Source organism: Chiloscyllium punctatum, chromosome 27 (genome assembly GCF_047496795.1).
Source record: "Chiloscyllium punctatum isolate Juve2018m chromosome 27, sChiPun1.3, whole genome shotgun sequence".
Classification (NCBI taxonomy): Eukaryota; Metazoa; Chordata; class Chondrichthyes; order Orectolobiformes; family Hemiscylliidae; genus Chiloscyllium; species Chiloscyllium punctatum.
Genome location: NC_092765.1, coordinates 19,949,429 through 20,021,517, shown reverse-complemented (window position 1 = coordinate 20,021,517; position 72,089 = coordinate 19,949,429). Strand labels below are relative to the sequence as shown.

The 72,089-nt window shown below is 39.7% G+C and overlaps 2 protein-coding genes across 5 annotated transcripts; both read right to left on the bottom strand.

Annotated features, from left to right (window-relative positions):
- Positions 1–13,872: 13,872 nt before the first annotated feature.
- On the bottom strand, positions 13,873–51,421 carry LOC140453516 (stathmin-like). Of its 2 annotated transcripts, none has more exons than XM_072548257.1 (5): positions 51,355–51,421; positions 26,797–26,875; positions 22,563–22,726; positions 21,211–21,402; positions 13,873–14,318 (listed from the first exon to the last, which is right to left on the bottom strand). In XM_072548257.1, the coding sequence occupies exons 2-5, from the start codon at positions 26,807–26,809 to the stop codon at positions 14,256–14,258; spliced, it is 432 nt and encodes a 143-aa protein (XP_072404358.1). In that variant the 5' UTR covers positions 26,810–26,875; positions 51,355–51,421; the 3' UTR covers positions 13,873–14,255. The 2 variants fall into 2 exon arrangements, with proteins under 2 accessions (XP_072404358.1, XP_072404359.1); XM_072548258.1 differs by lacking the exon at positions 51,355–51,421 and adding an exon at positions 51,182–51,263.
- Positions 51,422–53,795: 2,374 nt separating this feature from the next.
- LOC140453514 (stathmin-like) lies at positions 53,796–66,402 on the bottom strand. 3 transcript variants are annotated; one of them, XM_072548254.1, is made up of 5 exons: positions 66,270–66,402; positions 60,668–60,754; positions 56,312–56,484; positions 54,880–55,071; positions 53,796–54,301 (listed from the first exon to the last, which is right to left on the bottom strand). In XM_072548254.1, exons 2-5 carry the CDS (start codon positions 60,684–60,686, stop codon positions 54,242–54,244), a joined length of 444 nt encoding a protein of 147 aa, XP_072404355.1. In that variant the 5' UTR covers positions 60,687–60,754; positions 66,270–66,402; the 3' UTR covers positions 53,796–54,241. The 3 variants fall into 3 exon arrangements, with proteins under 3 accessions (XP_072404355.1, XP_072404356.1, XP_072404357.1); XM_072548255.1 differs by lacking the exon at positions 66,270–66,402 and adding an exon at positions 66,204–66,269; XM_072548256.1 differs by lacking the exon at positions 66,270–66,402 and adding an exon at positions 65,680–65,703.
- Positions 66,403–72,089: the final 5,687 nt, after the last annotated feature.

The following is a 72,089-nucleotide window of genomic DNA, read 5'->3' as shown; positions in this document are numbered from 1 at the left end:
GAACAAAATAACCGAAAAAACAGCCAATGCTGGAAATCAAAAATAAACACAGAAATTTCTGCAAAAACTCAACAATTCTGCTATGTTCACTTTGGTGTCTCTAATCTTTATTATATATTTAAAGAAGCTCTCACTTTTATGTCATTTGCTAGTTTATCCTGATATTTTATTTTATCTCTTTTCAGTCTTGTCCCAATTCTCTAGTGTACCATTAATCTTCGTCAAGTTGCTGTTGTTTCAACGTGATACAATTTCTAACTTCCTTGCTTGGAGTAAATTTGCTAATTATAAATGCAACCAACAAAGGGCCTACCTGAGTCTGTTAATAAGGATCCAGTTTAAGACAATTCTCCATGAGACTGCTCTTTCAATGGACCACTTGAAAACCTAACTCATCTTATAATCATAGTCACACTGCATTATACAGGGCCTAACTCTGATATAGTTAACCAGTTTGGTACCTGTGCTGAGGAGTGAGATCTTGAATAGACATGGACATGTAAGAAGAACATTTATTGTGTCTTTTATAGCTGCAGAACATCTATTTCACATTGTAGCCAATGAAATACTTTTGAATTAAAATTATCCACCAACCACTTGGAAATAAATTTCACAAACATCTGTGAAATGCACACCAATTTAATTTTTCTTTGAAGATATAACCACAAGATGAATGATGTAATTAAAAGTTATAACCATTGTGTAATGTGTGTCACATTATCTGCTGTCCACTGACCTCACCCCACCCTGAAAAGGAATTGAAAACATGGCCATTGCATGAAATGAGTTACATTCTATTCAGCACATGATACCAGTGTGTTGGCTGATACCATCAGTTTTACCCAAATGAAACAATATGCTGCTGTATTAGTACAGGACAATGGATTTCTAAATATAACTTTCCCAGTTACTGTTTTCATTCTCTCTTCACTTCAACATTTAGCCATGTTAATTAAAAATTTTGTTTAATTTATGATTTATTCATTAAACATTTGTTAACAATTATGACGCTGCATCTTCAGAACCTTTCAAGGGCCTGGATATTAAAGCAGGTTTTTGCTTAATCAGACTCAATTTTTATTTATTTGATATCCGGACAAGATCAGAACTGTAATTTAAAATGCAAGTCCTATTGACTGGCTCTCCCTCATAATTGTTCTGTTGCCATTTTGGAATTAGTACCCAGCTAATTACTATTGTTAGTGTTGCACTACATTTATGTTGGAATGTGTAAATAGACTGGATTTTAGAGACTTAGTAAAAATGGTAATTGGGATGATGAGGACAATTATTTTTCTGCAACCTGTTGTGGTTCGAAATGTACTGTCTATTGTTTTAAGGATAATGGAAGCAGATTCAATAGCAACTTTCAAAAAGATGGTAGATATTTACAATTGAAAAGAAATAAAAGCTGCAGAGCCGTGGGAGAAGAACATGGGACCAGGAAACCTTGTGAAGTTGGCATAGACACAATGGGCTGAATAACTTCCTTCTGTGCTGTAGGTTTTGATGATTTATTTAAAAAGAAAATAATGATTTACAAAGTTGTTTTTTGTCTTTTATGGTCTTATTCATTGCATGTGTAATCATGTTCACCAGACCCTGCACATATATAACCATATAGTTGTTGTAGCACATCAGACTTTCCAGAAAACTGTGAAATCAGTTTGGTACAGATACTTGAGTATTGAATGTGATTTAAGATTAATAGATCTTCCAAGATACATTCACAAATTTTGTAAGTCTGGGCGAGACTGAGAGGGGGAATTTGTAGGAACTGAGAAGATTATCACTGGATAATGGTGGAATTCAGAACAATTATATGTGATAATTGGTGAGGTATTGGAACTTGGTCTAAGGACCAGAATACAGTTACTTACAATATTTACTGAAGCATTCAGCACAATTTTTATAGTAAAGACCCTTCCTGAAATATTTTATTTGAAAGCATTAAAGTTAAAATCCTCACGGTAATTTATTGGATTTTTAGAAAATACTTGCCAAACATTTGGGTAAAATACTTCAGTTAAAACCAAAATAAATCAAAATGTAGAAAAATGGGGTATTCATAATAAAAGCAATAAAGTCATTGGAGAAATGCTATGTCGGTCTAAGATTGGATACCTTGAAAGAGGCCCTATTTAAATAAGTGTTTGAATTCTTGTTTTTAAATAATAAGAACAATCCAGGGGAGATTGGGAGAGGGAAATTGTAGGAACTGGCCATTATCCTGGAAACATTAATGACTTAAAACCGGATTGAAGCTTGTTAAATTTGTCCAAAATTAAAATTAAGTTACAGAAGATAGAAATGATGCACTAGAAGGTTTACTCAAGGAACCACTTAGTTATGCAAACTGAGAAGGCAAATTTTATTCTAAATTTAGCCAACAAATGTAAAGTTCAATGATTAGTTGAATTAATGTGCACTGTAAGTATGCAATGAATGGAACAGGATTGGCTGAGACAGAGCTAATAGTGGGGATGGAATACATAAGTTCAATATCTAGTCATTATGGCAAACAAAAGGCATAAAGAATACTGTGATGCAGAGGCACAGGAAAGTGTAAATGTTCAGATGATTATGTAGGTAAAGAAAAATGTGCAAATATTGGAGAGGTTGTAGAGAGCAAAATTAATCGAAAAGGTAATGGGGAATGAACTATGATGGATAATTAATGACGGCCGAACCCTACAGGAAAGATGGAGATAAAGTATGGATATGCAAAGATAAGGAAACCCAGAATATTGCTCCAAGTTTAGAAAACAGAAATAGTAAGAGCTTAAATTGATTTAAAAAATTAAAACATCCCAAGGTAAGAGAAAAATTCCTCTACTGTAAAAGATAAAATGATTCTAATAATTTGCTGGGAGGAGTTGTTGAGGTTAATACATTTGGGACCTGCATGCTATCATGGGAGAGTTCATACACCAGATGCAAAACATTAGTTGGGCCAAACAATTCTTGCTTAGCTTTGTACCAGTAGAGCAGAGTCCTTCCCTCCTGGACAAGTACAACTGCAGACATTGGTTCAATTTCATGGGAAACTGATCATTTAATTGGAAAATATGAAACACAAAATATCATCTTTAGATAGAAAATCTAAAATTAAAGGTGTAAAGCTACCACATGCTTTGTCAGATTATGCACATCCAGGTTTTTTGCACATTTTTGTCACATTTTGGTGGAAGTCAAGCACAATGAAAATAAATCAATTTTCTATCCAGGGTAATAAAATAAACTTCCTGCTGATAATATCCTCTTGAAGGGCATGGAGGTTCTCACACTGGATGTGACTCAATAAACATTATGTGGGCCAGATCTTCCGAGGACTGACACGCTCACATAGAATGCCACTCCACTCCATTTTTACAAAAGACCTCCGCATTTCTGACAGGTAATTCCAATCAGGGAACCTTCAGAAATATGGAGCCGTACTTCCATTCTGACAGGCCCCTTGTAGCATTCAGCAGTTAGGGTAAGCAAATCATGCCTCTTTTATATACAGCAGTCTGCTACAGTATTTTGAAATTTATAGGTCCAGCATCACAGACAGTGCTATTAAAGGGTAAGCATTTAGGACATGAGGTAAGTGTGGGGTAAGGTGCCAGGTAGGTTAGGGTGGTGGTAGGCCAGCTGGATATGGTGGCAAATAGCCACAGTTTTTTCCTAGAGTGTGGGAGTCCTAGCCTACAGGGCATAAGTTTAATGTGAAGGGGGAGTTCGAAAGGACCTGAGTGCTAACTTTTTCACACAGAGCATGGTGCGTGTATGGAACGAGCTGCCAGAGGAAGTGGTGAAGTTGGATTAATTACAACATTTAAAAGGCATCTGGATGGATATTTGAATAGGAAGGGTTTAGAGTGATATGAGCCAAATGCTGGCAAAATGGGACAAGGTCAAATTGAGATGTCTGTTTGGCACAGAGGAGTCGGATCAAATAGTCTGTTTCCATGCTGTATGAATCTATGACTTAGTGAGTTTGTACAGGAAAACAACACATACATACCAAGTATTGAACTACTGAAGCAATCATCCCAACATCCACAAATGAACCTGCATCAGAACATTACTTTAACGAGCCAACACACATTGCAGCACAGAGGAACTATGCAGAGCAGAGGAAAATCACCTATACCATGTATTCAAAAAGAATATGTACCCCATGAACACAGTGCACCGATTTCTTAGCAACAAACCCAAACAAGCAGACAAAACTTGTCCAGAAACCCTAGCTATTCTCCCTTTCATCAAAGATATCTCGGAAATGACTGCCAGACCACTCAGACCCCTTGGCATCATGGTAGTCTACAAACCCACCAAAACATTAAAACAACAGCTAATGAACCTTAAAGACCCTATTCAGACAAGCAAAACTAATATCATTTACAAAATACCATGCAAGGACTGTAACAAACACTACATTGGACAAACAGGCAGAAAACTAGCCACCGGGATACATGAACACCAACTAGCCACAAAAAGACAAGACCCCGTCTCACTAGTATCCTTACATATGGACGAGGAAGTACACCACTTCGACTGAAACAACACCTACATCCTTGGACAAGCCAAACAAGACACGCACGAGAATTCCTGGAAGCATGGCATTCCAACCGGAACTCTATCAACAAACACATCGACTTAGACCCCATCTACCACCGCCCTGAGAAAAAGAACAGGAAGTGACTTCACCACAGGAAATGACATCACAACAGGAAAAGACATCACCAACCCAAAGAAACCCAAACCTATAAATAGAAAGCAGGAATTATCTGCAGTGCTTTGCCTGAGGCCCACTGAAGACGTTTCCTAGTAGAGTGATGAAACATCTGGAATGAACCTTCCAGCTCAGCAAGCAAACCTATATCCAGAATCTATGACTCTATAAATAAAAGATCTGGGTGGTTTAAAATATATTTATTCAGAGAAATGGCTCCATCATTTGTTCAAGCACAAAGCTACATCTCAGAAGGAATCCTGAAATAGATCCAATTGCTCCTATCCCTTAATTTTCTTCTTCCTCACTTAAAAATGTGACAGGTTTTACATAGGTGCACATTCTCCTTCAGTCAAATTCTCATTCATCCAATAACCACATTCTACTTAACAAGCAAGTGCTTCATATTAGCAGGATTCTTTTACAGTGTGATTTTCAGATTCAAGTTCAAGCCAACTGTGTCTAAGCAACAGGCACACATTTTCAGAAAACAAGTGTCCTCTTTTACCAACAATCATTGTCAATAAACCTTGAGAAATTCAGATTAACCATGGAAATTCTCCTGTACATAGTTGGTGCTAAAGATCCATTGTAAATTGTGACACTAAAAATGGGTTCTCAGTCAAATTGATTGGTAAATTCATTATGGAATGAATAACTGATTTGATGGCTAGCTTGTCTAGAGACAGTTGTAATAGCAATAAGAATGCTATTGTTGGCTATAGCGACATTTAGGATACTGGAATGTGGCATTTAAACAAAATCAGACACTTCAGTCCATTGTGCCTGCTCTGTGAAAAAAAACTAGTCATCATGGATTCTGGCAGAATTTTAAAAGGGCTTGAAAAGAAACCTCCGAGTCTTAAATGTATGCCCTCCTGTTATCAATCAGTGGAGCTAATTTTCCCAAACAAAAAAAAAACAACTGAAGAAGGGTCACTGGACTTGAAACACCAATTTTGCTTTCTCTGCACAGATATGCCAGATGTTTCTGAACGTTTCCAGCAATTTCTATTTTTGAAAGTTTTCCTATTGAATCCTCCATTTTGACTGCTATCTCACAATCTCTTAAATCTTTGTTCCAATGGAGAGAAGCATATTGCTTTTCAAGTTGAGCCTCATAATTGAAGCCATTGTGTTCATTCATACAAGCTCTAGAATTAACACCTTTCCAGAGATACAGGGCTGAGTTTTACCAAATGTCGGCAAAGTGCCATTCCATGTTTAAAGCTGAGCAATGCACCAGGTAAAATGCTGTCAAAATAGTTCTTCACAGTACATGTAATGGGAAGCAAACAAAAAGGACAAATGGTTGACATGTCATTACAAGTAGAAGTTCACATTCAAAAACATGTTGCTAGTTTACATCAACACCTGTCCAACTGAATCTACATGAGCTAGCCATCCTATATCATGTTTGAACCTGTCTAAGACAGTGTTACTCTTTCTCTAATGCAACTGTAGCAAAACGTGTTCTCATTGTTTATGTGGGAAAATTATATGCTGCAAAATCTTCAAATGGTTGAAAAGTTCACTTTTGTTGAAGAACAGCGAAACCAAAGAAAAAGTAAACAAATAAAAGTTGCTTTTGCTTCTGAAAATAAATGGAGCGCTAGTCTTTGAGCAGGAACGAGTTTACCATCAATGATAGATCATTGCATCCAGTTCAAATATTTTGGAATTGGGTGTCAATTTGGCCCTGTCTGACTTGTGTACCAAGTAATGGAGCACTCTTCCACGTTGAAGGTGCTGGGCCTCCTGCTCAATGTTCTCCCTTTCTCCTCGGAAGACTGCTGCTGCTATCCCAAATCTTTAGGATCATCACATCCTGTCTTTGCCTGGTTCGGTGTGTGCTAAAATCATATGGCACACAGTCTGGAATGTATTGCAAAGCTCCCATACAAATCTAAGCATTGGAATCTCATCTTCATGAGGCCTATATTCTACTCCACCAATGTCCTGGTGGAAAAATGAGATGCATTGTATCTATATGCAGCTTTAGCTGGGAGGGGTGATGGTGTTAGTGGTTGGGGTGTTGGGGGAATGTTGATGGAGGTTGCTTAATGGACCCAACAACTTTGTCTCCCAGTAAACATCCTTATAAAGTATTTAATGTTTGGTACGAAGCAGGAATCTGGGAGTTCTCAAACTTATAAATACCATGGCAGTTTTCAGCATACCTGATGTAGACTTCAAAGGTATTGGATTGGTGATCTCAGCTGACTTGTACATTAATTGAAGGGAAGTTTTTTCATTGATGAAGTCAGCTGTGTTATGATGTGGCCATCTCAACGTGCTGTGCGTATAGTCTATAGCACCCTACGCCTGGTGAAATCTGTTATGATAGAAAAGCTTACTGCCTGTTCAGCTGCATGGATCTCGTCATGAGGAAATAAGTTGAAGCAATGTGGCAGAAATTGCATTGGTAACAACCATGGAATATTTGTGGGTCCAGCGTTGAGAGGATCCTTGGTGAATTCTCATGCTTTATTGTGCACTCTACAAATCAAGCCCTGCTTTTCCTGGAACCATCTCAAAGGTAGAGATTTGATTCAAGTATGCAAAATTCCCCAAGTTACCTTTCTTTCAGGCTCAGGTGAACAGCAAACACAGACAGGTTTCAGTACTTAACTAGAATGACTATTAACTACAAATAACTACAGGTAAACAATTATGAATTGATGACATATAGCACTACCATACTACGGTGGCTCCGTAGTTAGCACTGCTGCCTCACAGCACCAGTTCCCTGGTTCGATTCCAGCACTGGGTGACTGTCTGTGTGGAGTTTGCACATTCTGCCTGTGTCTGCCTCGGTTTCCTCCGGATGCTCTGGTTTCCTCCCACAGTCCAAAGATGCGCAGGTTAGGTGAATTAGCTGTGTGAAATTGCCCATTGTGTGCAGGGATGTATAGGTTAGGTGCATTAATCAGGGGTAAATGTAGAGTAATGGGGATTGGGTTTGGGTGTGATATTCTTTGGAGGGTTGGTGTGGACTTGTTGGGTCTGTTTCCACGCTGTAGAGATTCTGAGATAGTTAAAACTCTAACCCCATTATTAAATTGCCCCTGCACACACATACAGACTAAAAAATGATTAGTATTATGAGTTGAGAAAAACACAGGAAAAGCAGTTTATGTGGTGACAGTCCTCAATGTTTGCTGGGATGTTGGTTGGCCCATTTGGACTTGCTGTTTGTTGATCTCTCTTCTCCAGATACTTTTCACTTTTTTGCAAAGGCACAGAATGACAAGGTCACACATTTTAAAGACCCTAACGTGTTACAAATCACGAATTACAGCAACTGGTGAGAGAAAATAAATGGCTTCATGATAGCTTTGTGTCAAAGGGAATGATTGTAGTATGCAAAAAGGCAAGTCTTGCTAAAACTGGATAGGCCACATCTGAAATATTGGTTCCCTTATCTAAGGAAAGATATGCTGGCGTTAGTAGTCCCAAGAAGGTTCACAGGACTGATTTCAGGTATGGAGGCAGTTTCTTATGAGGAGAGGTGGATAAATTGGCTTTCAACTCATTGGCGTCTGACAGAAAAAAAGAGAGATCTTATTGAGACATGTAAGAATCCAGAAGGTCCAGAAGGTATAATCTCATTGTGTGGGGTCATTCACTTGATGCAGAGATGAGAAATTTCTTCTCTCAAAGGGTAGTGACTCTGTGAAATTCTATACCACACAGGGCTGACAATGTTGGGTTCTTAGGAATGTTCAAGGCTAAGATAAACAGAATTTTAATCAGTAAGAGAATGAAAGATTATGGGGTTAAGGCAGCAAAGATTGTCATTACAGCTTTGATATTATTAAATGATGGAGCTGACTCTATGGCTTACTGGAAAACTTTTAAACATTTTAGAATCCCTAGAGTGCAGAAGCAGGTCATTCAGCTCATCTTGTCCAAACCAACCCATTGAAGAGCATCCTACCTCCTCGTCCCACTATCCCTGCAACTCTATTTCCCATGGCTAGCCTGCATATCTTTGGACTGTGGAAGAATGTGCACACTCCACGCAGAGGCTGGAATCAAACCCAGGTCCCTGATGCTCTAAGGCAGCAGTACTAACCACTAAGCCACCATGCTACCCCTTCTACTCCTATGTCTTATTGTTTATATGATATAGCAATAGCATTGATGTAGAAAGGTGACATGCAGCAACAGGAGACTCTTTGACCCTTTGACTCATCACTGCTGACAACCATGACAAGCTGCCTGGTTTCTGTCTACACTAATGGTAATGCCACACAGAAGTACTACAAAACTTCAAGTTCTGAATGAAGCTGTAAAGCACAAAAGACCAGGCAAGGCATGTGCTGTAAGCACTCAAGTGGGCACAGATTGAGTAAGCTAAGGAAGCGAACAGCATTGAGGTTCACCTTGTCCTGTTGCAATGAGATTGATGCTTGCCTGTGCATACAAAATGGCCTTTCAGCATCATTACAATGAAGGTTGCCCAACCTGCAATATTGAAGTGAAGAACTGTATTCTGTTTAGTCAGAATGATGTGGTGAGACTGATGCCTACCTGATGTCAATCTCCTTGGACAGAGTGTGTTCAGGCAGTCTTGCCAATGGAGTGTGACCTGAGAATTTGGGGAATACTGTGCAAAATTGAGAAATGGAGCTATACATACTTGCTCTGACTTTCATGTGGAGAATTAGTGCTGTCTAGTTTCCCTCCACCTTTGGGAGAATAGGAAATTTCATGTAAATAAAGTGAGATTAGGTATGACATGCAAATCGTCTCCTGCTGCTCACTAGTGAGATTCTATTCTCAGTGTTCAATCCTTGGATGAAAAATCAGACTTGCTCTTTCCTGGACTTTGAGATTCTCATTTTTTCAAGTTTTGCCACATTTTCAAAACTGACTTGCCATTGCTGTTTGGAGCTAGGAAAATTCAAACTACAGAATTTTTAAAAAGGCATTTTAACTACAATGATTTGTTCAGCATTGACATTGTACATTTTAATATCATTTATCTTAAAATTTGGATTTTGATTAATGGCTTATGAGTGTTGTTGTGTGTATGAGGTGATTTAATGATTAACTTAATATTTCTGAAGCTGTGATTTTTATTAAACCAGTGTGGGAGAGAATTTGTTTGCTTTGAGATTTTTACAAGTAGACAGAGTAAACGTTGAAGAGCCTTAGCTTACTTTCAGTTGAAATTGGATGTAGGAAAGTTTGTCGTCAAGAAAATGAGTGAGTTCAGGAAATTGTAGGAGCTTGATTACCTCAGCATAAGGGTTTTAGTCGAAAACTCCAGACCAAAAGTGTTTTGTTAGAACTTCAAAGGAGTTATCAAATCTGGAAAATTCTAAGCTCTGTTCCGTGAATAATCAAGGAAGCAGCTGACAAACTCTCAAGAAAGCAGCTATCCAACTCTCAAGACTAGGAATTGAAAGGAACAGTTAAATTAAACTTATAGCTGTGAAAGAAGGAATTCTCACTGGTGCTCAAGTACTGGAACATGATAAGATGGGATTGCATTTTGCCATGTTTCAAAATCTTTTATATCACGTTATACATAAATAACTTGGTTTAATTCTATTTTAATATCAGTTCTTTTGTGTTGTGAATTTCTATTTTATTGTTGAAAGCAAATCTGCAGCATTTTGTTCTTGTGTGTCAGTGAAAGAGCACTTCATTATATTTTGCTTTTATTTAAGCAAGATTTCAGTTTAGGATCTGGCTTGACCAGTAATAACATCAGTTGGGATCATACCAAAACATTTAATAACTGGTCAGAGGGGAGAGAAGTTAAACAAGATCTGGTTTAACTTATTAGAACTTCATTCATGAAAGAACTGATTGGAAAAGATGACTTCTCATCAGACTAAAGCAAATAAAATGCATTTCCTAACACAGAACGATCCAGATATCAGTCATAATGATGGTGAAATGTTAAGCATTGGTTGTGATTACTTCACTGAAACAAACAAGAATTTTAGGAGTCAGCACGTGCACAGCAACTTAATTTCCAAGGTGTCTAATACCTGTACTGTATCCTTACTTCTCCAGAGGGTATTGAGGACCTGTTTGGATACAAATCCCAAAGTGATCAGCAAATTGACAAAATCTTCCACTTTTATGCCGTTACTCTGCATTGTTAAGAGAAATCATTGTAAGTTGGATACGTCTGAAGTCACCTCAGATAAATGCTTACAGGGTGCTTTGTAAAAAAGAAACCTGAGATAAGCTTCAGTTTGAACAGCTTAGAAGGGCAGATGCTAAGTATTTTAGCTCTCTTCCCAATTGTCGTTACACCAGTTTCCCTCTTTTTGAGCTTTAAAAAATGCTTGGCAACTGAGAAGGTTTACTTTCCTGTTCTGTCTACAGATACTTACTCACCCCTTGCCATAACATCTCTAGTTGCAAGAAAACAAAGTATCGAAGATAAGTTTTCCACTTACCTATGAGACTCTTTGGAAGTTTTCAGAATTTTCAACTCAACCTGTTTGGAGATCTTATTACACATCTCTGTAACAGATTAGAATTGAATTCAGGCCTCCTAGCTCAGAGGTAGGGACACAACCACTTTGCCACTATAACCTTCTTTGCAATATTGTATTGTACCTTTTTATATTCCTTTTACCTTACCATCTGGCCCCCTGTGTCAACATAATGTACAGCCAAGTAAACATTCAAACCTAATATTGGGTTCTTGGCTTGTAGGTTAGTAATATTTTCATTCGTTGTGCATTATTCTCCAATTCTGTCCAGGCCGTTTTTCTTCCCAGTATCCAATGGGAATTATGTACAGTATGTACTCAATGACATGGATTTTATGCTCAGCAGATTTCTCCTTTTCCTTACAATATTTAAATCTGCTTCCAAGTCAGAAGGATCTAAGGAGCTGGGATAACAGCAAGGAAAGTAAGCAGCCAAAAGCATCAAAATATTTTTACAGCAAACTAGAGAGATGGTATGCTAAACCCTTCCAATTTTCATTTTTCTGATAAAGCAGAATAAATGATTTAATTACTTTGAGCATTTTATCTTGTGTTTTAACGTGATTTTTAAAAGCAAAAATTACTTTAAATACATTTACTTCATCAAGAAAAGGTTTTAATATTCCACAAATACAAAATTATCTTTTCAGAACCAGTGAAGTGTTTAGCAACAACAATTAAGTTCAAAAAGTTAATTTTTAAAAACATGGCTGCACTTCATTCAATGAAGTTTCTATGATTAATTTTTAAATTTTATTGCATTTTCCAAGGATTCTCACATTTTGGCTATTTACAGTTACCTTTCTCAAATATCTTAATGTTTCAGCCCTCTATTACCACAATTCTACTCACAATGTCGGTTATTTTTGTTTGACAATAATTATTCAACCTTTTTTGAATTTAACTTATTTTTTCAGTCAATCTGTTAAGAGATGTTATAACACACCTCTGGAGCAGGTGGGACTTGAAACTGGACCTCTTGGTCCAGGGATAGGGACACTACCACTGCACAAGGGCCCAACAGTTCAACACTTCCCGGCTTTGAGGAGTCCACACTCAAAACGTCAGCTTTTCAAATCCCTTTATACAGGCTGCCTGGTCTGCCTTGTACTTCCAACATTTTCTTTCTGATTTCCAGCATGAGCAATTTTTGTCTCTTAATTGTTGTCACAAGAACTCAAACTAGGTTTACCCTGATCATAGAGAGTTGTCCAGTCAATACTCTGGCTTTTACAACCAAGACAGATAGCCCAATTCAGGAAACCTTTTGACTCAGAGGTTTCCACAAGACCTGACTCAGAGTAACAAAAGGCACAGATTGCTGTGACAGTTGCTAGGATGTGATGAGAAAATGGGAAGACAAGTGAGGCATGGAGTTGGGCCTGCCAACTCCAAAAGAACAAAATCAAAGCATAACAGCCACAGTTCAGGCAAGCAACAATGCTGGCTGGTTAGAATACTACATCAGTAACTTCGCCAGTTGTGTGTTATTAAATCTTAAGCCCTTTAGCTCCAATACCCTCTAATCCCACATGACTCTTTATCCACTCCATGCCAACTCATGCTTCCTAATCTCTATGGTCACTTATACTCTTCATCCTGGATCTACCATAGTCGGGCTTTAGGTGCTGTAATAAAAGGCAGACCTGTTGTGAGCCTGTAAGTTTGGGATCAGGCAGAGAAATGCAAAAAGGCAAGGCAAAGCCGAGATGCTACCTGCATCCAAACAAGCAAAGAGCCCATAAGGTAGACCCTGCTCAAATACAATGGGTGCCTATCCCGGTTTGCAAAGCAGCCTGGCAGCAGCATTGCAATGAAAAGTGTCAGTGCATTTCAAAATGCACCATTAAAGTAGATAAATGCATTCTGAGTGGAGATGTTCTGTGATGAAGTGATGAGGCTGCTGCGTGTCTGATGCCAATCTTTGTGGATGGGAGTATGCAGCCAATCCCTACCCATGGTACATGTCCTAAGGTATTGAAGACTGCTGGTCAAGACTGAGGCAAGGAGAAGCAAGCAGCGAGGTGGAGCTGTCAGGTACACATTAACTTTGACTTTTGTTTGTTGAACTCAGCATCAACTTCAGTGGTTATGCTGAATTTGCGTCTCCATCCTCATCAATGCCAAAGAAAGGGGGCTTGTTGAAAATGGGGTGGGATTTCTACTGCCTGGCTATCCCTCATTTAAAGATCTGTGAAGTCTTTCCAATTCAGGGCAAGGAATTCAAATACAAAATCAGTTAAAATTCCCTGTGTGAAGACTTGCTATTGGCGTAAAGGTAGCACAATCAGATCTACACAGATTTGGACTCAGGATCTGATCTTAAGGTTCAGATTTTTAAGTTATTCAAGCCGTTGAATCATATGAAATCGTAATCTGCTCCTGCCTCATTCTATATTAATACAAATTTTCCTCATTGACCTGAGCCAACATTTCTATTTATCTCAACTCCTCAGGACAGAATGCTGACAGTGCAATATATATATATATATATATATATATACAAATAAATCATACAAACATATTCTCAGGATAGGGCATTCACATGGTAAAGCAGACATTAATGTGAACCAGGTGGAATTTTGCAGGTTTATGTTTAACTGCCTCCATATTTTAATTATGTAGCAACACCTCACTGAATAAAAGATAAAATGTGCTTAGACACTGTCAGCAATTAATGTAGTTTTATTGAAAGATAAAGTTTAGGCATGTTTGGACAACTTACACAGTGGGCATGAAAATCGAACATTTAGTACATGCAGCTATTACTGGAGGACCAAAGTGAAAACTGCTGATTTTCTTCAATTTTAGACTCTAATAATATCAGCAATACAAAAAAAACAAACAGCTGTAATACTTGAAATGACTAGCAAAGGTAGAACTCAATGCTGCAATTTTTGCTATCTCCACCCTTCCCTCACCCTCCCCATCCCAATCACTCAATTCAAAATGTGTAATTTCTGGTTACAGGTTTTTAAAGCATTGTAAGAGGGTTTTGTTAAACACATTGACTTTAATTCTTCTTTAAAAACAGTACTTTTGAAAATCCTCACTTCCAAAAATGAACAAGGCTAAACAACTTCTTCACTTTCTTTGCTTTCTCTATTCTTTCTCACTTCCTCCAGGTGTTTGTCCTAAATTATACAAAAGAAAATTAGATAATTATTTAACATGTGTACAAGCGCAGAGAATATATTAAAACTAGTTTTGAACTGGTGCTGCATAATCACACTAAAGTCAATTTAACCATCCAACATTTGTTTACATAAATAACAATAACTGCTTTTTGAAAAGTAGCTAATTGTCAAGTGGTCTGTTTGGTTAATATGCTGAATGAAGCACTTTCTCATTCATAAACTAATTATTTAAGGATAATTGAGGGAGTTTCAGTGCAGACATACTCTTCAACACAGGAAACATTAAAAACTACCCAGAAGATTTTATTATTCATTTTCTTTACCCATTGACAGCCAACAAGATTCAATATGCAACATACTAGGAATCACGTCTGCCTTAAAGCTTCTTCAAATTACTTAAAATACCAATTCATCGGAACGTCATCATTAACACATCGACCCAGTGTTGTTGCTGACAGCATCGACTCAACAAGACGAGTACTGAAAAGGGCTGATGTCATCAGGAAGAAAAACAGAAAGAGTACAAACAGCCTTCATGTTAAAGGGCAATAAAAAACTTCAACTGGAGAGGAGGTTGTAATGACAAATATTCGAGAGTTTAGTGGTGAACATTGCTTTGTTTAGTGTGCATATTTCTTAGTCTAAATTTCCCAACCCAAGCATGAAGAAAGCAGGTCCTTTCCAATTTGGGCCAATTCATACTCAAAAGAAAATCAATTTGGATCCCTTCTACTTCAAGCAGTTTGTTCCAAAGCAACATAATGAAATGACTGCAGGGTTTTCCTCAAACCTGCTAATCCTCAAGACGGTATCCACGTTCCCTTTTTAAAAATGGCAGTCCATCAAAAAAAAAAGTTGGCTTGTACTTGCATTGCTAATAAGCTAGTGACCTGTATTTGTCAATTTGCTGCACTATGTTGTTAAAAAGTTTGGCTAAATGTGTACTCTCAAACTTGGATATATTCCTTGTTAATTTATCAGCACAATGACAATCCAATAACATACATAGGGGGAACTAGCAACGCCAAAGTTCAGAAACCGTGGAAAAAACAATGCTCAATATGAGATACACGAAGATTGAGCTAAGCTCAAAAAATGGCATTTCAGGTACTTGAATGCTTCAATTAGATTATGATGTTGGAAGTTATTAAATTTGAATGCAGCAATTATGCTTGCTCAAACTTCCAAAGCACTTCAAATGAACAACTAAAATTTCCTCTAGTAACTTGCAACCTAGCTTAAAAACTGGCAGCTGACATTACAACTTCATCAATATACCAACGTAAACCTTTTCATTGAAATTAATATTTGCACTTAGCATGAATATGGACACTGCCGCCATTTATTCTTTCGGTAACAAACTTCCAGTCCATTCAATAGAAAGTTTCCAAAAGTCACCATTTTGTTGGGTACGAGCAAACGCAATCCCATATTATTCAGCTTTATTTTTGCTGGTAGAGAAGTTACAACATTTAAATATATTTCTGTTCACCCATTGGGTTTTTATTTTGTTTCTTGTTCAGACATAGGCCAAAATCTACATAATAACACTCAAACAAGGAACAAGAGCAGACCACGCAGCCCTTCATGCTTGTTCCACCATGCATTAAAGCACATGGCCAATCGGATTTTAACCTCAACTCTACATTTGTACATCCCTCTGATAATCTTTCATCTCTTTGGTAATCAAGAACCTATCTACCTCTGCCTCAAAAACTTTTAAAGATTCCCCAAACACTACCTTTTCAGGAAGGAAATACCAAAACTCATAACCCTCTGAGAGAAAAGAAAATGTTTCTTCATTGCTGTCTTAAATGGGCAAGGTCTTATTTTTAAACTAGATTCTCTCACAAGAGGAAACATCTTTTCAACATCCATTCAGTCAAGTCCCCTCAGGATAACATATTTCATTTAAATCCCCTCTGACTCTTCTAAACTCCAGAACCAGGTAGGACTGATGAAGTAAGCTGCATTCATTTCAATGCAAGAGGCCTAACAGGGAAGGCAGGTTAACTCACGGCATGGTTCGGAACATTGGACTGGGCTATCATAGCAATTACAGAGATGTTGGTCAGGGATGGACAGGACTGGCAGCTGAATGTTCCAGGATACAAATGCTACAGGAAGGACAGAAAGGGAGGCAAGAGAAGAGGGGGAGCGTTGTTTTTGATAAGGGATAGTGTTACAGCTGTACTGAGAGAGGATATTCCCGGAAATACATCCAGGGAAGTTATTTTGGTGGAACTGAGAAATAAGAAAGGGATGATCACCTTATTGGGATTGTATTATAGACCCCCTAATAGTCAGAGGGAAATTGAGAAACAGATTTCAGTTATCTGTAAAAATAATAGGGTGATTATGGTAGGGCATTTTAACTTTCCAAACAAGGACTAGGATTGCCATAGTGTTAAGGGTTTGGATGGAGAGGAACTTGTTAAGTGTGTAGAAGAACATTTTCTGATTCAGTGTAGATATACCTACCAGAGGAGGTGCAAAACTTGACCTACACTTGGGAAATAAGACAGGGCAGATGACTGAGGTGTCAGTGGGGGAGCACTTTGGGGCCAGCAACTATAATTCTATTCATTTTAAAATAGTGATGGTAAAGGGTAGACCAGGTCTAAAAGTCGAAGTTCGAAATTGGAGGAAGGATAATTTTGACAGAATTAGGCAAGAACTTTCAAAAGCTGATTGGGAGCAGATGTTCACAGGTAAAGGAATAGCTAGAAAATGGGAAGCCTTCAAAAATGAGATAACGAGAGTCAGAGACAGTATATTCCTGTTCAGGTGAAAGGAAAGGCTGGTAGGTGTAGGGAATGCTGGGTGACTGGAGAAATTGAGGGTTTGGTTAAGAAAAAGAAGGAAGCATATGTCACGTATAGACAGGATATATCGAGTGAATCCTTAGAAGAGTCTAAAGGCAGGAGTACACTTCAGAAGGAAATCAGGAGGGCAAAAAGGGGACGTGAGATAGCTTTGGTAAATAGAGTTAAGGAGAATCCAAAGGGTTTTTACAAATACATTAAGGACAAAAGGATAACTATGGACTGAATAGGGCCCCTCAAAGATCAGCAATACGGCCTTTGTGTGGAGTATCAGGAAATGAAGAGATACTAAATGAGTATTTTGCAAAAGTGTTTACTAAGGACAAAGGCATAGAAGATATAGAATGTAGGGAAATAGATGATGACATCTTGAAAAATGTCCATATTACAGAGGAGAAAGTGCTGGATGTCTTGAAATGCATGAAGGTGGATAAATTGCCAGGACCTGATCAGGTGTACCCTAGAACTCTGTAGGAAGCTAGGGAAGTGATTGCTAGGTCCCTTGCTGAGATTTTTGTATTGTCGATAGTCACAGGTGAGGTGCCAGAAGACTGGAGGTTAGCTAATGTGGTACCACTATTTAAGAAAGGTGGTCAGGACAAGTCAGGGAACTGTAGACTGGTGAGCCTGACATCGATGATGGTCAAGTTATTGGAGGGAATCCTGAGGGACAGGATTTACAGGTATTTGGAAAGGCAAAGAATGATTCGGCATAGTCAGTGTGTAGGAAATCATGTCTCACAAACTTGATTGAGTTTTTTGAAGATGTAACACACAGGATTGAGGAGGGCAGAGCGGTGAACGGGATCTATATGAACTTCAGTAAGGCATTCAACAAGGTTCCCCATGGGAGACTGGTTAGCTAGGTTAGATCGCATGGATTACAGGGAGAGCTAGCCACTTGGATACAGAACTGGCTCGAAGGTAGAAGACAGAGAACAGTGGTGGAGGGTAGTTTTTCAAATTGGAAGCCTGTGACCAGTGGAGTGCCACAAGGATCGGTGCTGGGTCCATTACTTTTTTTCATCATTTATGAACATAGAAGGTATAATCAGTAAGTTGCAGATGACACCAAAATTGGAGCTGGAGCGGACAGTGAATAAGGTTACCTCAGATTACAATTGGATCTTGATCAAATGGGCCAATGGGTTGAGGTGTGATAGATGGGAGTTTAATTTAGATAAATGCGAGGTGCTGCATTTTGGGAAAGCAAATCTTACCAGGACTTATACACTTAATGATAAAGTCCTAGGACGTGTTGCTGAACAAACAGACCTTGGAGTTGCAGGTTCATAGCTCCTTGAAAGTAGAGTCGCAGGTAGATAGGATAGTGAAGAATGCATTTGGAATGATTTCCTTTATTAGTCAAGAGTATTTGAGTACAGGGTTGGGAGATCATGTTGCAACTGGACAGGACGTTTGCGCAGAGCAAAAAGCAAAGGGGTGCAAAATGCAAAACAGGTACAACATAGGTTAGGCCACTTTTAGAATATTGCATGCAATTCTGGTCTCCTTCTTATCAGAAGGATGCTGTGAAACTTGAAAGGGTTCAGAAAAGACTTGCAAGGATGTTGCCATGGTTGGAGGATTTGAACTATAGGGAGGGGTTGAATAGGTTGGGACTGTTTTCCCTGGAGCATCGGAGGCTGAGGGCAATCTTATAGAGGTTTAGAAAATCATGAAGGGCATGTTTAAGACAAATAGACAAAGTATTTTCCCTGGGATGTGGGAGTCCAGAAGTAGAGGGTATAGGTTTTCAGTCAGAAGGGGAAAATATAAAAGAGACTTAAGGGGCAACTTTTCATGCAGAGGTTGGTGCATGTATGGAATGAGCTGCCAGAGGAAGTGGTGGAGGCTGGTACAATTACAATATTTAAAAGGAATCTGGATGAGTAAATGAATAGGAAGGGTTTGGAGGCATGGGGGCTGGGTGCTGCCAAGTGGGACTAGGTTAGGTTGAGTTACCTGGTCGGCATGGACGAGTTGGACCAAAGGGTCTGTTTCTGTGCTGTACACCTCTGACTCTATGACAATACAGGCCTTTCCTCACTTTTGTTATTTAGATAGTGATATTTGGTCACATTTCTCTTTGACCGATCAAGAACATGATCCAGTACCCTTCCTCTTTCTGAAACCTCTCTGCCTTTGTGAAAAATAGTCCTGTCTAAACTATATTTATTTAATATAAAATATGCCCCAGCTTCTGAAATCTCCAATGTAAGTAATGTGATTAATTTATGATCCACTTATCCCAAGAGTAAATGAATACATTTCTAGAGTTTCTGAATCCTGTACCACCTTAGTTGCCACATTATACACCCTCTCAAACCTTTCTTCTAGCATGCTGAGCAACACTGTATACTGTATTACAGAAAATCTATTCAGAACGTTATTGCAACATTATTTTACTTCTTCAGAAAGTGTTTTCATATTCCTAATACAGTTTCATGATTTCCCAAATCATTATCCACTCTGGTTGATAAACTACAAACATATCAGCAAGAGCACTCAGATAAGACTTACCTTGTCACTGCAAGGAATTAATATATTGGCATTTTCCAACAGGTACCCTCAATAACTCAATGGGTAAATAAACCACATGGCACTGGCTCTGACCACAAAGTTCAACATGTGCACTACGCCTCTGTTGCCGGGGTTGCAATATGTCACAGACTGAATATGGCAGTGGTAGACAGAAACAGATTTACTTTCATTAACCCATCAGGCTTCAATAAGTTGTTAGCACTCACTATCAAGAACAATCTTGTCCAACAGGCCTACCACCAAATTTTTAAATACAGAAAGTGAATATAGAAGATTCTACAAGGAGGTGTTCTTCCAATCAGAGGTCCTTTCTCTGATAACACTGGAGAAAAGCAGTCTCTGATTGGAAGAGTAATGAAACATACGAATGTGAGTAGCATAATCAAGCTACAGACCTGCACACCAGCAGTGGCAAAGGCAGGTCTGCCGAGCAGAAGGACGGCAAGCATGCATGCAGGTATATGTGGTAAAATTGGCTCAGAGCCTCCAGACTATTGTGCAAGTAGATTTCAAGTTGTCAGGTGGTTTGAGGGAAATAGGGTCTGAACTGAGGAGCCAGTAGTGGGTAATACAAGATTCTTCTTTCTGTGCAGCGCCGGGTTTCTTAAGGCCAACAAAATGGCTTCCAATTATGCGAATGAAAGAGCGGGGTGAGTGGGCAAGGGGAGAGAGAGTATTTGAGATTATGTGGGAGGAAGCATGAGTGAAGGGAATATGTGCATGGGAGGAGGAAAAAAATAAAACTGTGCATGTAAAGTGGGAAAGGGAGAATGTGAGAGTCCTAAGACCAATAGTGAGCTGGACACACATTTAGACCTGCCTTCCTCTTCTTCCATCTCCAAAAACGTGTCCAGAATAGAGAACTTTGAAAAGGATGCTGAAAGGTGATTCACTTCCGGCTCTCATTTTCATACAAACTCTGCCTAGGTCAGCCCAAAGTGTGTACATCACCAGAGACAAACACAATGTCAGCATTAGTTAAACACAACTGCTTAGCTTGGTCCCTGTCCCCACCTGGCCCCTGATGATCAGGACTTGGGACCTATTCTATCTCTCCACGCTCTACTTCTTAATTGAAAGGCAAGAGAGAGGGTTTATTAGTTAGCTCTGCTACTTGTGATATTTTAATGGTCATGTTGTTATTAACTATTCATTTATAAAATTATTGATTTATTACTTTGGAATGTTTTCCTGAAATTCATTTACTATTGTGAAAAGTTTTATCTTTCTGAAATTTGTCCTCCAGCCCTCCTATCTGCAATGCACGAAAAAGAAAAAACATAATGTGGCACCTCCATCAAAAATGTTTTGCCAGACCTGGTCTAGACTCATGAAAACTGGCAAATTAGATATGGAACTTGGAGGACTTCTGTCACCTATGGGAATTCACCAGTCACAGTCCTAAAAGAGCAGTAAGAGTAACAAAATTGGATAGTAAAAGTTCTGGTGTTATCCCAGGGAAGGAAGTCATTTTGGATTTCATCTTGACCATGTAAAAAGGGTGTTAAAAGTTAATTTGCCTTTTCACGTAGACGCTCGAGCTTGGCAGCTAATTGAGCCTCACGGTTCTCCTTAATAAGTTCCATCTTGGTGATCAGTCTTTCTTCTGCCATTTTGCTGAATTTGGTATTTTCTTCAATAGCTCTCTGAAGCACTTCCTTTACATGCTCTTGTTTTTCAGCCAACTGTTTCAGAACTTCTGCTTCATGTGACTAGGGAAATAAGAGAGACCAATTGTTCAACTGAACATCAATACCACAAGGTTAGTTCGATATATTCAGAGATGTAAGTCACATTCTGGTATCAAATATTTTTGCAAAGAACAGTTTGAATCTTAACAAAAATTATTTAAAAAGATAGTTGTCTGTGGAGGTCTTTTGATAGAAAAACATGTTGTCCAGGCAACTAATAATTGTTCCATTACATTTGGAGGTGGAACAATAGTGTAATGTCAATAAAGGTCAGAATTATAAAGAAATATACAAGTCAGGAAGAAGTTAAGCTAATGTTTTAAAAAAGGATCTCAAAAATAATTACATGCCTTCTTCATTTTAATACTATGCCTTTCTAATATTCATTGTTACAGATCTTCAGCATTTTAACATTTCTACTTAATAAAATTACATGGAATAAGAATCTGAGCACATTATACACTGGCCCAGTTTGGAAATGTTGAGAAATAGCCTCTCAACCCTTTTATAGTGCTGCAAGTTTGGACTTTTTTCTTTAATTCTAAAATTTGTTTAAATCTAGCTAGCCCAAAGCAAAGAGATGAAAATTCTCCTATAGTAACTACAAAAGCTGTACAATCATTTCAGGAAATATTGATTCAGTCCCTGCAGCCTCAAAATCACAGTAATCTCCTGCTCAGCACTTTTCAAGGACGACCGAAGTGCAAAACCAAGATAAATACTAGACTGTTCCACAAGGTTAGGGTAACATAGGTGTGTTCTTCATTTGACTTTTGTTATAGTGTCATAGAGATTTACAGCATGGAAACTGACCCTTTGGTCCAGATCGTCCATGCCGACCAAATACCCAACCCAGCTTAGTCCCATCTGCCAGCACCCAGCCCTGATCCCCCCAAACCCTTCCTATACATGGCAAGTGGTATTGTTCTCAAGAAGAGTTATTGACAATGTATAGTATTTCTCCAGTTTTAACTTTTAGCACTCAAATTCAGAAGTGCAAAGCACAGGAGCACTGCTCAGTAGCTAAAGTAAGCAATCACTGCACAGTACTGACAATTCAGAAGGAAACACCTATCATTTTAGGCAGCACATGTTAGCTGGTCAAAAGGGCCTTCTATCCAATACACTTTTAAAGTACCATGTAGTTCATACTATGCTCATACTGTATTCCATTTAAGTACCTTTCGTCTGTTCTCTGCTGCTTCCATTTTTTTTTGAAGATCTTCAAGTGACCGATCTTTCTTGGGAGAAAGAGGAAATTCTGGAATTGTTTCAGCAGTGGGGCTCAGAATGATCTCAAAAGCCTGGCCTGAAGAACGCTTGTCTAGTTCTTTTACTTTAATGTCTGAAATGAGTTATATATATTTTTTTAAGAAATGGCATGGTAGCATTAACTCAAGTCCATTCTGACCAACCTAACTCCTAAATATATTAACTGTGCAGGTCAAATAACAAGATTGCTGTCAGGGCTTTCTGACATTAAGATATTAAATGACATAATGCTACATTAATTAAGGGTTAAATTTTACAACAAAAGAAACTGAATAATTTTTGTTTCTCAGGTAGATGGCCTTGGAAAGGTTACATTGCAGATGCATCAGAATGATACCAATTTTAAAAAGGACTAACTGCATAAATATTACTTGTATTTGTTCAAGTTGAGCAGGCTGAGTGGTGATCCAACTGAGGAATTTATTGTATTGAATCCCTTTCCAGTACACAAAAACTTATTTCCTCCTTTAGGGAATACAAAACCAACGAAAGATGCATACAGGTAGTTCTTCTATAACGCAATGGTTGCATTCTTGTGCAACCCCGCATTACAGTAAAATTTCACGTTAGAAACAGCTCTTAAATTTGGCGATGTAACCAAGTTACAATCAGCAAATGTTTTTAAAGTGTGCACTTCAGAAACAGTGTTTCCAATTAATCAATCGCATTACAGTAAACTCATGTTAACAAAACATACATGACAGCAAAATAATTTGTAGACTTATCTTTGAATGCTTCAAACAATCCTTTGAAATAGTTATTAAATGTATATTATTAGCCAACATAATGATTTATTACAATGCAAAGAAAATATTGCTGAACATTAAAAAACTAGTATAAAAGGAAGAACCATTGGGTTCAAGAAACCACAGGAATTGGTGTATATGAAAATTTCTATCAGTTAAATTTATCACAATCATCCTCATTATGTATTAACTGGCTTCTCTTAGCCAGTGCACTTCATTCGGCATTGTTTACAGCTACATTATTCATTGATATGCTACTGCAACATAATAAATAGAAGCAGCTACAACATTAAAATCTTAATTCTTCTGGATGACAGTTTGCATTTATGTAGTTCCTCATGTCTCAAATATTTCAATGAATGTACTAAATTAAGGAGCTAATTCAGGCAAATAAAATATGAATCTTTTAGAGTTGTATTCCTTACTTATATTGCCTCTCCTTTGTGCAACATCCTAAAGTGCATCACCTCATACTTCTATATATTCAGTTTCACCTTCTACATGTCCATCTATTCTAACTAATCTACATTGTACTGAAGTATATTGCAAAAGAGCTCACAGTTCGCAATATATTCAAGTTTTGCATCATCACAAACTTTAAAACTGTGACCTATACACCCAAGTCTAGGTAATTAATTTGATTCAAGAAAAACAATGGTTCAATACTGAGGGAACTGAGGGAATCTCATAAATATACTTTCCTCCATTTCCTGAAAAATGACCACTCACCACTACTCTCCATTTCCTGTCACTCAATCCCCTCTGTATTCATGCTGCCACTGTCCATTTTATTCAATAATCTTCATTTTTTGTGAGATGCCTGTTATGTGGTACTTTATCAAATAGATTTCAATATTTAATGTCCACCATATGAAATATATCATTCTCATCAACCTTCTCTGTTACATCATCAAAAGAATTCAAACAAATTACTTAATCATGTACTTCCTTTTACAAATTTATGTTGGATTTCCTTATTTAATTCAAGTGAACAAGATCCACCAATGCCTCCTTTCTCTGGGACTGGAAACAATGATGTGAAGTAAGTTCCTTTTTAACATTGTTTAGCCTTAATGCCAATAGGACAATGCAGACTATATGCTCAATGATGTTAGATTCATTTTAATGCCATTTTCTACATGACCCAATTGCTAACATTTTGAAGTGGCCTTGTCAGCTCTGTGACTCGCAATCTTTCTGCCTGACCTGCCGCATCTTGCAGCATCTCCAAATATCTGACCTACCATTTTACCAAATCTCCTGCTCCATGACTTAAAAATCAGTGCTCCCATTCAAGATCCAGCTTTGATCCAATGCTCTGAGCTTGTGATAGTGCAGGTTCCAAAAGGTGCTGAAGTGCTAAACTGGAATGATTATTAACCTTTATTTTTAAAAAGACTGACAAATCTGCTCTTGCAGTGCATTTCGTATCAAAAGTACCCCTCCTACAGCTTGGATGCAAGAAAGGGAAAGCTTTTCATTTTAAAAGTTAGTTCATTCAACAATGCAGGAATGTAGCAAAGTTATGTATTTCAACCTACGGGGTATAATATTTTATTATTTCTTACTGTTAAGGAAGAGCCTACAGAACCCAAATACAGTTATAACTTTGATTGTTTTGGGAACCAATAGTAAGATCCTACGACCTTCCTTCCAACACAAAGTCAGAAGTAGGGAAGTTTGCAGATAATCGCACTATTCTCAACGTCATGACACTCCCGGTACTGTAGCAGTCAATGTTCATTTACAGTATGACCTGGATAACATTCAGGCTTGAGCTAATAGGTTGAAAGTAACATTTGCATCACACAAGTACCAAACAATAACCATCACCAACAAAACAGATTTTAACCATCATCTCTTAATATTTAATGGCAATTACTATCACTGAATCCCCCACTAATATCCAGGAAATTACCACTGACAAGAAACTGAACTGAACAGAACCAGCCAAAAAAATACTGTGGCTACAAGGGCAGATCAGAAGCCAGGAATTCTGCAGTGAATATCTCTGTCACCCCAGAAAATGTCCACCATCCACAAGGCACCAGTTAGGAGTGAGTTGGAATACTCCCCACTAGCCTGGATGTGTACAACTCCAACTATGATCAAGAAGCATGATACCACCCAGGACAAAGCAGCCCACTTGATGCCATTCCATCCACCACATTCAACATGCGCTCCCTTCATCGTAGACACACAGTAGCAGTGATATGTACCATCTACAAGACTCCTCTGACAGCACTATCAAAAAGCCATGATCTGTATCACCCAGTAGAACAAAGGCAGATACATAACAACACCATCACCTGCAAGTTCCCATCTAAGGCACATGCTATCCTGATTTGGATCCATATCTCTGACTCTTCACTGTCACTAGGTCAAATCTTGGAACTCCCTTCTAACAGTACCGTGGGTGTCTCTACACCTCAAGGACTGCAGCTGTTCAAAGCAGCAGCTCACCAACACCTTCTCAATGCAAATTAGCTTAGCCAATAATATCATATGCATGAATGAAAAAAAACTATGGAAATTTCAAGTAATTACAATTAAAGTTGCAATTTTCAGGAAGGCAACCGCAATTTTAAGTGATGACATACTACATGTATATATCATTACCCAGATTAAATTTTAGAAACTCCCCCTCTGATTTATGCTACTGTTATCACAGTCTATATAGGGATAATTCAGATCATCCATTACAATTGTAGTTTTTGCGCCTCTGTAAATTGCGTGCAAGTGCCTTGTCTTCTATCTTTCCTGCTGGTTGGTGGTACCTCTAGAGTACCTTATCTCTCACCAAATATTCTGTCTTTGTATTTCCTAGGAAAGATTTTTTCCAGCATTCTAATTTAATCTTCAATCAAAAACAGCTGCTAATCCTCCTTTTCCTTCCCTTCTCGCCTATTATCACATTAGATCCAAGAATACAGGGACAGATAGGTAAATGAAATTAGCCAAGATCTAATTAAATGGTGAATAGCTTCAAGAGACTGAATGGTCGATTCTTGTTCCTAAAAGCCAAACTACTCAATTTTTCACATTCATAACATCAAATTCAGATCTTTTTTGGTTAATTCTGTTCAAGATTGATTTATCTTCCCAGATTGTGAAAACTGCCTCAAAAAGAGGTGCACTGTAAACAAAAGTAGAATAAGTTAAATTATGACTGCAGACAAGCAAAGTAGCTTTTAGACTGAAAAACAAAAACATGAAAAGTTCAGAGCAAAAGCTGTCAGACAGATATGCAACACATTACTACTCCTTGTGCAATTTATTGCATTTAATTTTGTTCTTGCCTTCATATTCTGTATCCTCACAAAAGAAATTACCATGTAGTCATAGTGTGACATCCAAATGTCCAGAATTATGTGTACTAAATCAAGGTAACACTTACCAGTGCAAGCCATGCTCAACAAAATGGAACAGAACTAAAGTGGACACCTCAGAAAAATGCTCACTGAGAAGGATAGAACCTGTAAGATAATCATATAATGGCATTTTAAAAATGGTTATTCCAAGCAGCTGACGTTTCAGAAATCTAACTGCTCAAGTCATACGGACTAAAATGAAACAATTTTTTTCAAAAGCTGAGACAAACTAGAGCTTGCTCTAGTTAAGAGAATCAAAGTGCTGGAGGAACTCAACAGGTCTAGCAGTATCTGTGGAGAGGGAAACAGAGTTTATGTTTTAGGTCCAGCTTGACTTGATCTAGTGGTTGCATTGTTCCAAATTCATTCAAGAATGTGTATTTATACAGCATTTAAGCCCATATTCCTTGAAATCTTTCCTATTCATATAAAACAGGAAACCATTCCAAGAGCTGAACAAAATTAATAAAACATTTGTTCACACTATAACAGAGATGAAGAATTGGAGCACATTTGGTATGATTACCTTAAGCAATAAATGTTTACTTGATTGATGAACCTTATGAACAGAGATTGAGTAAAGTGGACAGATATTCCATGGAATTTGAAAGATAGGAGGCATATCATTGCATCAAACACTTCAAAGGGCTTGTGAGGATAAATGCCTTTTAGGGCAAGCCACATTAAGGCGGAGATTAGATTACTGACAGTGTGGAAACAGGCCCTTTGGCCCAACAAGTCTACACTGACCCGCTGAAGCACAACCCACCCAGACCCATTCCCCTACATTTACCCCTTCACCTTACACTACGGGCAATTTAGCATGGCCAATTCATAACCTGCACATTTTTGGATTGTGGGACGAAACCAGAGCACCTGCAGGAAACCCATGCAGACACGGGAAGAATGTGCAAACTCCACATAGATGGGCGGGAATCGAACCCAGGACCCTGGTGCTGTGAGGCAGCAATGTTAACCACTGAGCCACCATGCCGCCCAGATGAGGAGTAATTGCTTTCACTCAAAGGACTGTAACATTTGTAATCTCTTCCTCAGAACATACATACTGAGTACATACATTCAAGACATACAGTCAGAGTCAGAGATGGATAACATGAAAACAGAGCCTATGGTCCAACTCGTCCATGCCGACCAGATATCCTAGATAAATCTAGTCCCATTTGCTAGCATTTAGCCCATATTCCTTGAAATCTTTCCTATTCATATAACCATCCAGATGCCTTTTAAAATATTGTAATTGCATCAGCCTCCAGCACTTCCTCTGGCAGCTCATTCCATCTACACACCACCCTCTGCATGAAGAAGTTGCCCATTAGGTCCTTTTTATATCTTTTCCCTCTCATGTCCTATAGTTTTGGACTCCCCCACCCCAGGGGAAAGACTTTGTCTATTTACCCTATCCGTACCCCTCATGATTTTATAAACCTCTATAAAAGGTCACCCCTCTGCCTCTAATCCTCCAGGGAAAATAGCCCCAGCCTAGTCAGCCTCTCCCTATAGCTTAAACCGTCCAATCCTGGCAACATCCTTGTAAATCTTTCCTGAACTCTTTCAAGTCTCACAACATCTGCCCTATAGCAGGGAGACCAGAATTGCACACAGTAGACCAAAAGTGGCCTAATCAATGTCCTATACAACTTCAACATGACCTCCCAACTCTTATACTCAAAGCACTGACCAATAAAGGAAAGCATACAAAATGCCTTCACTGTCCTTTCGACCTGGTACTCCACTTTCAAGGAACTATGAACCTGCACTCCAAGGTCTCTTTGTTCAACAACACTCCCCATGACCATCCCATTAAGTCCTACTCTGATTTGCCTTTCCAAAACGTAGCACCTCACATTTACCTAAATTAACCTCCCTCTGCCACTCCTCGGCCCATTGACTAAGATCCCGTTATACTCTGTACTTCTTCATTGTGCACTAAACCTCCAATTTTTGTGTCATCTGTAAACTTACTAACCATTCCTCCTATATTCACATCCAAATGATTTATATAAATGATGAAAAGCAGTGGACCCAGCAGCGAACCATGTAACACACTGCTGGTCACACACGAGGTAAAAACAATAACTGCAGATGTTGGAAAGCAAATACTGGATTAGTGGTGCTGGAAGAGCACAGTAGTTCAGGCAGCATCCAACGAGCAGCGAAATCACCTCCAGTCTGAAAAGCAACCCTCCACCATCACCTTGTCTCCTACCTTCGGGCCCGTTCTGCATCCAAAAGGCTAGTTCTCCCTGTATTCCTAACTTTGCTAACCAGTCTACCATGATGAACTTTGTTGAACACCTTACTGAAGTCCATATAGATCACGTCCACTGCTCTGCCCTCAATCCTCTGTTACTTCTTCAAAAAACTGAATCAAGGTAGTGAGACATGATTTCCCACACACAAAGCCATGCTGACTATCCCTAATCAGTCTATGCCTTTCCAAATACATGTAAATCCTGTCCCTCAGGATTCCCTCCAACAACTTGACCATCATCGAAATCAGGCACCCAGTCTATGGTTCCCTCACTTTTCCTTACCATCTTTCTTAAATAGTGGCATCACATTAACCACCTCCAATCTTCCGGCACCTAACCTGTGACTATCAATGATACAAGTATCTCAGCAAGGGAGTCAGCAATCACTTCCTTAGCTTCCCACAGAGTTCTAGGATATACCTGTTCAGGTCCCAGGGATTCATCCACTTTTATGCGTTTTAAGCCATCCAGCACTTCCTCCTCTGTAATATGGACATTAAACATTTTTCCTTTGATTTCTTAGAAGTTGGGGAACTCCTGAGTTTATCAGTACATAGTTTGGCCGGGGACCTTTGGATGTGATTCTCTGGCTATGATTTGATATTCAAAGACTTTGACTATTACTGAAAAAATACACTTTTCGTCAAAGCTATTCATCTTGCACTCACCTGGCCAAGAAAGAATTCAGCAAGCAACACAATAATATTCACAAGATTTAATCACAATCATGGAAAGCTTTAGTTTCAGACATTTTTCTTTATAGCTTCTGTAATAGGGATAAAAAGAAAACTTGACCAAAATTAAGTGTTGGCACGATCTAATTACCTGATAGAACAATATTTTGGGGATAGTGAACAAAAACTGATATTGTTCAGAAATCAACTACAGTAATCCTACATGATTTCCTATTTTACTGCACGTGTTCACCAACCACAGTTCTTAGTGGCCACAATGACCATTCTCAAACAGAAATTTCCAGCTATAAATTAAGTTTCACCTGTCCCACCACCAAACCACACCAGGTTCCCCACCCCCCAGAGAGATTTATAAACTAATACCACTTATTTCAAAACATCCAGGCTTTTTCAAGGAATTTCAGTAGAAATCAAATAATTATTTCTTTAGAATTGACTAGGTAACAAGCCAAGTCTTGTTTATGAATAAGACAGCTGTAACTAAGTGTAGGAGAACAAACAACCTCATAACAGAAGAGTTGTCCAACTACTGAGGCATGCCAATAATTTAGTCACAACGGATAGCAAGCTTTCAACTGGAAAACGACAAAAACAATAATAGTGTTCTGTAATAGTGTTCTGCACCAGGTCAGACCCCCTCAAAACATTTATAGTAGTAGCCCAGACCCTAACTTTACACCTGCTTAAAACAATTAAAAAAGTGGATATTCCAGGAGTGATGCAGTAGGCTCAACCACTCAATTTTAAATAAGACAGAATTTATTTGCAGACTAATGAAAGAAACACAAACAAAAGAGAACTAAATTTAGAATAACTTAACCTATCTTAAAACCCAATCGACTCATCTTAATGGAACAGCCTCATTAAGATGGGTCGATTGGGTTTTAAGATAGGTTGAGTTATTCTAAATTTGGTTCTCTTTGCGTAATAGGATGCAGCTAATACCGGGATAGTGGTTAACACAGCTTTCAGGCTGTCAAATGCCTGCTGACAGTCCGCTGTCCATTGAAACCTCTTGCTTTCTTTAGTAATTCAGTGAGTGGAGCAGCCACATTGCTAAAATTTGGGATGAACATTGAACATACAACACAGTTTAGGACCTTGATGCTGCACCAAACTTTTATCCTTCTCTAAGATCAAACTAACCTACATACCCTCCATTTTCCATGTGCCTATCCAAGAGTTGCTTAAATGTCCCGAATGCATCGGACTTTACTAGCACCGCTCTCGCAGTGTGTTCCACGCACCCTCCACTCTTTGTGTAAAGAATCTATCTTCCTCCAACCACCTTAAAATTATGCCCCCGTGTGATAGCCATTTGGCGGGGGACCTTTGGATGTGATTCTCTGGCTATGATTTGATATTCAAAGACTTTGACTATTACTGAAAAAATACACTTTTCGTCAAAGCTATTCATCTTGCACTCACCTGGCCAAGAAAGAATTCAGCAAGCAACACAATAATATTCACAAGGTTTAATCACAATCATGGAAAGCTTTAGTTTTAGACATTTTTCTTTATAGCTTCTGTAATAGGGATAAAAAGAAAACTTGACCAAAATTAAGTGTTGGCACGATCTAATTACCTGATAGAACAATATTTTGGGGATTGTGAACAAAAATTGATATTGTTCAGAAATCAACTACAGTAATCCTACATGATTTCCTATTTTATTGCACGTGTTCACCAACCACAGTTCTTAGTGACCACAATGACCATTCTCAAACAGAAATTTCCAGCTATAAATTAAGTTTCACCTGTCCCACCACCAAACCACACCAGGTTCCCCAGCCCCCACCCCCCAGACAGATTTATAAACTAATACCACTTATTTCAAAACATCCAGGCTTTTTCAAGGAATTTCAGTAGAAATCAAATAATTATTTCTTTAGAATTGACTAGGTAACAAGCTAAACCTTGTTTATGAATGAGACGGCTGTAACTAAGTGTAGGAGAACAAACAACCTCATAACAGAAGAGTTGTCCAACTACTGAGGCATGCCAACGATTTAGTCACAACGGATAGCAAGCTTTCAATTGGAAAACGACAAAAACAATAATAGTGTTCTGCACCAGGTCAGACCCCCCTCAAAACATTTATAGTAGTAGCCCAGACCCTAACTTTACACCTGCTTAAAACAATTAAAAAAGTGGATATTCCAGGAGTGATGCAGCAGGCTCAACCACTCAATTTTAAATAAGACAGAATTTATTTGCAGACTAATGAAAGAAACACAAACAAAAGAGAACTAAATTTAGAATAACTTAACCTATCTTAAAACCCAATCGACTCATCTTAATGGAACAGCCTCATTAAGATGAGTCGATTGGGTTTTAAGATAGGTTGAGTTATTCTAACTTTGGTTCTCTTTGCGTAATAAGATGCGGCTAATACCGGGATAGTGGTTAACACAGCTTTCAGGCTGTCAAATGCCTGCTGACAGTCTGCTGTCCACTGAAACTTCTTGCTTTCTTTAGTAATTCAGTGAGTGGAGCAGCCACATTGCTAAAATTTGGGATGAACATTGAACATACAACACAGTACAGGGCCTTGATGTGGCACCGAACTTTTATACTTCTCTAAGATCAAACTAACCTACATACATAGGCACATTTTCCATGTGCCTATCCAAGAGTCGCTTAAATGTCCCGAATGTATCGGACTTTACTAGCACCGCTCTCGCAGTGTGTTCCACGCACCCTCCACTCTTGGTGTAAAAAATCTATCTTCCTCCAATCACCTTAAAATTATGCCCCCTTGTGATAGCCATTTCTGCCATGGGAAAACGTCTCTTTCACTCTATCTATGCCTCTCATCGTCTTGTACACCTCTATCAAGTCACCGCTCACCCTTCTTCGCCCCAATGAGAAAAGCCCTAGCTCACTCACCCTTTCTTCACAAGACATGCCCTTCAGTCCAGGAAGCATCCTGATAAATCTCCTCTGCACCCTCTTTAAAGCTTCCACATCCTTCTTTTAATGAGGCGATCAGAACATAATGTTCCAAATGTGGTCTAACCAGGGCTTTATAGAGCTGCAGCATAACCTCGCAGCTCTCAAACTCAATCCCTCTGCTAATGAAAGCCAAGACACCACAAGCCTTCTTAAAGACCCTATCAACTTGGGTGCAACATTGAGGGATCTATGGACATGGACGCAGTGATTCCTCTGTTCTTCCACACTGCCAAGAATCATGCCTTTAACCCTGTCGTCTGCATTCAAATTTGACCTTCCAAAATGAATCACTTCACACTTTTCCACTTACCAGCCCAGTTCTGCATCCTGTCAATGTCCCATTGCAACTGACAGCAGCCCTCCAGACTATGTACATCCACCAAGCTTCATGTCATTGGCAAACTTACTAATCCAACCTTCCACTTCCTCATCGAAGTCATTTATAAAAATCACAAAGAGCAGAGGTCCCAGAACAGATCCCTGCAGAACACCACTGGTCACAGATCTCCTGGCTGAATACTTTTCATTCTACTACCACCCTCTGTTTTCTAATGGCCAGTCGATTCTGTATGCAGACAGTGAAATTTCCATGTATCTCATGCCTCTGTACTGAGTGAATGAACCTACCTTGAGGAACCTTATCAAACACCTTGCTAAAATCCACGTACAACACATCCACTGCTTGATCTTCATCAACATGTTTTGTCACATCCTCAAAGAATTCAGTAAGGCTTAAGAGGCATGACCTTCCCTTCAGGAAGCCATTCTGATTGCCTTTAATCAAACTTGGTTTTCCAAGTAATCATAAATCCTGACTCTCCGAATCCTCGCCAATAATTTGCCCACTACCAACGTAAGACTGACTGGTCTGTAATTCCCAGGATTATCCCTATTTCCTTTCTTGAACAAGGGAATAACATTTGTCACCCTCCAATCATCTGGTGCTACTCTAGTGAACAGTGAGATTAGATTACTTACAGTGTGGAAACAGGCCCTTCGGCCCTAACACTACGGGTAATTTAGCATGGCCAATTCACCTAACCTGCACAATTTTGGACTGTGGGAGGATGCAAAGATCATCGCCAAAGGCACAGCAATCCCTTCCTTTGCTTCCTGTGGTAACCTTGGGTATATCCTGTCTGGAAGTAAGTGATGGCTGCAGATGCTGTTGAGTCAGAGTCAAAAAGAGTGGGGCTGGAAAAGCACCGCAGCTCAGGCAGCATCTGAGGAGCAGGAGAATCAATGTTTTGGGTACAAGGGACTTACTTATGCTTATGTTTTTCAAAATTTTCAACACATCCTCCGTAACAACACAAATGAAAAGGTCCCTCTCAGTAGTGAATACCGAAATAGAGTATTCGCTAAGGATCACCCCAACCTGCTCCAACTCCAGGCACAAGTTCTCTCCACTATCCCGGATCAGCCCTACTCTCACTCTGGCCATCCTCTTGCTCCTCACACAAGTGTAGGACGCCTTAGGGTTTTCCTTAATCCAACCCGCTAAAGCCTTTTCATGTCCCCTTCTAGCTCAAAGTCCATTCTTCAGTTCAGTCTTGGCTACCTTATTACCCTCTCGAGCCCTGACAGATCCCTGCCTCTTCAACGTTAAGTAAACTTCCTTCTTACAGCTCCTTTCTTGTTCGACTTCCACCCATACGGACTCTGTACACAAACCTACCTCGACAAGCTCCTCCTTTACAGCTGTGCCACTGTGCCCGATTAGAAATGGCACTGCCTCACCTCTTTTACCTCCCCCTTTATTCTTTTTGAAACATCTTAATCCTGGAATATCCAACAATCATTTCTGTTCCTGTGATATCCAAGTCTCCATGATGGCCACAACATAATAGTTCCATGCTGAGCTCATCACCCCTATTTCTGATAATTCTTGGGTTAAAACAGACCCATCACACTGACTGCAACTTTGCCCTATCAACTGTCTATCCTTCCTCACAGACTCTCTGCACACCGTATCTGGCTGTTCACTATCTACTCCATTCTCTGATCCGTAACTCCAGTTCCTATTCCCCTGCCAAACTAGTTTGCAAACTCCTGAAGGCCTCTAGGCAAACCTCCCACCCAGGATATTGGTGCCCCTCCACATCAGGTGCAACCCATCCTTCTTTTACAAGTTTCACCTTCCCCAGAAGGTATCCAATGATCCACATACCTAAAACCCCCCCTCCTTTACCAGCTTTGCAGCCACATGTTCAGCTGTAGTTGCTCCCTGTTCCTAGCCTCATTAGCCCTTGGCACCAGTAGCAATCCTGAGATTGCTACTCTGCTCGTTCTGCCTTTTAGCTTCCAACCTAACTCCCTATATACACATTTCAGGTCCTCACTCCTTTTCTTAGCTATGTCATTTGTACTGATGTGCACCACAACTTCTGGCTGCTCTCCCTCCCCTTTATGAATTCTGTAACCTTGATCTGAGACATCCCCGATCCTGGCACCCGGGAGGCAACATACCATCCAGAAATCTTGTTCACGACCAAAGAATCTCCTATCTATTCTTCTCACCGTTGAATCTCCTATCACTACCGCTGTCCTATTCTCCCCCACATCCCTTCTGAGCTACAGAGCCAGGCTCAGTACCAGAAAACTGGCTGCTGAAGCTTTCCCCTAGTACATCAATCCCCTCCAAGAGAATCCAAAACAGTATACTTATTGTTTAGGGGAATAGCCACAAAGGGTCCCTGCACTGTCTTCCTATTCCCTTTCCCTTTCCTGACGGTCACCCAGCGACCTTTACCCTGTAACTTAGGTGTAACTACCTCCCTATAACTCCTCTCTATCACCTCCCAGCCTCCCGAATAATCAGAGGCTCATCCGGCTCTAGTTCCCTAATACAATCTAAGAGGAGCTGGAGTCGGGTGCACTTTTCACAGGTGAAGTCAGCAGGAACACTAGTGGTGACCCTTATCTCGCACATCATGAAACAGGAGCATGCAACTGCCCTAGTTTCTAGCCCTTCTGCTCTAAATTGCCAAGAGAGATTGAATAAATAAAAATCTTACCTTGCCAACCCTCCACACAGAGTCTTTTTTTTTGGTTAGAGGAGGACAGGTGGGAGACACTACACATGTAGTGTCTTCGGTTCAGCAACAACCAGTTCACATACCCAGCTGTCCCCATGTCCATGTCCACTCCTGTTGAGCCTGCGCTCCGCCTATTCACGAGTTAAGTATTTAACAGGAAAATTTACCTTCCCAGCAGTCGCTGGTCCATGATCTCACCAATCCTGAAATCGATGATAAACATATCTGCGCTCACCACATCTTGTCCTGCACGATGTCTGCCCCCTTCCAGAGTTCAATTCCTTTGCCTTCAGCTTCTACAAGTTAATCATTTAATCCCAGAATTTAAAATCAAGGAAATGAACAGAAACATAAAAGCCAGCGCTGTGTTGCCAGATGTTGGAGAGAGGAGGTTCAGTTTGGGTGATGCTCCATCTTTTTTCAGACAGAGGAACAGCAGTAGCAGCTGTGTTGCTGGGCAGGAATGAGCAGCTTCACGATCTCATTCGATTTCCAATAAAATCCAGGAACTGTAGTACTGCTCTTTTTGTCGAATGGTAGGGGAAATTCCCCAATTACCTTTGTTTTTGCATTCAGTGGAGCCATTTGTCTACATTCAATAGCATAGCTCAGGCAGGTGACATGGGCTTTGACAAATTCACTTTTAGCCAGGTTTAACCATCAAGCCTGCCTCCCGAAGTCTATCGAACAATTCTAATAAATGCTGCAAATGTTCTTTCCATGTGTTACTAAAAATCACTATGTCATCAAAATGTACGACACAATTCGGTAATCCGGAAATTACCTTATTGGTTAGTCTTTGAAATGTGGCTGGCGCATTTTTCATATCAAACGGCATGACTTTAAATTGATAGTCCATTTGGCGTTATGTAAGCTAAAATTGACTTAGTTCTTTTGGACAAAAGGTACCTGCTAGTAAACTCTGAGCAAGTCCAACTTATATTTCTAAGTTGCTTGTCTCATCCGTTCAATACAGTCTTCCAAATGTGGAATTGGATATGCATCAGTTTTTGTAACAGTCCACACACAACCATCGGGTACCATCTGGCTTTGGCACCATTGCTATGGGTGAGCTCCAGTCACTATAATGCACTTCGATTATTGTCGCCTCGGAGCATGCACTCAATCTCCTTTTGAACCTGTGCCAACTTTAGAGGGTTATGCCTATAAGACTATTGATTAATCATAACAGCATTTTCTATATCTACATCATGCATACTTAGGTTAGTACTCCCCAGTTTATTTCCACATATCTCCTCATGCGATAGCAATAACTCTCTCAGGTCATTGATTTTCCTTTGGAAGGTAACTCAATAATTTATGAGGAGCAAGTGAGGACTGCAGATGCTGGAAATCAAAGCTGAAAATGTGTTGCTGGAAAAGCGCAGCAGGTCAGGCAGCATCCAAGGAGCAGGAGAATCAACGTTTCAGGCATAAGCATTCCTGAAGAAGGGCTTATGCCCGAAATGTCGATTCTCCTGTTCCTTGGATGCTGCCTGACCTGCTGCGCTTTTCCAGCAACACATTTTCAACTCAATAATTTACCCAATTTTTGACAACTTCCTCATTTCCCCAAATAAAATTGGACATCGGCAATTCAGAGAATTTGGTTGTTCACGTTTTATTGGAACAAATAACACAGTCTCCTTTTGCTTTCCTTCCCTGTCAAAATACCTTTTCAGCATATTTACATGACAGACAGATTTCTGTTAGAATCCTTATCATATAGTTCAATCTCCTTTTGACTTGATATGGTCCACTAAAGCTTGCTTTTAAAGTTTCACCTATCACTGGAATTACACTAACACTACTTCCAATAGCAAAATTGAGAGTTTTTGATTTATTGCCTGCTTTCCGTTTCATTATATGCTGATACTTTTAAATGTTAACCATTCCCTAAAATTTGACAGTTCAAACATGTGGTCTCTGAATTCTGACTCACCAATTTCTCCTTAATCAATTTTAGTAGTCCTATCACTTCATGCCCAAACACTAACTCAAATGGACTAAATTTGACTGAGTCATTTAGTGCACCTGATGGCAAAAAGCACAATCAGAATTCCTTTATTCCAATCATCTGGATATTAGAGTCATAGAGATGTACAGCATGGAAACAGACCCTTCAGTCCAACCCGTCCATGCCGACCAGATATCCCAACCCAATCTAGTCCCAACCCAATCTAGGCCAGCACCCAGCCCATATCCCTCCAAACCCTTTCTATTCATATACCCATCCAAATGCCTTTTAAATGTTGCAATTGTACCAACCTCCATCACTTCCTCTGGCAGCTCATTCCATACACATGTCACCTTCTGTGTGAAAAAGTTGCCCCTTAGGTCTCTTTTATATCTTTCCCCTCTCACCATAAACTTATGCTCCTCTAGTTCTGGACTCCCCCAACCCAGGGAAAAGACTTTGTCTATTTATCCTATCCATGCCTCTCATAATTTCGTAAACCTCTATAAGGTCACCCCTCAGCCTCCGACACTCCAGGGAAAACAGCCCCAGCCTGTTCAGCCTCTCCCTATAGCTCAAATCCTCCAACCCTGGCAACATCCTTGTAAATCTTTTCTGAACCCTTTCAAATTTCACAACATCTTTCCGATAGGAAGGAGACCAGAATTGCACACAATATTCCAAAAGTGGCCTAACCAATGCCCTGCACAGCTGCAACATGACCTCCCAACCCCTGTACTCAATACTCTGACCAATAAAGGAAAGCATACCAAACGCCATCTTCACTATCCTATCTATCTGCGACTCCACTTTCAAGAAGCTATGAACCTGCAATCCAAGGTCTCTTTGTTCAGCAACACTCCCTAGGACCTTACCATTAAGTGTATAAATCCTGACCTAGAACTAGGAGAGTCCCCTAACATAATTGATCTCTGGGAACCTAACTTTTCATTAGAGCTAGTCTCAATACTAGAAACTTGGCTGTTTGTGCTATGTTCCCCGGAGAATCCATCACCCCCTACATTTTCCAAAACAGCATACTTGTTGAAATGGGATAGCCACAGAAGGCTCCTACACTAGCTGCCTACCTCTCTTACCTTTCCTAGAGTTAACCCATCTATGTGACTATATCTGTGACTTTTCCCCTTCCTATACCTGCCTTCCATCATGTACTGTTGCTGTTGCAAATTTCTCACTGCTTCTAACTCTCCAACCGAACCATTCGATCTGACAGGATTTGCAACGAACATCATTTAATGCAGATATAATCCGCAGTCACCCATAAACTCTCTTTAAATTCCCACATCTGACAAGGAGCGCATATCACTCTATTACAGGCCATTTTTGCTCCTTCACAATCTACAGACCCAGAAAATAACACCATTTTATTCATCTACAAAACACTGCCCCAGGTGAAATTAATTGTTTTGGCTAAAATTTTAAATTTAATCAAGAGACATATTTCAAAAAACATATAATCAAGAAAGAACCCACACACTTAAAACAATTCACTTACCTGTTTCTGTGCCATGAACTTCACCCAAACAGTTCCTCCAAGATCAGTTGTAAATTTCAGTATTTGTTAATTTTCACAGACACACTCCGATGTCCAGCGATACATGAATTCAAACAGCAAAGGCAGTAACTGCAGGTTCCCTGTGGCGTCAGTTTCTTGCTCTCTCTCTCATATTCTTGACTCTCTCATATTCTTAACGTGGTCGTTAATGTTTGATGCCATGTTTCTAGTGGTCCCTATGATTCTGAATGGTATGCTGTAGATTTGAGTTGTTTTATTCCTAAGCTGTCCATAACTTCCTTGAAAAATTTTGATTTAAAATTTGACCCTTGATCTGATTGTATCTCTGTGGGTAGTCCACCTCTAGTGAAACATTTGAATAACTCCTCTATAATGCTTTTAGCTGTGATATTGCTTAATGGGATGACCGCTGGAAATCTAGTGGACACATTCATTATTCTTAACAAATACTGATTCCCACTTTTTATTTTAGATAGGAGCCGTACACAAGCAATTAAGACTCGTGTGAAAAGGTTCCTCAAATGCAGCAAAAGGTATTAAAGGTGTGGATTTTATTACTGCCTGTGGTTTTCCAATTACCTGATATGTATGACATGTCTGGCAAAATTCAGCTATATCCATGTGCAGTCCAGGACAGTAAAGACATTTTTGTATTTTAGCTTGAGATTTTCTTACCACTAAATGAGTTCCTGCTGGTAGTTCATGTGCTACCTGCAACACCTCCTTTCTCTTAATACCACCTGATGAACTTTTGCCCATTTCTCATCTGCCTGAATATGTGATGGTCACCATTTCCTTATTAAGACATAATTTTTAAGATAGTGGCAGATCAGGATACTTCTTCCATGTATACTTTTTGACACAAAGAAAAGACTCTGTTTGGAAGGCTATTAAGGTTGTTTTTAAAAATCTCTTTTGGCAATTTAGAGCAAAGGGGATGAAAGTTAGGGCAGTTGCACACTCCTCTTGCATGATGTGGAGAGTAAGAATCACCATGAGTGTCCCTGCTGACTTCACCTGCAAGAAGTGCACTCAACTACAGATTCTCACAGACTAGGGAACTGGAGCTGGATGAACTTCGGATCATCCAGGAGGCTGACGGAGTGATAGAGAGGAGTTATAGGGAGATAGTCACATCTAAGTTACAGGATAAAAGTAGCTGAGTGACCATCAGGAGAAGTATAGGGAATAGGCAGACAGTGCCGGGATCCCCTGCGGCCGTTCCCCTCAATAATAAGTATACTGCTTTGGATACTGTTGGGAAGCGTGGATGACCTGCTAGGGGAAAAACACAGCAGCCAAGTTTCTGGCACTGAGCCTGGCTCTGTGGCTCAGAAGGGTAGCAGGAGAATAGGAAAGTGATAGTGATAGGAGCTTCAATGGTTACAGGAACAGACAGGAGATTCTGTGGTTGCAACCGAGAGTCCCGGCTGGTATGTTGTCATCCAGGTGCCAGGGTCAGGAATGTCTCTGATTGAGCCTACAGAATTCTTAAGGGGGAAGCGAGAAGTTGTGGTACACATCGATACCAATGACACTGGTAGGAAAAGGGATGAAGACCTGAAAAGGAATATAGGGAGTTAGGTTAGAAGCTAAAAGGCAGGATGCGCAGAGTAGTAATCTCAGGATTGTTACCGGTGCCACGGGCTAGTGAGGCTAGGTACAGAGAGCAAGTGTAGCTGCAGAGCTGGTGTACGAGGGAGGACATCAGATATGTGGATAAGTGGGATACATTGAGGAAGGTAGAACCTGCACAAGGAGAACTGGTTGCACCTGAACTGGAGGGGCACCAATATGCTGGACAGGTGGTTTGCTAGAGCTCTTTGGGAGATTTAAATTAGTTTGGCAGGGGGTTGGGGACCAGAGTTACAGATCAGAGGATGGGGTAACTGATGAACAGGCAGATACAGCTTGCGGAGAGTCTGAGAGAACAGATAGACAGTTGATAGAGCAAAGTTGCAGTCAGTGTGATGGGTTGAAGTGTGTCTATTTTAGTGGAAGTGTCAGGAATAAGGATGATGAACTTAGAGCATGGATCAGTACTTGGAGCTACGATGTTATGGCCATTATGGAGAGTTGGATGTCACAGGGCCAGGAATGGTTGTTGGATGTTCCAGGATTTAGATCTTTCAAAAGGAATAGGGAGGGAGCTAAAAGAGGTGCGATCAGGGATAGTGTCACAGCTGCAGAAAGGGAGGTTGTTGGAGGATTTGTCTACTGAGTCAGTATGGCGGAAGTCAAAAAACAGGAAAAGAGCAGTCACTTTATTGGGAGTTTTCTATAGCCCCCCCCCAAATAGCAAATAGCTTGGATGGATCAGATTTTGTCAGGTGTGTCCAGGAAGGATTCCTGACTCAATATGCAGATAGACCAGCGAGATGGAAGGCCATAATGGATTTGGTGCTTGGCAACGAACCAGGTCAGGTGTCAGATCTCTTGATGGGAGAGCATTTCGGTGATTATGATCACAACTCCTTACTATAGTCATAGAGAGGGACAGGAGCAAACGGTATGGGAAAGTATTTAATTGGGGGTGGGGATGTGGGATTACAAATACTAGAACTGTGAAGCATAAATTGGGAACAGATATTCCCAGGGAAATGCACAACAGAAATGAGGAGGTTGTTTAGGGAGCATTTGCTAATAGTGTTTATTAGGTGTGTCCCACTGAGGCAAAGAAGGGATATAGTAGGCTGAAAGAACCTTGGATGACAAGATATATGGAACATTTAGTCAAGACGAAGAAGGAAGCTTACTTAAGGTTGAGGGAGCAAGTACCAGACAGGGCTCTAAAAGGGTATAAGGCAGCCAAGAAGGAACTGAAGAATTGACTTAGGAGAGCTAGAATGGGGCATGAAAAGCCTTGGCGGGTAGGATTAAGGAAAACCCCAAGGCGTTCTACAGTTGGGAAGAACATGAGGATGGCGAGAGTGAGGGTAGGGCTGATCAGGGATAGTGGAGGGAACTTACGCCTGGAGTCGGAGGTAGAGGAGGTACTTAATGAATACTTGGCTTCAGGATTCACGAGCGAGAGGGACCTTGTCATTTAAGAGGACAGCATGAATCAGGCTTATATGCTCGAACATGTTGATGTTAAGGAGGATATTTTGAAAAACATGAGGATAGATAAGCCCGCTGGGCCAGACGGGATATATCCACAGGTACTACGGGAAATGAGGGAAGAGATTGCTGCACCTTTGCCGATGATCTTTGCGTCCTCACTGTCCACTGGAATAGTACCAGATGATTGGATGGCAGCAAATGCTATCCCCTTGTTCAAGAAAGGAAATCGGGATAATGCTGGGAATTAGAGACAGTCAGTCATGTGCAAATTATTGGAGAGAATTGTGAGGGAAGGATTTCTGATTATTTGATTAGAACTGGATTAGAAATAGTTACCATGGCTTTGAGAGGGGCAGGTCATGCCTCACAAGCCTTACTGAATTTTTTGAGGATGTGACAAAACACATTGACGAGCGGTGGAAGTGGTGTATATGTATTTTAGCAATGCATTTGATAAGGTTCCCCGTGGTAGGCTCATTCAGAAAGTCAGGCAGCATGGGATACAGGGAAGTTTGGTTGTCTGGATACAGGCCCATAGAAGCCAGACGGTGGTTGTAGATGGAAAGTATTCAGCCTGGAGCTCAGTGACCAATGGTGTTCCGCAGGGGTCTGTTCTGGGACCTCTGCACTTAATGATTTTCATAAGTGACTTGGATGAAGAAGTGGAAGGGTGGGTTAGAAAGTTTGCCGATGACACAAAGGTTGGAGGAGTTGTGGATAGTGTGGAGGGCTGTTGTAGGTTGCAATGGGACATTGACAGGATGCAGAGCTGGGTTAAGAAGTGGCAGATGGAAGTTCAATCTGGAAAAGTGTGAAGTGATTCATTTTGGAAGGTCAAATTTGAATGCAGATTACAGGATTAAAGGCAGAATTCTTGGCAGTGTGGAAGAACAGAGGAATCACAGGGTCCACATTCACAGATCCCTCAAAGTTGCCACCCAAGTTGATAAGGTGGTTAAGAAGGCGTATGGTGTGTTGGCTTTCGTTAGCAGGGGGATTGAGTTTGAGCCGCAAGGTTATGCTGCAGCTCTATAAAGCTTGGTTAGGCCACACTTGAAACATTATATTCAGGTCTGGTTGCTTCATTATAGGGATTTGAAAGCTTTAGAGAGGGTGCAGAACAGATTCACCAGAATGCTGCCTGGACTGGGGGGCATATCTTATGAAGAAAGGTGGAAGGAACTAGGGCTCTTCTCATTGGAGCAAAGAAGGATGGGAGGCAATAGGTAGAGTGGATAACCTGAGACTTTATCCCATGGTGAAATGGACTATAAAGAGGGGGCATAATTTTAAGGTGATTGGAGGAAAGTTTAGGGGAGATGTCAGAGGTAGGTTCTTTACTCAGAGTGGTGGGTGCGTAGAATGCACTGCCAGCAGTGGTAGTTGAGTCAGATAGGTTAGGGACATTTAAGTGACTCTTAGATAGCCACATGGATGACAGTAAAATTAAGAATATGTAGCTAGCTTGATCTTCGAGTAGGATAAATGGGTGGCACAACATGGAGGGCCAAAAACTTTGCTCCGTTCCAATTACTTTAGTTTCTCATCTTTCTGCTGTAATTCAGTTAATTTGAGCTAAAATGATTTCAACTTTTTCATCCATTTGTTCCTGTTTTGTCTCAACCATCTCATCAAACAGGGTCTCTGCTAATTGTACTTCAACTTTCTTATCTGTACTATTTGATCTCCCCTGTTTCAACTGGTGACTTTGTAACCTCATTACCACAGTCAGGAAAAATCCCAGGATATGCTTCCTCTAATAGTTCAGTTGCCCAAGTTTCCACTGACTTTTCAACCACAGTAGGCAGCACTCCTACCTGTTAGCCAGCTGTATCATTAGAAAGGACAAATTGTGTTCCTGGAGCTAAGAGTTTGTCCAGTACTTCTATCACAACTACTTCACTCTTCATTTGACACTAACCTTGAACTTCAACTGAGAATGTGTAAAGGGTATGAGCAGGAGGGAAAGAGTTCAGTTTAGAGTTTTGTGAAAGAGGTTCAGCTGAGCATGACTCAGATCAGATAAGAACTTCCAGTTAACAATGGGGTGCTGGAGGCAAGAATAATGGGTTAACAAAGTGGAAAAGCATTCATTATGTCGAGCCATTTAACAAGATAAGGAAACATTCAGTATGTACAGTCAGTTAGCAAGGTGAAAAGTATTCATTATGTGAAGCCAGTTAAGGTTAAGAACATACATTGTGTAACAGCAGATGGCTTAATCTTTACTCTTGATGCTCGCTAATCGTAATGGTCACCCAATCAATATGTATGTTGATTTGTTTGGATGTTCCTCCCTGTAAAATGACTATGTAATTCATTGAGAAACTGCTATTCCAGAGAAGATAGAGAGCTCATGTCTCTGTGTGCTTGGGCAATCATTCTTTCTCCTTCCAGGGCCTGGAATAAAGATGAAGGAGGTAAAACTATGAGAGGTCCCTTGGCGTTTTGCTTTGACTGAGAGGGGGGGAAACGGGATGACAATACAACCTTCTCGTTCAGAATGTTCAATGTTTCTATGTTTTTCTTCATATCCGCAAGTGCTTTCATGTACAACCAGTGTTTTTACCACTACTTCACCATATAACCTTTCCCCTGTTATACATGGTACTCAATGTCTCTATATATTTTTAATCAACCCATTCAGACACACTACAAACCCGCTGAAGCAGGTAGGATTTGAACCTGAGTCTCCTGGCTCCGAGGGTGGCACAGTGGTTAGCACTGCTGCCTCACCGTGCCAGAGACCCGGGTTCAATTCCCACCTCAGGTAACTGTGTGGAATTTGCACATTCTTCCTGTGTCTGTGTGGGTTTGCACCGGGTGATCCGGTTTGCTCCCACAGTCCAAAAATGTGCAGGTTAGGTGAATTGGCCATGCTAAATTTCCTGTAATGTTAGGCGAAGGGGTAAATGTAGGGGAATGGGTCTGGGTGGGTTGCTCTTCAGAGGGTCAGTGTGGACTTGTTGGGCTGAAGGGCCTGTTTCCACACTGTAAGTAATCTAATCTAAATAACCTCACTCTACACAATTGAGCGCTTCTTGTCTCACCATGAATTCCCGTTATTAGCACTTTTTCTGGCAATAGTCCCTCAGAGTAGATATCTCATCTTTCAACATCAGATTAGAGGATCCTGTATCTCTTAATACTGTAACCTCTTTACCTGCTGCTCCTGGCCTACATGAGTAAACTTTCTTTTCGCAAGTATGTGGTTTAAGGAGGTCTGGTACTTCTTCCTTAACCACCCTCTGCTCAGGTTGTACATTCTGGTGCAGCTTTTTAGCCTCCACTGGGCTTTCTGTTACCATTCCTGGTAACAGACTGTGTGGAGTTTGCACGTTCTCCCCATGTCTGCGTGGGTTTCCTCCGGGTGCTCCAGTTTCCTCCCACAGTCCAAAGACCTGCAGGTCAGGTGAATTGGTCATGCTAAATTGCCCGTAGTGTTAGGTAAGGGGTAGATGTAGTTGTAGGTGTATGGGTGGGTTACGCTTCGGCGGGGCGGTGTGGACTTGTTGGGCCGAAGGGCCTGTTTCCACACTGTAAGTAATCTAATCTAATCTAATCTAATCTAAAATTCCAATGAAATTTACTGGCTTATCCTTTTTTCCTATATATGGCTTCCCAGTGCATTTTCTAACCTACCAACACTGATTCACATGACCTACTTTATTGCAGTGACAACACTGGAGCTTTTGAAACTTCTTTCCTCTGCAAGGACTTCCTTTTTACCCTATGGTAAATTATCCTTGAGCTTCACTGAGATCTACCTTTCCCTTAACACAACGAGGATTTCTCTTTTCCCTAAATTCTACTCATGGATTGAAATTGATGTTGGAAGCCAAATTTTGATTTATGTACTAACTCAATCGTCAACCATTTCAGCTGCTAATCTTGCCATTTTAACTCTCTGCTCTTCCACGAATTCTCACTACCTCAGGAAGTGAATTTTTAAACTCCTCCAAAATAATCATCTAAGAGTGTCAGAAGTTTGCTCTATTTTTAACCCCCTTATCTACCTATCAAAATTACTTTGTTTGATCCTTCCAAACTCAATATAGATTTGACCAGGGTCCCTCCTTAGATTGTCTTTAGGCTTCAGGCACAAGCTCAAATACACTTAAAATGGCTTTCTTCACCTCCTCATATGCCCCAGATCCCTCCTCTGATATTGATGCAAATACCTCACTAACTCTACCTACAATTTTTGTTTGAATCAACAAAATCCACATGGTCACTGGCCACTGCACTTGATTAGCCACCTTTTCACATGAGATGAAAAGGCTTCTATGTCCTCATCAAATTCAGGCAATGCTTGAATATACTTAAACAGATCTCCACCGTGCCTTTAGATACCATGGGTTTGCTCATCCTCACTAAAAACTTACCTTCAAGCCTTCATCCTTTTCGTTTTGAGCTGACTTTCCTGTTTAAGTGCCAATTCCTGAAGTTCAAACTTCCTCTTTTTCTTCCTTTCCTCTCTCCCTCCTTGTTCTGCTTAAGCGATTCAGTTCTTTTCTTTTTGTTCTGTAACAGCCTTCATTCTTTTTCTCCTTCCTTTACTTTTAATTGTAATTCAAACAGTTTCTTTTTTTTCTTCTAACTCAAGCTGCCTCATTTTCAATTGAATTTTAGCCATCACAAAAGATTCCGATGGTGTTTCCAGCAAATTTAAAAGCTGAGCTAATTTTGTAATTATCTCTCCTCTTCTTACAGATGGAAGGTAACTCCAACTCCAGCTTGACTGCCAATTCCAGCAACTTTGCTTTGTTCACTTTTTATAAAATCCCCCAAAGCCACTTCTTCCACCCCAGAAAACTCAGTGACTAAAAGAGTCATTACCACACCAAACACTGTTTAAACCAAGCAAATTCAACACCCAGAACAAAAGCCGCTCACACCTATCACTCGCTGCCTTAGTCCAGCAACCCTGTTCCCAATTTGGAATTATATAACAAATCCCAAACGAACCCCCAATCTCTTATAGACCAGGCCAGACCCCCTCAAAACATTTCAATAAGATAGCCCAGATCCTAACTTTTCTAGTGGTTTTAAGCAGGTGCATGGTGGATATTCCAGGAGTGATGCAGCTGGCCCAACCACTCAGTTTTAAATAAAACAGAATTTAATTACAGAATTTAGAATAACTTACCTGAAAACCCAATTGACTCTATTGCAACTCAATAATGCGTTCCAAATACCTGCAACATTCCCATAATATCCCCTTGGCAAAAAAAGGTAAAGTCAAATATAGGTTCTTACAGGAAAGATGTCAGAGAAAGGATTATAATACAGTCCCCTTAGTCCTCACACACCATCCCATCAACCTCGGAATCTAATGCATTGTCCTCCGACATTTTCGCCATCTACAATCAGACCCCACCACCAAAAAGATATTTCCTTTCCCACTTGCCTGCTTTCTTCAGGTACCACTCGCTCCATGACACCCTCAACTCTACACTCCCTATCAACTTCTCCTTTCCTTGCAACCACAACAGGTGCAACACCTGACCCCATGCCTTCCCTCTTACCTCCATCCAAGGCCCTAAACAATCCTTCCAGACACAATAGAGAATCACCTGCACATTATCTAACCTCATTTATTGCATCAGTTGCTCCTGATGTGGTCACCTCTTTATCAGGGAAACCAAACGCAGGCTTGGGAACTGGTTCACGGAGCATCTGCGCTCTGCATGCACTAACCAACCTGATCTTCCAGTTGCCATCCACTTTAATGCCTCCTCCCACTCCTTCAGTGACATGTCCACCCTTGGCCTCCTCCACTGTCAGAGTGAGGCTTAACAGAAACTGAAGGGACATCTTATATTTCGCTTGGGAAGCTTTACAGCCCAATGGTCCCAACATCAACTTCACCAGTTTCAAAGTCCCTCTTCTCCCAGCCTTATCGCATATCTAGCCATCCCTCCTCCTCTCCTCCCGGACCTGTTCTAACCACCCTTCCCACTGACCAATCATAATAACCCTCTACATGCATCCAACTATCACCATCCCTCCTATCCTTACCCCAACCCCACAACCATCCCCAGTCCTGACGAAGGGTTTTGGCCCAATACATTGACTTTCCTGCTCCTTGAATACAGTCTGATCTGCTGTGCTTTTCCAGCTTCACATCTATTGACTCTGGAATATGAATTTGCCTTTTCACTCTGTAGATGTTACCTGTACTACAGCGTGTTTCCTGGATGTCCTGAATTTGTTACAGACAGAATCAGAAGGTAGAGCACAGGAACTAACTTGGTTCATTGAAAATATTATCTGCTCTTTTAAAGAGCAGTACAGTTAGTCCCATTCTCCCACATTTTATACAAGATGACAGTATTTTCTTGTTCAAATTTCCTGCCAAAAAGCTATTTCTTGAAATCTTTTCCACCATCCCATCAGCAAATTTCAGCGATTTGTTGTGTAAAACCCCTTTCCTTATGTTGCCAACACTGACAGATTTATAAACTAGTGCCATGCATTTCAAAATAACCAGACAATGACAAGGAGATTCTTGCTCTTTTGTCAATCACTGACCATTAACCCGTAGGCCAATCAAGGGTTCCATGATTTATTCTAACCACTTCATAATTTTATTATTTTAGTTCTCCATTTAACATTCTTATCTCCAAGAAGAATCCAGCCTCAGTAATCTATCCTCATAACTGGAATTCCACATTGCTGAAATGATTTTAATGATTACAAAAATTATGTCTCTAAAGTCTTTAACCTAATACCTTATGCATGGTATTAAAAGTGGACACAAAACCTCAGAATTCAAATCAGCATTTTATATAGATGTACTTCTTTGCTTTTGCATTCTATGGTTCTACTCAAAGTCCAGCTTCATTCACATTTTTAAAAAACAACTTATCCTGACACCATCAAAGAATTCAACTCAAGCACATCCAAGATTCTTTCTTGCATCTGCTTTAAAAAGAGAAAGAAAATACATATTATATTGAGACATCTTTTCTCACTTAGTCATAGAGACATACAGCATGGAAACAGACCCTTCGGTCCAACTCGTCCATGCTGACCAGATATCCCAACCCAATTTAGTCCCACCTGCCAGCACCCGGCTCATATCCCTCCAAACCCTGTCTCTTCATATATCCATTCAAATGCCTCGAATTAAAATAAGTTTATCTGACATGCATCCACCCAATCCACCATTCTAAGCCCCCTTGACATCTATTACTACTTTTATCACTGTTAGTACATTTACAAATTTCACGTCATCAACAAAATTTCAAAATTATGTCTAGCCCAAGGTCAGTGTATAATCAAAAATGGCGGTCATCCCAGGACTGAACCCTTACAGAACAAAATATAGCTCCCTCCAGTCCAAAGAAAACTCATTGTCAATTTAGTATCTATAATGCTCATGTGCCTTTTATCCACGTACTTCAGTTTTGCTAACAATTATTGCATATTTTTTTATTTAAACACTTGTGAAAGTTCCTATATAAATTTCACTATTGCCAGTTTTGGTTTTATCTTTTAATCAGTATTTTATTAATTCCTTGCTCAAAATGTAAACATGGGACGGAGCACATTAGATGAGCATAAACTAAAACATTTAAAGTTAATAAAAACATTCAGCCAAAGGAGGAAATAGATTGTGGGGAAAATGAACTTTTTTTTAAAAAATGATTTCACAAACTGAGAAGCATCTCCACACACTTCAAGTAACAAGCCACAAGGTTTGTTCTAGAAAATGTATCAATTGCTTTCTGTCATTCTGGTAGATGGAGAGATATGTGATAGAGAAGCTCTCAATATTTAAAAGGACATACCTGATTATTGGGGAAAGAGAACAATTAAAGATTGTATTCAAAACTGAATACAAATACATTTCAACATTTGGCAAATGTGTGTTTAAGCAGCATTTTCGAAAAGCAAATAAAAAGTAATCCAGTAGAATGGTTATTTTGGCTTCATAGAGTCATAGAGATGTACAGCATGGAAACAGACCCTTCGGTCCAACCCGTCCATGCCGACCAGATTCCCAGCCCAATCTAGTCCCACCAGCCAGCACCCGGCCCATATCCCTCCAAACCCTTCCTATTCATATACCCATCCATGTATTTTTGGAAAGCAAAATGCTATTTTAAAAAGAAGTTTGAAAAAAGGTAAAGTTACACAACTGTTTTCAGATAATGCAGCACTTTTTGATATTGTATATTAAAATGCTAGCAGATTTATAATAGTTAACTTTCAAATTAAAGCAATTTTCCAACAAATAAATTTCACCAGTGTAACTAATCATCTTCAGCACACTTCCTTTCCAAGGGAAATTACTTCAACACAATCTTATTTACATTTGATCCACACTTACCAACCAAGAATTATGACCAATATTCAAATGATAACCATGAAAACTGACCAACTTCTAAAAAGAAAACGGGTATTAATTTTACCCGACAATACTAATGTTACTTTTAAATTACAAAGAGATTTGACAAATAGAAAAACCTGTTCAGGAATGTTTTGGATTTGGCCTGACAAATTATTTACCAACATCCCTGGAAGCCTTGGCAGGTACTAGCCATCCTCACTGGTAGCACTACTAATCTATTCAACTGGAGGAAGCATCACAACTATCCCTAATCCAAACCAAGCTCTTTATCCAAAACAAATGGAACTGGGTTAACCGAACGAAGGTGAAAGTGAGGACTGCAGATGCTGGAGATTAGGAGCATCCTAGTCCTCGGATTATGCCTGATCTGCTGTGCTTTTACCATCGCCACACACTGGGTTAACTGAACGACAACCAACGCAGGTCACCGAAGTGGCTTCACCGAAATGAAGTCTGTGGGAGAGTGAAGACAGACCTTGGGACAAATCACATACACAAAACACCGACAATTTGCTGACACCAGTTTTTGTTTACCCTTTAAAATACCAAGCCGGTTGCTAGTCAAAAGACAGCGGGCATCAGATGGGTGGGGGAAAAAAATCACAGGTCAGTTTAAGATCATTAAACCGTCCGAACATCGAGCATGAATAAACGTCGCTGTGGGCTAACTGCGGTCAGATGTAGCCCTGCCAACATGTTCCCCTCACCTCAGCTCAACAGCTACTGCTTCCCCTCCCGGGATCGCGCGCCACGCCACGGGCTCCGCCTCTTTACATTCAAACCAACCTCGTGGTCAACGGGTAACGGTCAACATCTAACGGCTTAACGGCAAGACCTCAAAAAAAATAAATGTTCCAAAGACGTATTTTTTTCCCAAAAAAAAATATAAACAATATATTTGCTCGACATCTGGTTTAATTCCCACACCTAGTACTTTTGGGTTATTCCCATCGTGTCACGTGCATTTCAGGGAACTGGATCTTTATAAAGAAGCATAACGAAGTTTATATTAGGTACATTAAAACAAAACGCGAACAAGAGTATGAAAATACCCCCCCACCCCCGACCATAAAATTAGGTCGAAAGGCAGAAAACGTCGAATCGCTGAACAGGTGTTGGAAGGCATCGCCAGGGTCACGCAGGACGCTGCTCGAGTAGGGGTAATAACGCGGCTTTACATTTATGGGTTGTGCGAAGTACTGATTATTACAGGATTTATTATGCTGCAGAACAACACTTGCATTTGGCTGACACGAATTATCGCAAATAGGTACATTAAAAGAGCCAGCTCGAGATCAATTGCGTTTGATAGATGATGCTCATAACCTGGTTAACCCGCACTACTATATTGACACGGCACAATAAGTAACATGAGATGCCTGGAAATTATGGATCAGGGGCAAGGAGAAGGCGTTCAAAGAATGTCAAAGCTAATAAGTAGCAGTTGATTGCTATGATGAATCAGAATTCAGAGGGTCAACATACTGACCAGCAAGATCCATTTCACTGACAAATACCAGAGGTCACAAATCCCTACAAAAGAAAATCAAAAGAATTTCATAGCTGAACATTATTAAAACGTACTGAGCAAGCTGCTTAGGCAATTAGTATCAATTTACACATATTTGACTTGCTTCCAAAAAGTAATGACACTTTGAGTATAAAGGTAACGTGACTTGGAATCTACCATTCCAAAAGTTCACCAGAGACCTTTCCTGTGTCTCGAATGATGTCAATTTGATTTATATTGCATGCAGCTCCAAAGAATTATCTGACAAACGTATGAGATTTCCACCATTCATTCTACAATCTAGAAACCCTCTGCAGGACCTTTTGCAGGTTAGCTGCTTATAAACAGAGCAAAAACCAAAACTTTAAAGATAATCTTGGCATTTAACTCAGGATGTACTCTTACATTGAAGTATTATCTAGAAAGGGTGATGTGACAAAAATAAAATCCACCAGTAGACCACATTCAATACTTTGCAATTATGTTACCAGCAGTGTTAAATTGGTGTTGTAGAATTTTGAATGGATAGAAATATGGACACATTTCTATAGCATTTTTACCTCCGATCACCCCCCCGCCCCCATTACTTTTAATAGTCCATGAACATTTGGAAATCTGTCCATCAAGGCACTGTACAGATCAAGATCCCACAAAAAACAGATAATGTGCGTCATCTAAAGTACAAATAAACATGCCCACTTTTCAAAAATCTCCACAGGATCTTATATACAATTGCAGATCCTTTCATGTGTGAAAGAAGTGAAACTATCACTGTATTCTACCAGATGAAAGGCTTAACAGACAATCAATTTTTCAATGTATAATTTCAGTTACATCACACTGCAAATTTTTGCTATAAATTCTGTTACGATCGAGCCCTCCACTATCACCTGATGAAGGAGCGTCGCTCCGAAAGCTAGTGTGCTTCCAATTAAACCTGTTGGACTATAACCTGGTGTTGTGATTTTTAAACTTTGTATACCCCAGTCCAACACCGGCATCTCCAAATAAAAAGTGGGCTTCCTGTTGAAAAATGTTTCCATAGTCCACTCAAGACTGACAGCGTAAAACAATGCCAGCTATACCTTTGAAGTACTAGCTTACAGGTCAGGGTTTGCTCTTGGTGTAGTTAATATGCATCACTTCCCAGAGAGCCAAGTAGATCTGATACCATCTGGTATCATTCATAGTTATTTCTTCCTCAGATACGCCTGTGAAAACAATGGTAGAGGGGTTTCCAAAGTTGAGATGCAGGAATGCACTATCCAACAACTGCTTAACCATCTTGCCGATGAGGCCCAATCTCCATCCACACGTAATGTCTCTTACAGAAATATTTTACCAGTTTAACTGCCAACAGTACCCAGAGCTTAAAGTTTGCCTGAAGTCAGTAGAAATAGCATCAGAGCCCAGTTCCCACTGAGGCAATTTGGGATCAGAATGTTGTGTATTGCTTGATCTAGTGGGACTCTTTTCCAGACTCAAAAGCATTTTATCTAGTATTGAATATGCAAAGGTGTTCAGGTAGTAAGACATGGCTTATGTTAATAGGAATGAAATTACTACACATTGTATCAAACTGCAGCAGCCTTGTACAAAAAGAATTTGCTCTGATCCTTCATGGAATAAAAAGGCATATTAACATCAATGGTGCAGTTTTATTGAAACCAAGGCAGACATAAAGGTTAGGCAGGTTTACAGTTACACAGACTAGACGTGTAACACATCAGTAAAGCATGCTTAAGTTACACATTTCACAAAAGGAAAAACTTGAACCAGCAATTCCATTCAATTCACTACTCGTAGAAAAAAAACGCAGGAGCTCCATTTATCTACATGGGGTTTGGCTGGGGGTAGAAAGGGGAAAACAAGGGAAGAATAATCCACAAGATTGCTTACAAAAAAAAGTGAAAAGCATACAAAATACAAGCTTCCACACTGGTCAGCTTTTGGCTCGCAGTTGCACACTTAACAGCATTATTACAAATTAGGAGTTCCCAATAACACACTGGCCATTTAAAAAAAAACACATCTTTGGATGTTTGAAAATCCTCAAATTCCAAACAAAAAGTATTGACATGGAGCTAATCTTCACTTTCTTCTTTGATCTCTTTACTCTTTCGCACTTCTTCCATCCGCTTTTCCTAAAAATAAAAAAAAATTCAAAGTCACAAAACAAAGGTTCAATAAACCACCGATGCCACAATTTTTCCAGAAACACTTGGTCAAATCAAATTGATAATAAGGACACATTCTCAGTATTCATCCTTAAACAGAGGACTAAGAGACAGGGAACATTTTTCAGGGTAATTGTGGATTAAACATTGAAAAACAGCTTGCTAGTGTGAGGGGATACACCTAGGATTTAACTATCCCAACTTTCACAGGAAAGAGCATCTAGAATAGAGATTCATTGGGGAATATAGGGAAAATAATTCTTGCTTCCATTTGATACGAAACAAATTTTTAGAGTTACTGCTATAAAAGACAGGATAGTACCTAACAGCATAAAACAAAAATTTTAATTCTTCACTACAAAATAGCTTGGTAGACTGCCAGCACCACAGAAACCAAATCATATTGGCCTTCAGAGAAGAGGTGGGGAATGAGAGAGAAAAACAACAATGGTGATTTTAGCTGATGGTGCCATTCCAAGTAACGTTGAATTCCACTCTGCATGTAGCAACGATTATGACAAGATATCCACTAGTTTAATTGTTACCTTCTCCCTTAGGCGCTCCAGTTTGGCTGCTAGTTGAGCTTCACGATTTTCTTTGTTAGCTTCCATCTTGGTGGTCAGTTTCTCTTCTGCCATTTTCCGGAAGTTATTGTTTTCTTCAATAGCTTTCTGGAGCACTTCCTTTTCATGCTCACGTTTTTCAGCCAACTGCTTTAGCACTTCTGCCTCATGTGACTAAAGAGCAGAAAATAAATTTCAAATAGGACTGCATTACTAGAGAAACCTCAGTGCCCAAAAGATTCAAAGTTTTGCATTGACACCAAAAAGAAACACTTGCACGTTAACTGCTTCTAGTTCTGTACAACTAGCTTACTGTGGCCTTCATGGGTAAACGAACTGAACGTATTACTGTATTGAGGTACCTCCAGTATGTACACCACAGACCTTTTTTTAAAAAAAAGGTATCACCAAGAAAGAAACCAATCCATAAAAGAAAAACAAACATTTTGTATATTTTGTAGGGAAAACAGCCAAGTTGCATGGCTTAACTATGCTGTCCATAAATTCAGTAAAGCTGCTGTTTGATCAGTTCTGTAAATAGATTAAACGTTTTCTTTTTAGAACCGATGGGTTGAAGAAGGCAGTTGGATAAAAGCCTGGAAACTTAATTTTTTTTAAAACAGCAAATGAGTTAGTTGATAGAACAGCTGAAAAGAAAAAAGTTAAGTGCAAGAACAGCTCTGTCAGATGGAATGAGCTGCCAGAGGATGTGGTGGAGGCTGGTATAATTGCAACATTTAAGAGGCATTTGGATGGGTATATGAATAGGAAGGGTTTGGAGGGATATGGGCCGGGTGCTGGCAGGTTGGACTAGATTGGGTTGGGATATCTGGTTGGCATGGACAGGTTGAACCGAAGGGTCTGTTTCCATGCTGTACATCGATGACATCCCAGCAGTAACATTTTTCATCGATCACTCTTCACATTTTCCAGCTTGAAAATAGTTATAGATTTAAGACATTTATCAAGCCAGTTAATGCAATGATTTTAAAAAAAAGTGAAAAGTTTATGTATTATCTTTTGCTAAATCCAGAGTCTCTGCCAGAGACAATCAGCTTGTCTAGTTAGATATTGACTGAACAAATAAGCATTGTTTTTGAAATACTTTACTTAGCATTTAGCTAAATGAGCTACATCATGCTGTTAACAGCATAGCATAGATTATAAACAAATCTGACAAGGTAAAGTTAGTTAAGGAGTGCAATACCATATGCAAGGGTATTTCAAACTGCCACAAGAAAATTACTATCCTTTTGGGAAGTCAAACCAGTTAGTTCAGCATGTAATAGAACAAAGGTGATGCCCAGTCTAATCCTGTAGTACTTGAAAGCCGGGACACCAGTAATGATTTTTTTTTAAAAACACAGACGAGAATTCAATCATGCAAATTTTAGTTTCACTCAGATTTGTGTACCTTTCGCCTGATTTCTGCAGCTTCATGTTTACGCTGGATTTCTTCCAATGAAAGATCCTTTTTCTTAGGAGGAGAGAGGGGAAACTCTGGAATAGCTTCAGCTGCAGGTGGACTCAGGATCAACTCAAAAGCCTGTCCAGAAGATCTCTTGTCCAATTCTTTCACCTTGATATCTAAGAAACACATCTACTCAGTACTGTTCCAACATTCCAACTTACTAGAAGTAATTGGACCTCAAACTTGGTGACAATTTCAAAGAATGACTGCAGTCAGGAAAAGCTGTCTCATGACAATCCATTGTCACAGGAGAATTACATTTTAAATTTGGCATATTGTTTTGATGACAATCAGGCAATAAAGAATGCCTCAAGCTGAATGCAGAAAATCAATTGAATTTTGAATCTGCCCACTTGTTAGATCCAGTATGTCTCAGAACATTGTTTATTGTGGTTGACAAAGCAACATTGTGCTTCAGTGACAGTTGAGTATTGTTTCAGTTGTGCACATTGTAGCATGTGAAGATGCTGATTAAGCAAGATTAACCTCACCATCTGACAGATCATCTAGTTTTGCGTTTCGCATTTAGAATTTAAAGATACAGCACATTACAAATTAAAACCGTACACTGCTACAACTAGTGAAATCAAGTCCAATTCATTCTTCCAGTAAGACAGTCACAAAAATTGCTGATTAGATTAGATTACTTAATTAAGTGTGGAAACAAGCCCTTCAGCCCAATGAGTCCACACTGACCCTCCAAAGAACAACCCACCCAGACCCCTTCCCCGACATTTACCCCTTCACCTAACACTACGGACAATTTAGCATGGTCAATTCACCTAACCTGCATGTTTTTGAACTGCGGGAGGAAACCAGAACACCCAGAGGAAACCCATGCAGATACGGGGAGAATGTGCAAACTGAACAGACAGTTGCCTGAGGTGGGAATTGAACCGGATCTCTGGCACTGTGAGGCAGCAGTGCTAACCACTGTGCTACCCATGATTCTAGAACAGTTTAGTTGAAACATCTATAAATATCTGATTAGTCTAACTCAATGAAAACCTTACTGATCAACTTCCACAGCGTGCATTGATCAGTGACTTGACTTACATTGACTGACAAAACATTTTTCCCCTTTATCTACCAGGCTATAAATCATTTCGAGAGATGTGGGCGTTGCTAGTTAGGCTAAATTTTATTGTCCAACTCATATGCCTTCAGATGGAGGTGATGAGGTGCCTCCTTGTCTGCAGTTCTTTTGGAAAAAGTGAGGACTGCAGATGCTGGAGATCAGAGCTGAAAAATGTGTTGCTGGAAAAGCACAGCAGGTCAGGCAGCATCCAAGGAGCAGGAGAATCGGCGTTTCGGGCATAAGCCCTTCTTCGAATCTCCTGCTCCTTGGATGCTGCCAGACCTGCTGCGCTTTTCCAGCAACACATTTTTGAGCTCTGCAGTTCTTTTGATTTAGGTGGGCATAGTGACAGAACTCCAGGACTGACAAATGATACTGAAGGAGAACAATATTTTCCAAGTCAGCATGGATTGAGAATTGCTTGACAGATTGGAAACAGAGGAATAGTGGGTCTTTTCCATGTGACAGGCAGTTGTTAGTGTTGTATTACAGGGATCAGTGCTCAGGCCCCTCACTCAACTTAAATAAAATACAATATTTCCAAGTCTGCTGATGGCAACTGAATGGGTTTGAATTGATGAGGATGCACAGGCTTCAGATCAATGTAGACAAGTTGAACATGTGGGCACACATATCATGACTGTAGTAATACACAGATAAATGTGAAGTCATACATTTCAGTATGAAAAATAGAAGGACAACACTTAAATGGTGATATGATGGAAAATGTGGACATGCAAATCTGGGTACCTTTGTAAAACCATCAAGTAAAGTGAACAGCTCCTCTGATGCTGCCTGACTTGCTGTGCTTTTCCAGCACCACACAACTCTAATCTCCAGCATCTGCAGTCCTCACTTTCACCAAGTAAACAGGCAGGGACAAGCAATTAGAAAAACAAGTTATATGTCACTCTCAGTGCAAGGGAAGTTCAGAAAGAGACTTCTTCCTGCAGTTACACTGTCTTGGTGAGATTCCAGTTGGAGCATTACATAGTTTTGGTCACCCTAAGAGGACTTGCAATCTAGAGAGAACAGTACATCACTAGGCTGATGCCAGGAAAGGCAAGACTGTTGTACAGAGAGAGATTGGGAAAAGAGAAGGTGCAACTACATAGGTGTCCTTATACACCAGTTATTGAAAGCAAGCATGCAGGTGCAGCAGCTAGTGAAGGCAGCAAATATGACACTGACCTTCACAACAAGATTCAAGTACAGACCAGGAATGCTTTACTACAGTTTTACCACACTTCAGTGTACTACATGCAGGTTTGGTGTCCTTATCTGACAAAGGATGTTGCGACTATCAAGGGAATATTGTAAAGGTTTCAGATTTATTCCTAGGATGGCAGGACTGTCTAGTGAAGAGAAATTGAATCGGTTACAATTATATTCTCTGGAGTTAAGACAGATGGTCCCAGAAACCTATAAAATTCCAATAGGACAAGACAAGGAAAATGCAGGAAGGATTGTTTCCAATGGCCAGAGAATCTGGAACCAGGTATGTTCTTATGATTAGTGAATACAGGCTCAGTTGACCAGAGTATAGAAAAATTGAATTTCATTGGGAAGGGCAGGGTCTGATTGAAGTGCATAAAATTCTAACATAGCTGGACAGATTAGATGCAGAGAGTATGCTTTCCATGGTTGAAGAGTCTGGAACTAAGGAGCACAGTCTTTGGATACAGGAGAGTCCATTTAAGACAGAAGGAACAGTCAACAGTAGAAGCCCCTCCATTGTGGAAGTCAAGTCTGAATATATTAGAGAGACAGAAATTTCAATAATAAAAGGACATCAAGAGATGTGAAGAGAAAGCTGGAATTTTGCATTAACAGAGGATCAGCCACAGTCATATTGAAAGCCAAAGCAGGCTCATAGGGTTGAATGGCCTCTTCCTACTCCCAGTTTGCAGGTGAGTGGCCTGGAGGGGAAACTGCAGTTAGAATTCCCATGTAGCTGCTGCCCTTATTCTTCCAGATGTCAGTGGTCATGTATTTGGAGGGCACGGTCAAGGAAGACTGTATTGAATGCCAGAGTGCATCTTGTAGGTGATGCACATTGCTGCTGAGCTTTGGTAGTGAAGGCATAGAGCTAATAATGCATGCTGCTTTCTCCTGGACGGTGTCAAGCTTCTTAAATGCTGTTGAAATTGAATTCATCCAAGATAGTGAAAAGTATTCAGTCCTGCCTTGGGCCTTGTAGAGGACATACTTTGGACAGACAGGTGATGATGTTGTGGTTCTGTTCGCCGAGCTGGGAATTTGTGTTACAGACATTTCACAGAAACATCACAGAAGCGCTTCACATGAGGCTCCCAAGTACTGAGGATGTCACCTAGACGGGGGACGAAATGTCTGTAACACAAATTCCCAGCTCGGCGAACAGAACCACAACAACGAGCACCCGAGCTACAAATCTTCTCACAAACTTTAGACAGGTGATGAGTTGCAGGATTTCTGGCTTCTGCCTTCTCACAGCCGCAGTAGAGTTTTACACAGCTACAAAGAATGTTCAAGACACTCAACAGACCTGGCAACATCCGTAGAGACAGAAATAGTTGACAGAGTCTGGCACAACTCTTGATCTTCACTGCCAAGAGTCATACTAGCTTTGAAATGTGAACACAGTCTCTCTTCAGGTGTCTTCAGACCTGGTGAGTTTCTCCAGCTTCCTTTGTTTGTTCAACATTTCTTGCATCTGCATTGTGGAGAGGAGGCAGTGGCTAGTGGTTTTATTGCGGACTGTTAATCCAGAGAATCACAATGTTGTGGGGACCTGGGCTCAAACTTCACCACTGCAGATGGCAGAACAGTTCATTAAAAAAAACCTGGAATTAAGAGTCTAATGCCAATTAACAGAAAAACCCATCTGGTTCACTAATGTCCTTCATAGAAGGAAACTGCCATCCTTACCTAGTCTAGCCTACTTGCGACGTGACTAGAGACCTACACCAATGTGGTTGACTCTCAACTGCCCTCTGGGTAATTAGTGATGAGAAATAAATGCTAGCCTAGCCAGTGATGCCCTTAGCCCAATGAATTAAAAATTGCTTTTATTCAAAAATTTATAGGGCTAATTCAGATCATTTTCTGGTTAGTGGTAACCTCAGGATGTTGATAGTCAGGGATTCAACAATGGTAATGCAACTGAATGTTAACAGTGGTTAGATTCCCCCATTTGTAGATGGTCATAACCTGGAAGTTGTGGATATATTTGTACTTACCAGCTGATGCAGATGCCATAATGGAACAAGACCAGATGGGTCGCTAACTTCCAAGTGTTGAACACTGTCCAACTTGTGCAGCAGATCCTGTGGTCAGAACATTGTTAAAAAGGTTAACATTATCAAAGTACCATTTACATTCCAAGTGCAAAATGTGATGAAAGCTGAGGAACAAAAAGTTGAAAGAACAGAGCTGTATTATAAATGAGAAGGAAAATAAATACTGCATTCACAACAAAACCATTTGTATCAAATGACAGGTTCGTCGTACATGTCCAAATCTGCACACTGCAGAAACAAGTTGCAAAGACCTCTTGAGCACAGCAACTTTATAGCAATTAGGAGAAACTCAACCTCAAAAAGGTTTGACTTTGCAGTTGCTCACTTGAGCTTCATTTCTCAAATGTATCAGAGTATGATAAGCCTTAAAATGGGAGCATTGAGATATTAAGATCACACCACATTTTCAACATAAGTATTATATCCTCAAAATTTATGGCTGCCCTTTTGAGTAACTTTGTGGACACCGCTGTTTAGCCAGCATTTATTGCCCAAACTTAATTGCTCCCGAAGTGATGATGAGCTACTTTCTTGAATTGCTGTAATCCACATGCCTTAGGTTGCCCCACAATGCCTTTAAGAGAATTCCAGGATTGTGACCAGCAACAATGAAGGAATATATTTGCAAGTCAAGATGGAGTGCGGCTTTTCTCCATATCTGATGCCCCTGTCCTTCTAGAGGGAAGCAGTCATGGATTTGGAAGGTGTTGTCTAAGGATCTTTGCCTGGAGCTAAGTCACAAAAAGGACATCTTATTGTATTGTATGATAACACAAGTCATTGTAGATGCTGATCTTAAGTAATCAAGATATAAAAATCCAATTACAAACTCCACTGTTGGCAGCACGGTGGCTCAGTGGTTAGTACTGGTGCCTCTCAGCACCAGGGTCCCAGGTTTGATTCCAGCCTCATGCAACTGTGTGTGCACACATTCTCCCAGTGTCTGCGTAGGTTTCCTCCGGGTGCTCCAGTTTCCTTCCACATTCCAAAGATGTGCAGGCCAGGTGAACTGGCCATTTTAAATTGCCCATAGTGTTATGTGCATTAGTCAGAGGGGAAATGGGTCTTGGTGGGTTATTCTTCGGAGGGTCAGTGTGGACTTATTGGGCCGAAGAGCCTGTTTCCACGCTGTAGGGAATCTAATCCACTGGGATGATTTATAGCTTGTCCACAATTATTGCACATTAACATAAAGAACAGGCCGTTCAAACATTTGATAATTTTATGGCTGATCTTGATTGCAACCTCAAACCTATAATCCCCTACCCACGTGCGACAAGTCATCACATGGATGTTTCAGAAACCAGCAACATTTGGCCTATGCTATGCCACAGAGGGGACACCTCAATTAGGGATGAGGTTTCATTGCATAGGAATACCACAAGATATTACAATTGGACGAAGAACCGCAGGTTTATATTTACAGCTACAAAATTAGGACAATGAAACCAAAATAAAAATCAAAATATAGGGTCAAAACTACTGTAGTTCTACCTACAGAAGAAGTGTGGCAATACTAAAAGAGATTTGAGAGCAAACATCTGTAAAAAAAAAAGAGAAAAAAATAATGATTCCACACAGTGGTCTTTCAAATAACCAAGATTTCATGTCTGTGACCTTAAATATTAGATATTTCAGACAAAGCATTAGTTATGATTGTACCCAGAAATACTTGCTGCCAGCATTTTGTTTTTATTTCAGATATTCAGCATTTTGAAATGTTACTTGTATAAACAACATCAACTGAAGACTCAACTCAGGTTGATACTTTGAATAAGTACTACATGTTTATCAATAACCAGTGGGGAAATAGCTATTTAGATAATAGAATAGAAAAAGATGTCATGTACATTTCACCATTTTAAATACCCATGTCATGACAGAAAGAAACCCCAGTGAAACACAAGTAGCCAGAAGTGTGTTAAATGGATTTTAATTGCAAGAACAAAGCTAGTGAGAAATATTTCTGTACTCCAGTGGAATGCCTTAGTTTTAAGCTCAATTTTTTATTCTAGCCTGAATTAGATTAGTTTCAGTCTGTCTAGGAATCAGAAGCATCTACCAAACATGCAAGGTCTATGAAAAAAAATTAGATTGCCAATTATCTTTCATTCAACTTGTCTAAACATTTTAGAAACAGAAGATCAATCAATTTCAGCAAGGTTGCGACAGCTATGATATACAGTTATATGACTTCATAAGATTAGTAAGCATGACAAAATAGCAGTGTTTTCCATCTGATGTTACACTAAGTGTAGAGATAAACACAGACAACTTCTCTTTGCCAAAATTAAACTTCCTAATCAGACGATGCAATTATTTTGAATTACACCATTGTTTTTCAGAATCAGCCAGCAAATTGAAAAGGAAGGATTAACAAAAAAGACCAGATGCAGCCTCAAGGAAGCCAAACAAGATATTTAATCTTTCGGTGACTATGACTTGAAAGCCGTTTTGTTTTAAGCTCAAAAATCTAAAAAGCTCCCTTGACAATTTAATGTTGCAGCAAATGTAGGGTCTGGCACTGTCTAATCACTTGGAAATTCTAGACAACCATTGGCACAATGACACTGGTAACAACAGGCAGCACTATTTACCCCAAATAAAATCAAAAACAAAGTTTATAATACATTAGAGCAGTTAAGTGCTTTGGAAAATGGCAAAACATTACGCTACCAAAATTCCTTCAAACAAAACCTATTTTGCATTTACACCACCACTGACACTAAACTGCACTGTTAAAAAAGGAGCTGACATGCATTAATATATTCACTACAAAATTATATTTATCCATATAATTCAGGTAAGTAGCCACTTCCCGAATGTGTTCTTTTAAAGAACAATCATTGTAAAGCCAACTGAAGTACAGCTTGGATAATCCGAATTTGACCTAGCATACAGACATTTTAGTAATTCACGTTTTATTGACTAAATATTTGAAATAGATAGTAGCCTACTAAATAAAAGTTCAAATCAGGAAAGGGCACCATTATGCAACTAAATATGAAAGTTTACAAGAATATTGATTAAAACAGAAGTGATCTTCAAGGTAGTATAGCAATGCAAAAGGCTTGGACAATGCATGGGTATGCAAGAATCCATCTAACTTAACAAGTTGGCTCAGGACAATATCACTACATTAAAACATCCATTGTATGGAGCCTTAAAAATATTGGGGGAAAAAAAAAGCACATCTCTAATTACAAATCTCTATGGCTGATAACATGGAATAACACTAATTTTTGGGTCCAATGTGATATGACCAAGTGTGCATGGATGGAAAGAGTCCGTCAAAGTAGGTCAGAGCTAGGATCTGAAGTCAATGAGATTCCAAACTGATTCCAACAAAGAGGAAGTTTTGTTTTTAAAAAAGTGCAGTGGGCTTGAGAAAAAATGAAACATGAAAAGTGCCAGGGATATGAGATTGTCAACATCAGGAGTAACCTTCAGTCTCTGAAGAGGACTTGACCAGCTGGGAGCTGTTCTCCTTTAGAGAGAAAACAAAAAAAACATTTGAAAGAATAGAGTTTCAATGAGAGTAAACAAATAAATGGTTTTCAGTCGCTACCGCTTTAGTTAATGCTAAAAGTCTCAGGAGTGATTAAATGTTTTAATAGTTATGTTCTGAAAGGTGCAATGACGAAAAAATAATTCTTATTTAAAAACTCTTCGACAGAGCTGGCACAGACGCGATTGGCTGAGTATTTTTGCGCTGTATTATTTAGGGACCAAACTCCTGTCTCAAGTGACTCTGGCAGACGGCCAACTGTGCCCGCCCTCGCTAGTTTATTTTCAAATCAACCGCTCATCTAGATCATCCGTTGGATACGAAACATAAATTATTCACTTTCGGTACTGGAGCAAAATATACACCTGCTTTTAAGATATTCGAATAGCTTGGCATTGTTCTTGTTTGATTAATTTCCCAACTCACTCAAACAAACCTCCAGGTTTCCAAAATAAAAGCTACACCCCACAAGACTTCAATTCGTTGCTGCATGTTAACAGTCTCAAGACAAAACTTGCTCTTCAATCTAATTTCTAGACTTTAGATAGGTCAACTCAAGCTGGGGCAAAACGAGATGGTTTAACCCACACAAAACAGTCCCGACTCTCTCGAGACGATGATAAATCTGAAATCTATGTAACAGACACTGTAGACAGCAACAAGACTCGAGCGCCACCTGAAGCCGAAGAAAATGGTTGGCAACACAAGAGTAAGGCAGATGTGAAAGCATGCTTTTATTCATCTGACTGTGACAAAAATACAGTCTAGTTGCTTTGGTGCCAGTAAGGTGCCCAGTGCATTAATGATCATAAGCAGACACTTTATAATATCAGCTAAGTGTATTTTCTAGGTTTAAAAAAAACTGATCGGATCAAGGTACTGAGAAACAACAGCGGGCAACACCCAACCTAGATATGGCAAACCTAAGTGGATTTGAAAACAGATTTCGTACAAATTTAAAAAAAAGATTTTTAAGCAATTATCCAGTTTTAGAAGTAAATACGACTAGTAAGATCGAATTCATTCCAAAACGGTACACAAATGTCAACGGCTGGTCCATCCCAATCATTAAACTATAGGTATACAAAGCGATTCTTTGGGTACAATGGGTCTGGTAATAAATATCGCTTTGTTAAAAAGGGCAAATATTCAGCTTTGATAAAAATTCAAAACAAGCATTGGCCTTTGTGTTTTTGTATGCAGCGTTTATATCAACCCTTTGTGCCAAGATATGAAAAACACTCAAACGTTATTTCAGAACAAAGAGCCACTATTTCTTGACGGCTAAAAAACAGTGGCATTGAAAACCATACGGAAAGCAAATAATACAAGCTAGCGTGCGCTTAAAAACGGACAAGCTAAGTAATAATTCAGACAGGTGCAATAGATGTTGCAACATAATGTTAATATATATATAAATTTAATGGAATGTTGTAACTGATACCTGGAAATATTTGTTGGCTTTAAATTCTCCTCCCCAATTGTCTAGTTAAAAGGTGCCCCTCCCTTATTCTTTTGGTGACTATATCCAGACAATAACAAAAAAAAATTAGTGAAGTTAGGCAAAAATAAAACACGGCTCTGAATTTTTCGGATTTTTTTTATAAAAGGATGCACGACGTTTCATAACATTGAAGACTCATTAAAATCATTTTATAGAATTTCGAGTAGACATCTTGCTCAAAATAGGCAGCGCCCTCGCCCCCCATCCTTTGTACCTATTGCAATATGCACCTCTGGAAAATTAGATCGCCCAAGAAATTTAATTGCATTGAATACATGCATCAATTTAATTCCTTTCCAACAAAAATGATCACAGTAGCTTTGTTTTGCATCTTAAGCTAAAACAGGTAGCATCTCAAAATGCAACAGATATACATTAACCCCAATTAGCCCGCTCGTTCTCAGACTTATCTGTTGCATCGGCACGAAACTGTAAAATTCCAAAATAACTCCTGGAAAACATACCAAAAGATGAATTGGTTAATCCCACTTAACCAAGAGCATGCATATGCCTAACACGCTTCCCCTTACCCTTGCTCCTTTCTGGTTCCCTTTGTCTCCCGCGCTCTGCACAAACCCGCTTTCAATTGCCAAAGCGCCCTCCGCCACTCCACCGAATAAAGACCGCCAAAAATACACCACGTGACAACATTCGCGCTCTCTTATTGGTAATGAACTGCAACACATGAAGGGCACAAACAACGGTACGTCGATTCTATTGGTCCTTTTCAATATACTCCATCCAACCAAGATGAACTACGACGGCCGTGTACATTCATTGGTTTGTGACTTGAGAATTCCAACTCCGGTTGGCTAAGACGGTCCCCTTCTTTTCACTGATTGGCTGTTTTGCTCTCCAGTCCTTGCCGCATTCTTATTGGTCAAGGGATCTTGCCGCCTGACGAAACAATCACAATGTCGCCATAATATTTCAATAAGGGTTAACTTCACCAGCCTGTGTAGATGGTATTCTGGTCATTTGGACCTGAGACTGTGTGGAGATGGTGTTAGTATAATGTTGCTGAATTAACAGCAAGGCTATCTGAGTTCAGTGTATGCTGACTAGTTTAGAAATGTTTGGCCAGCGACAATTATTACTGGTTCGTGGCAGAGCAATAGCCACCTCGTCAAGATACATGAGCTTGTTTCCATATTCGATAAGATGTTGGTAGTTCCGAGGAAATGTCGCTTCAGCCGAAACGTTAACTCTGATTTCTCTCCTGAGATGCTGCCAGACCTGCTGAACTGTTCTTGTTCTTTCTATTTTAGTTTCTGATCTACAGCATCTGCAGTTCTTTCGGTTATTATTAAGATCATAATTTATCTGAATCATTGAATAGAACCCCTACAGTGTGGAAACAGGCCCTTCGACCCAACAAGTCCACACTGACCCTCCAAAGAGTATGAGTATCCCATCTAAACCCATTCCCCATTACTCTATATTTACCACTGATTAATGCACCTAACCCCTGAACACTACGGCAATTTAGCATGGCCAATTCACCTAACCTGCACATCTTTGGATTGTGGGAAACCGGAGCACCTGAAGGAAACTCATGCAGACACGGGGAGAATGTGCAAACTCCACACAGTCACCCCAAGGCTGGAATCAAACCAGGAACCTCGTGCTGTGAGGCAACAATGCTAACTACTGAGCCACAATGCACCCCATCTGACTACTATCATTCCCACTTACATCATAAGACATAGAAGCAGAAGTATGCTATTGGGCACATTGAGTCTGCTTAGCTATTGAATCAGATTGTGGCTGATGATAATATTGAATTCCACTCTTGGTTAACCTTTGATTCCCTTCCTAATTAAAAATCTGTGTCTATCTCAGCCTTGAATGTACTGAACAACCCAACGGAGAAAGTTCTCTGTTGTAAATAATTTTGTAGATTCATCATCATCCCAGAGAAGAAATTTCTATCATAAATGGAAAATGTATTATTAATATCCCCTGGTCCTAGACTCTCCAAAGGAAAACAACTTCTCTGAATCAACAGTCAGAAAGATCACCTTTCATTCTCCTAAAGTTCATTGAGTACAAGCTCAACCTTCTCAACCTTTCCTCAACGAAATCCCTCCATTCCCAGAGTCAACCTAGTGATCCTTCTCTGGACTGCCTCCAATGTCAACTTATTTTTCTAAGTGAAATTTTTCTTACTAATACTAAGCATGCACCCCCAAATACTTCACAACTTTGGTAACATGATAAACCTTCAGTTTATCCTTTGAGAATTTGTTTTGAAGGCAAGGTAACAGGTTCAGCCTGATTTTAATTTAGCCTATGAAACCAGGCCAGGAAGGTAGGGGAAAAGAGGGTGGTTCTAGACAGTAGTGGTAGTGGGCAGTTAAAAAGATTTGATCTCAGATTACTCTGATCTCTTGGAAGTGACAGGAAGGCTTACTTAAATATTCAGAACAGGGCTGTTTGCAGAACACGGTGGACAGTTTGCAATTTTAACTTGAAGCTTGAATAAGACAAACTTGGATTCAATCTCACTCCATATCCACCACAACACGTTCTGTCAGGAAGGGGCACAATAGTTAGGGGAGGCGCAGGTAGATTTTTTTTTAACTGCTTCTTTATAGGCTGGGACAGAATGTTAGTGTTCTTTCTCCATCATTTTTGATTGGCCCCAGACCTTACCAAAAATCTGATGGTCAGGGATCAATCCCATGACATCCCGTCTATTATCTCCTGCTGTCTAATAACTGTTACATCATACTTGGAAGACTGTGCCTAATACCATGCTCCAATGTTTCACAAGTTGTCACAAAACATATAAAATCCTATGAGACACCAAAATGACCAATTTTCTCAACTAACTGCTATTAAAAACAAAAGCAATTCACATCAGGTTAGTTCAGTCACAGTAAAAACTATTTATTGTAGCACATTTTAATTTAACAAGAGCAGTAATAAGAAAAGATTTCTTATAAACATACACACAATCATATTTAAGTTAGACAGAAGACAACAATTTACCACATACACTGAGGTTGGAAAATATATAGACAGGGTAAATCCAATAATCAAAAGTCAAGACCGCAAAGTAGAAGGTTATTTTCTCACAGTCAAAATCATACAGCACAGAAACACAACTTTCCATACAACTTGTCTGCCCTAAACAGATATCCTAAACTGATCTAGTCCCATTTGCCAGTACGTAGCCCATATCCCTCAAACCCTTCCTATTCATGTACCAATCCAAATGCCTTTTACTGACGTAATTGAACCTCCTCCTCTGGCAGCTTGTTCCATACGTGCACCACCTCCTGCATGAAAAAGTTGCCCCTTAGGTTCTTTTAAATCTTTCTACTTTCCCCTTAAGCCTATGTTAAAAACTCTAGTTTTGGATTCTTCTACTCTGGGAAAAAAGACCTTGGCTATTCACCATATCCATGTCCTTCATTTTATAAACCTCTATAAGGTTACCCCTCAGCCTTGATGCGCCAGGGGAAAAAGCCCCAGCCGAATCAGCCTCTGCCTATAGCTCAAACCCTCCAATGCTAGTAATATCCTTGTAAATCTTTTCTGCACCCTTTCAAGTTCATCAACATCTTTCCTAGAGCAACAAGACCAGAATTGTACAGCTGCATCGTGATGTCCCAACTCCCATATTCAATGCATTGACCAATGAAGGCAACTATGCCAAACACCTTCTTCACCACCCTGTCTACCCACAACTCCAGTTTTGAGGAAGTATGTAATGAAATCCCTAGGTTTCTTTGTTCGGCAGCACTCCACACAGCCTTATCATTAACTGTATACTTCCTTGTCCTTTAGATTTTTTGCAATGTTGCCACACTGTTTTCCTTATGGTGACTGTGGTTCTTCAATTCTATGATCAGGGAAATTTAGTCATTTTCTTACAGGAATTCTTTCTTTTAAGCTTTCCTGGGTTTTTTTTATTCCTTTTCCCCACAGAGACAGTGAGCGAAATGAATACTATTTGTCTGCAGGCTCTGGATTCTTCCACTCCCTACTGTTCTTGGCTGAACCAGAGGGCTTTTATCAGGCAGAATGCTTAACTTGGAAGATTCTTTGCGCTGCTCAATCTCAAATTTTCCTTCTTGCTGCTTCACATACTGCCCTGACCTACAATATATGCAGCACTTGATTTTTCAAGTTCCAAAACATTTCTAGTATTCATCTTTCATTTCAGTTTATAGTCCCAAAAATGGAAAACATATGATCTCTTATTCTGCAAATTCCAGACCTTGTAGTAGTGGCTGGTCCTAAAACTTTGATGTCACTAATTTTGGCACTTGCACCATCCTATGAAATCTTCCTATTGCCTCTCATGTTTTTTTGTATTTTACAATATCACTGCAATTGAGACCAGAAAAGTTCTTTGCCGGGGTGTGACACTTGCACAGGCTTTAGGATCAGGAGGTCTTCAGCCTTTGAAACTGTTTTACTATTATGATAATATTACACCCCTGGCTTATCAGGAATTTGTGCCTTAAGTGTATTCAAGGACTCTTCTATATTAAAGGCTTCCATCACCTTTTGCAAAGAGAATACCCAAGTTTCATAATGAGAAAAAATATCTCCATATTTCTATCTTAAATATGTGACCCCTTATTTAGAAATAGTGACCCTTAGCTTTAGAATCTTCCACAGGAGGAAACACCCTATTTATCATACACACTGCCAAGGTCCCTCAAGGTTTTATATGGTTTAGTCAAGATGTCTCTTACTTTACTAAACTTCAGTGGATGCAAGTGAGTCTCTCCTCATAATAAAGTCCAGAAAGTTGTGTGGTAAATCTCTGAACTGCCTCCAATGCATTTACATTTTTCCATCTAAAAGGAGACAAATGCTGTACAAAGAACCCTACATGTAGTCTTATCAATACCCTTACAACTGAAGTACAATCTTATTCGATCCCCTCACAATAAACCATCACATTCTGTTAGATAATAAATTTTTAAAATTCATTCATGGGATGCGGGTGTCACTGGCCAGGCCAGCATTTGTTGCCCAACCCAAATTGCCCAGAGAGCAGTTAAGAGGCAACCACATTGCTGTCACATGTAGGCCAGATCGGGTAAGAATGGCAGTTTTCTTCCCTAAAGGACATTAGTGAACCAGATGGGTTTTTCTGACAATTAACAATGGATTCATGGTCAGCATTAGACTCTTAATTCCATATGTTTTAATTGAATTCAAATTCCATCATCTGCAGTAGCAAGATTGGTACCTGGATCCTCAGAATATTACTTACGTCACTGCATTAACAGAGCAGCAATAATATCACTAGGCCATCACCTCTCCCTAATTACATGCTATACCTGCCTACTAAGCTTTTGCAATACAAGCAGTTAGACATTTGATCTGCATCTGAGATGTTCAATCTTTCAAGTTAAGTAATATGTTTCTTTTTAATTGTTGTCACCAAAATGAACAATTTAACATTTTAATCACATCATACTAAATTTTCTAGATCTTCGTCCACCCTCTTAACCTATTCCTTTGTAACCTCCTCATGTCTCCTTCACCACTTATTTTTCAATCTATTTTTCTGTCATTAGTAAATGTAGCAAATATACCTTTGATCTCTTCATCCAACTCAACTACATTCATTGTAAGTTGAGACCCCCAGCCCTGATCTGTGGTATGCTTTATTACATCTTGCCAACCAGAAAATTACTTGTGTCTACTTTCTATTTCCTGTTGTTTTTTAAATTCATTTTGTGCACTGGGTCAGCATTTTAATGCCCATCCCTATTTGTGCCAGAGAAAGTGGTGGGAGCTGCCTTCTTGAACCATGATGTGGAGGTACTGATGTTGGACTGGGGTGGTGCTGAGTGATTTTTAACTACTTGAATCACTGCAGTCCGCCTGCTGTTATCTAGCCAATCTTCCATCCACGTCAATATCTTATTGTCAACACAAAGATTTTATTTTCAACAATAAACTTTGATGTGCCATCTCAAATGCCTTCTGGAAATTGAAGTACAGTATATCCACCAGATCCCTATTATCCAAAGCAGGTTACTTCCTCAAAAACTGCAACAAAGTGGTTAAACATGATTTCTCTTTCTCAAAGCCATTGTGTTTGCCTACCTATCTTGAATTTTTATAAATTCCCTGCTAAAAAATTTTTTATAATGGCTTCTAACACATTCCTGATGAAAGATATTTAGTTACCTGGCCTATAGTTTTCAGCTTTATATCTCTTTTTTTTGAAACATTAATTACTTTCTAATCTAAAAAAAAGGAACCTTCCCAAAACTGTGGAATTTTGGGAAACTAAAACCAATGTATCAACTATTTCACTAGCCATTTATTTTAAGTTCCTGGGTTAAGTCTATCAGGACCTGGGGCCTGTTAGC

Excerpts from the sequence above, each read along its gene's own strand:
- LOC140453516 (XM_072548257.1), bottom strand. Across the intron at positions 21,403-22,562 it reads CAGCAGAGAACAGACGAAAG|TCACATGAAGCAGAAGTTCT; the intron begins GTACTTAAATGG and ends TTATTTCCCTAG. Across the intron at positions 14,319-21,210 it reads TCGAGCGTCTACGTGAAAAG|GACAAACACCTGGAGGAAGT; the intron begins GCAAATTAACTT and ends TGTATAATTTAG.
- LOC140453514 (XM_072548254.1), bottom strand. Across the intron at positions 55,072-56,311 it reads CTGCAGAAATCAGGCGAAAG|TCACATGAGGCAGAAGTGCT; the intron begins GTACACAAATCT and ends TCTGCTCTTTAG. Across the intron at positions 54,302-54,879 it reads TGGAGCGCCTAAGGGAGAAG|GAAAAGCGGATGGAAGAAGT; the intron begins GTAACAATTAAA and ends TTTTATTTTTAG.